The sequence below is a fragment of the Natator depressus genome, chromosome 22 (genome assembly GCF_965152275.1).
Source record: "Natator depressus isolate rNatDep1 chromosome 22, rNatDep2.hap1, whole genome shotgun sequence".
Classification (NCBI taxonomy): domain Eukaryota; kingdom Metazoa; phylum Chordata; order Testudines; family Cheloniidae; genus Natator; species Natator depressus.
This window is the reverse complement of record NC_134255.1, coordinates 18,936,318-18,988,903: the sequence shown is the minus strand read 5'-3', so window position 1 is coordinate 18,988,903 and position 52,586 is coordinate 18,936,318. Positions and strand designations below refer to the sequence as shown.

The following is a 52,586-nucleotide window of genomic DNA, read 5'->3' as shown; positions in this document are numbered from 1 at the left end:
ATTGGACTAGTACCTCCTGAGGTCTCTTCCAAACCTAATCTTCTATGATCAAGTTTGTTTCCCTTTGAGATCCAGCTGGTCCATTCGACTTAGATGCTGCCTTCCAAAGTGCTCACCTTCCCTTCTTCTTGTGCATCGCTGCACGAGCCTCCAAATGGGGTCCCTTTGAGACACTATAGTAACTGCAGCTTTGTATAACTGTAACCCACCCCCAACCAAACAGAGGGGGATGCATATCACACCTCCAGCAGTCACACGTGGCCAAATCATTTCCCCTCTTTGTGCCTGAGTTTTCTTATGGAGATAATAACCCTGCCCTGCCTCCAAGGGCACTGTGAGCCTGGGTTAATTTATATTTATAAAGCACCTTGTAGATGGTACCTGCTGTTATCTTACTTAAAACCAACAAAACACAAGGGGAAGGAGCACCCATCTGTGCCCCATTTAGTTGTATCTGCAGCTACAGAGGGAAGGTCGGAATCAGTCTGCAAATACACCGAGAGTATGGAAGCCTGGGTGTGCCCAAGAACAGTATTTGGCCATGTGTACATCTATACACACCATATGGAAGCTGGACAATGTCTATCATCCTCTCTAACGGCTGAACGCAGGTGTGGCAGAGGGAATGCATAAGAGAAGGGGACTTGGGTAACCCACAAGGAGTTGCAGCACCCGATGTTACATGCCCTGAAATATAGCATCCCTGGCCTCTTTCTTCCCCCTACCCCCCATTCTCTTCAATGAGTCACTTGGAAGCAGTCAGAGCAGCTGAGTTAACAGGTACACCACACAGCATCCAGGCCCTGCATTCAACTTGGCTGTACATTCACTCCACATCTGTTAATGAGTTTAAGGCACCAAAGCTGCCACCCCATCCCAGTGAGCAATGGGCTGTTCTGCTTCCAGCCTGGGAATGTCGGAGGCGGGAGCATTGTCTTGGAGACAAACGTGGGTGGGAAGGGGACTTGCGCCAGGCAGCCCACAGTAACTAAATTGCACCAAGGGCCCAGATTGGCAAGAGCTAATATGGAGCTGGTGTCGCAAGGTCTGAAACACGCCATCAGGCCCAGTCCCTGTGAATAGCCTAACTCAGCCTGCACTCATCTCTGCAACAAGCTGAAACAGTCTGGTGCTCAGGAAAGCTTGGAGTTGACCCAGGCTCCCCACTCCACATTTCAGCATGTTGAGATGAGAGGGTTGGGAGGGCAGTTTGGCCCCAAAGCCTGGATTTGAATCCGCTGTTTGGGTCTGATCTCATCTCAAAGGCCGTGCTCCCCATTGCTGGGACTCCAGCTACAGTATTTGTTCTGATCCCCTCTTGGCACACAGCCAGCCATGTCATCACAGGTGCAAGGCCCAGTAGAGAGGCCAGCCTGCCCCAGAGGCTCCTTCCCCTCTTTCTTTTCTCCAATTGCTCCTTCTAGGCGGAAACGCCCCATACACTCTCCATCCCGAAGACTACACACAGTGGAGCACTGGTCACATGTTGCCAAGGCGACACAACACGCCTGGCAATAACAGTAACATAAATTAGCTCCAAGATAGTTACATTGGGAGACAGAATTCTCTGCCCCACCCACTGATCTCAGCTCCCCAGAGGAAATGAGCTCTCCTACTGGGGTCATTAAAGTATGCACAGCTGCCAGCTCCAGCCCTGAGCATTTCCTCAACTCCTCTTGCCATACTCCATACAGAGCAGTCAACCCCTCCCGCCCCCCAGCCCCACACAAATTCCATTTTGCCTGCCACACCAAGTATTGCTAGCCAGGGAGATTTGGAGTCAAAATAGGGACCTGCTTTTTAACACTATGGAAACATAAAGGACACAAAGGCAAACGGAGGCATCCAGAGGGGCAGAAAGAAACCATAAAGCAAGCGCTGCCTCCCCCATCACCCACTAGGGGCAGGTCTGGAAGGGGGTTTATTCAAATAGACTGGGCTCAGATGTTCAATTAAATAGGGTACCTAATACATGAAGAATCCTCAGCTAAGACAGCTAACACCTTACCACAACAGAACTTCCTGTCAAAGTAATGCTTAGGAACAAGACTGCAGTCTGCAAAGAATTAACTAGATAAATCTCTATTCTGCCTTTTTGCACCATGGAAGGCTTTGAGTTTAGGCAACCCAATACATCTCAGTCCCAATTCACAGCGCTTCTGCTATCCCTGCCCTATAGTCCCCCATGTTCATACAGTTCTGCTCCTGCCCCCAAATTCTGACCTGCAGCCCCCTGCTGGTATCCCAGTCCGGAGTCATGCCCTCCCCCCCAGATCAGCAGATGACCTCAATCCCAACCTACAGTCCTCCATGGTTCCCCACACATGCATACAATCCTGACTCGTAGCTCCCTGCTATCCCAGCTCTGCCTATGCCCCTCAATCCAAACTGCAGCATCCCACCCCACTCCCTTTCCCAGATAAAAGAAAACAAGGCTGAGGTTACTGATCTGTATTTTACAACAAATCTCAAGTGGCAGATATGACACACCAGTAGGCCCAAGGCAGCTCTGACCTGAACATCATTTATAAAGGTTGTTTGAATTCATTATATGGGAACAGGACAGTGCCCAGGTCCAATAAGAGAAGAGCAGCAGGGTGTTCTTCTACTGCCACCCACAGATACTCTGAGGAATCCCACCAAGCCAGAGCAGCAGCAGTGCTCACTTGCACCAGCCAAAACACCAGGGCATGAGGGGGGACACACTACATGAGAGTCCAACCACAGATATTTCCAGGTGCCACTGTTTTAAAGCTCAAACAGACATAACAAGGGAATTGAGACTATTTGCTGACCTGCCAAGCATTAGGCACCTGGTGACTCTCTCACTCTTGGCAGCATTGTCACACATCTTAGGTAAAGTATCACAAGGCAGGAAGAAGAAATTCCCCCAGGAAATGCTCTTAGGCCTCACAGAAGGTGCACTGGGCTGGAGCCAGGAGACCAGAGCTTCTGGTCCTGCCTCTTTTGGTGAGGGGTGTAAATATTACTGGCAGTTCACACCCCTCACTTCTGACAAAGAACGTGCCCGAGTTCTAAAAAGAGAAGTGCTGGAAACCCAGCACAGGGAACAGCTGAAATCAAGGCCCATTCAGCCATCTCAGCATTTTTACATGAGGATGGATGAAAAAGCAAGTGGACGTTTAAGAAGAAAATCCTCACACACAGCACAGAGCAGCTGGGCAGTTTCCTCTGGGGCAGACTGGCCATCGGGCTCAGGAACCCTCAAGCAGGAGGTGAACAGGGCAGAAAGAACATATCTGGCCATAGAGGAACCTCCCAGGCATGAGCATGGAAGATCAGGATTCCTATTGGTTGGTGTGGGCTTACCCATCAGCCATTACTCCCTGCCACAGAGGGGACAGCCAAGTTGAGACCTACCAGTACCAAATCAAAGGGAACCCCAGGATTGTGCATAGACATAGACAAGGATAAGGGGCAAAATATATAATCCCCACTTCACAGGGTCCCAGCCCTCATAGAATCATAGAAGATTAGGGTTGGAAGGGACCTCAGGAGATCATCTAGTCCAACCCTCTGCTCAAAGCAGGACCAATACCAAGTAAATCATCCCAGCCAGGCCTTTGTCAAGCTGGGCCTTAAAAACCTCTAAGGATGGAGATTCCACCACCTCCCTAGGTAACCCATTCCAGTGCTTCACCACCCTCCCAGTGAAATAGTTTTTCTTAATATCCAACCTAGACCTCCCCCACTGCAACTTGAGACCATTTCTCCTTGTTCTGTCATCTGCCACCACTGAGAACAGCCGAGCCCCTCCTCTTTGGAACCCCCCTTCAGGTAGTTGAAGGCTGCTATCAAATCCCCCCTCACTCTTCTCTTCTGCAGACTAAACAAGCCCAGTACTCTCAGCCTCTCCTCGTAAGTCGTGCCCCAGCCCCCTGATCATTTTTGTTGCCCTCTGCTGGTCTCTCTCCAATTTATCCACATCCTTTCTGTAGTGGGGGGCCCAAAACTGGACGCAATACACCAGATATGGCCTCACCAGAGCCCAAGAGAAGGGAATAATCACTTCCCTCGATTTGCTGGCAATGCTCCTACTAACGCAGCCCAATATGCCATTAGCCCTCTTGGCAACAAGGACACACTGCTGACTCATATCCAGCTTCTCATCCACTGTAATCCCCAGGTCCTTTTCTGCAGAACTGCTGCTTAGCCAGTCAGTCCTCAGCCTGTAGTGGTGCATGGGATTCTCCCGTCCTAAGTGCAGGACTCTGCACTTGTTCTTGTTGAACCTCATCAGATTTCTTTTGACCCAATCCTCCAATTTGTCTAGGTCACTCTGTACCCTATCCCTACCCTCCAGCGTTTCTACCTCTACTTAGTGTCATCTGCAAATTTGCTGAGAGTGCAATCAATCACATCATCCAGATCATTAATAAAGAACTTGAACAAAACCGCCCCAGGACCGACCCCTGGGGCACTCCGCTTGATACCGGCTGCCAACTAGACATCGAGCCGTTGAGCACCTGTTGAGCCCGACAATCTAGCCAGCTTTCTATCCACCTTATAGTCCATTCATCCAATCCATAGCTTTTTAACTTGCTGGCAAGAATACTGTAGGATACCATACCAAAAGCTTTGCTAAGGTCAAGATATATCACATCCGCTGCTTTTCCCATATCCACAGAGCCAGTTATCTCATCACAGAAGGCAATCAGGTTGGTCAGCATGACTTGCCCTTCGTGAATCCATGTTGACTGTTCCTGATCACCTTCCTTTCCTCCAAGTGCGTTCCATGCTCAAGTCATTCCTTCACTTGACTTGCCAATGGCTAAACAACCACAAGGACAGCAGCAGCTGGCAACAGTGGCCCACACAAGAGCCCTCCTGCCACACTCACACAGAAGTGACCATTCCCAAAGCACAGACACTAAGCCTAGTTAGGTTTCAGAGTAGTAGCCGTGTTAGTCTGTATCCGCAAAAAGAAAAGGAGTACTTGTGGCACCTTAGAGACTAACAAATTTATTTGAGCATAAGCTTTCGTGAGCTACAGCTCACTTCATCAGATGCCTAGTTAGTTAGCATCTCTCCATTTCACGGGCACAGAGAGAGGTGAAGCAAGTCAACACCAAAGCTGGGATTCCTGGCTCCTAACCCCTAGCCATCGGTCCATTCAGCCAAGATGCCTCCCCTTGTGTGTAGCTGGACTCTGAATAGCCATCTGCACTAAGCTGCCCAGGGACTCTAACCCATCTCTCAGAGAAGTGCGGAGGCTACAGGTCTGTAAGGACTCCCTTTCACTTTGGCTTTGCAACCCTCAGCTCCCTCCGCTTCCCGGGGAGAGGAGGCTGCATGCCAAAGATTTGCTGTTACAGATTATGGGAGAAAATGTCAGAAATGCAAGGAATTCTGCCAAAGCCATTTCCCTGGGACAGCACGAGCCCTGACTCAGGTAGGGGACAGAGCTCGGGCTGTTTGCAACAGCCTCTTTCGCACGCTCCCATTTAACCCGAGCAGCGCTGCCCGGGGGTAGGGGCATCTTACGAGTCCCGCGCTCCTGTCACCCCAGCCCAGAAAAGGGCTCCGGATTTAGAGGGGACATTTAGCCCGGCCACTCCGCTGGGCTCTCAGTCCCAGCACCTGGGCTGTCCACCCCCCAGCGGGCCAAACAGGGTCAGACCAGGTCACCTGGCCCAGCCCCCGCCCGGGCAGAGCCAGTGCCGGGCAGCGCCAACCCCCCGCCACCCGCGGTGCACACGCCACCTGCCCGGCCGCCGGGCCCCGCGGGGAGCAGAGCCCGGCCCGGCCCGGCCCGCACACAGCCCCCGGCGCCGACCCGAGGCGCAGCCGGCCGAGCCGGGCACCCGCCGCCGGCCGCCGGCCGCCCTCGGGCAACGCGCTCCGCCCCCGCCTCGCCCGGGCCCGCGGCCGCCCGGGGGGCCCGGCTCTCGGAGGGACGGAGCCCGCCCCCGGGCGCCCCTTACCTGGCCGGCCCGCGCTCCCCTCAGCGCAGCCGCTCGGCGCGCGCCGGCGACGCTCGGTCACCGGCCGCAGCGCGCGGGGAAACTGACCCCCGGCGGGCGGGGGCGGGCGCGCGCGGGACGCCGGCGGGAGGGAGCAGGAGGCGGGGGCAGCGCGGGGACCCCGGGCAGCGGAGGTGCGCTGCCGCCGTGCCCCGCCCCCCGCTGGCCCCGGCGAAAGGGAACAAAGGAACTGGCGGCGTTCACCCCCCCTCCCCGCCAAGTTGCTTCACGTCCTCTGCAGAAACCAAGGAGCTAAGCCTCGCACCCCGCTGCTGCTGGGGAAACTGAGGCAGGGCGAGGGGCGTGGACTTGCCTCAGGTCAGACGAGAGCGAGCCCCACTCCAGCACAGAACGCAGGGTTCCTGCCTCCCACACCGGTGCCACCCAACCCCCGTTCCTTCCTCCCCCCCGGTTAAAAATACTCCGTGGTCTGCACAACCCTGGAACTGCGGGCTTCACCCAGCAATTGGGGCTGGCGCTTGTAGCTTGGTGTAGTCAGTACTGTGGAGAGAACAAATCTGTGCATTTCTAGAGCACTTCCCAGCACAGGGACTCCAAGGCACTTTGCAAACATCAGCGCCTCCCCCGTGATGCTTCCAGGAGAAAAAACAGATTTAAAATTTTTATTAAACCTAATGTTAAAAAAATTACATAATACAGCCGTTAAGAAAAAAGAGTATCTGTACATTTGGGTATAGTGCTTAGACTATCCACAAATACAAAGTTTGTTTTTAGAGTCATACAATACATATAGTGCATAATTAGCAATAACCCAAATTTAACTGAATAGATTTAACAATACAGTTTAGATAGTGGAAGCCCAATACTCAGGTACACATCACTCATGAAAAGTTGTACAGAAATTTGGTTGTGGAAAGCAAAACATATCAAGGAGTGGCGATTGTCCCTCAGTAATTGAGAATTAGGTGGTTATCCATTACTACACAGAGAGCAGAAGAGACTTACCATAAAGATCCAGGGACTTGATTCAGGTTCCTATCTCATCCTCAGAAGTTACTAGTTCTGAGCACTTAGAATCATAGAATATCAGGGTTGGAAGGGACCTCAGGAGGTCATCTAGTCCAACCCCTTGCTCAAAGCAGGACCAATCCCCAATTAAATCATCCCAGCCAGGGCTTTGTCAAGCCTGACCTTAAAAACTTCTAAGGAAGGAGATTCCACCACCTCCCTAGGTAACGCATTCCAGTGCTTCACCACCCTCCTAGTGAAAAAGTTTTTCCTAATATCAAACCTACAGCAACTTGAGACCATTACTCCTTGCTCTGTCATCTGTTACCATGGAGAACAGTCTAGAGCCATCCTCTTTGGAACCCCCCTTCAGGTAGTTGAAAGCAGCTATCAAATCCCCCCTCATTCTTCTCTTCCGTAGACTAAACATCCCCAGTTCCCTCAGCCTCTCCTCATAACTCATGTGTTCCAGCCCCTAATCATTTTTGTCGCCCTCCGCTGGACTCTTTCCAATTTTTCCACATCCTTCTTGTAGTGTGGGGCCCAAAACTGGACACAGGACTCCAGATGAGGCCTCACCAGTGTCGAATAGAGGGGAATGATCACGGCCCTCCATCTGCTGGCAATGCCCCTACTTATACATCTCAAAATGCCATTGGCCTTCTTGGCAACAAGGGCACACTGTTGACTCATATCCAGCTTCTCATCCACTGTAACCCCTAGGTCCTTTTCTGCAGAACTGCTGCCGAGCCATTCGGTCCCTAGTCTGTAGCGGTGCATGGGATTCTTCCGTCCTAAGTGCAGGACTCTGCACTTGTCCTTGTTGAACCTCATCAGACTTCTTTTGGCCCAATCCTCCAATTTGTCTGGGTCCCTCTGTATCCTATCCCTACCCTCCAGCGTATTTACCTCTCCTCCCAGTTTAGCGTCATCTGCAAACTTGCTGAGGGTGCAATCCACACCATCCTCCAGATCATTTATGAAGATATTGAACAAAACCGGCCCCAGGGGCACTCCACTTGATACCAGCTGCCAACTAGACATGGAGCCATTGATCGCTACCCGTTGAGCCCGACAATCTAGCCAGCTTTCTACCCACCTTATAGTCCATTCATCCAGCCCATACTACTTTAACTTGCTGGCAAGAATACTGTGGGAGACCGTGTCAAAAGCTTTGCTAAAGTCAAGGAACAACACGTCCACTGCTTTCCCTTCATCCACAGAGCCAGTTATCTCGTCATAGAAGGCAATTAGATTAGTCAGGCATGACTTGCCCTTGGTGAATCCATGCTGACTGTTCCTGATCACTTTCCTCTCCTCTCCTCTAAGTGCTTCAGAAATGATTCCTTGAGGACCTGCTCCATGATTTTTCCAGGGACTGAGGTGAGGCTGACTGGCCTGTAGTTCCCAGGATCCTCCTTCTTCCCTTTTTTAAAGATGGGCACTACATTAGCCTTTTTCCAGTCGTCCGGGACCTCCCCTGATCGCCATGAGTTTTCAAAGATAACGGCCAATGGCTCCGCAATCACATCCGCCAACTCCTTTAGCACTCTCGGATGCAGCGCATCTAGCCCCATGGGCTTGTGCTCGTCCAGCTTTTCTAAATAGTCCCGAACCACTTCTTTCTCCACAGAGGGCTGGTCACCTCCTCCCCATGCTGTGCTGCCCAGTGCAGTAGTCTGGGAGCTGACCTTGTTTGTGAAGACAGAAGCAAAAAAAGCATTGAGTACATTAGCTTTTTCCACATCCTCTGTCACTAGGTTGCCTCCCTCATTCAGTAAGGGGCCCACACTTTCCTTGACTTTCTTCTTGTTGCTAACACACCTGAAGAAACCCTTCTTGTTACTCTTAATGTCTCTTGCTAGCTGCAACTCCAGGTGTGATTTGGCCTTCCTGATTTCACTCCTGCAAGCCCGAGCAATATTTTTATACTCATCCCTGGCCATTTGTCCAATCTTCCGCTTCTTGTAAGCTTCTTTTTTGTATTTAAGATCAGCAAGGATTTCACTGTGAAGCCAAGCCAGTCACCTGCTATATTGACTATCTTTCTACACATCGGGATGGTTTGTCCCTGTAACCTCAATAAGGATTCTTTAAAATACAGCCAGCTCTCTTGGACTCCTTTCCCCCTCATGTTATTCTCCCAGGGGATCTTGCCCATCAGCTCCCTGAGAGAGTCAAAGTCTGCTTTTCTGAAGTCCACGGTCCGTATTCTGCTGCTTTCCTTTCTTCCTTGTGTCAGGATCCTGAACTTGACCATCTCATGGTCACTGCCTCCCAGGTTCCCATCCACTTTTGCTTCCCCTACTAATTCTTCCTGGTTTGTGAGCAGCAGGTCAAGAAGAGCTCTGCCCCTAGTTGGTTCCTCCAGTACTTGCACCAGGAAATTGTCCCCTACACTTTCCAGAAACTTCCTGGATTGTCTGTGCACCGCTGTATTGCTCTCCCAGCAGATATCGGGGAGATTGAAGTCTCCCATGAGAACCAGGGCCTGCGATCTAGTAACTTCCGTGAGTTGCCGGAAGAAAGCCTCGTCCACCTCATCCCCCTGGTCCGGTGGTATATAGTAGACTCCCACTACGACATCACCCTTGTTGCTCACACTTCTAAACTTAATCCAGAGACTCTCAGGTTTTTCTGCAGTTTCATACTTGAGCTCTGAGCAGTCATACTGCTCTCTTACATACAGTGCAACTCCCCCACCTTTTCTGTCCTTCCTGAACAGCTTATATCCATCCATGACAGTACTCCAGTCATGTGAGTTATCCCACCAAGTCTCTATTATTCCAATCACGTCATAATTCCTTGACTTTGCCAGGACTTCCAGTTCTCCCTGCTTGTTTCCCAGGCTTCGTGCATTTGTGTATAGGCACTTGAGATAACCCGCTGATCGCCCGTCTTTCTCAGTATGAGGCAGGAGCCCTCCCCTCTCATGCACTCCTGCTCGTGCTTCCTCCCGGTATCCCACTTCCCCGCTTACCTCAGGACTTTGGTCTCCTTCCCCCGGTGAACCTAGTTTAAAGCCCTCCTCACTAGGTTAGCCAGCCTGCTTGCGAAGATGCTCTTCCCTCTCTTCGTTAGGTGGAGCCCGTCTCTGCCTAACACTCCTCCTTCTTGGAGCACCAACCCATGGTCAAAGAATCCAAAGCCTTCCCTCCGACACCACCTGTGTAGCCATTCGTTGACTTCCACGATTCGCCGGTCTCTACCCAGGCCTTTTCCTTCCACGTGGAGGATGGACGAGACCACCACTTGCGCCTCAAACTCCTTTATCCTTCTTCCCAGAGCCACGTAGTCTGCAGTGATCTGCTCAAGGTCATTCTTGGCAGTATCACTGGTGCCCACGTGGAGAAGCAGGAATGCAGTAAGGAACATCTGTCACACAACTTGCGATGTGTTCTTTCATCCTCTTCAGGGGAGAATTGTGAGGAGTGTGTAGTGGTTTGATAGGGTGTACAGCTGTAGGTACGTGCATATGCTGGTGTGTGTTTATAGAGATGTTTATCCTCTTGGAAGAGAACCAGAGTCTGGCTCCTACTTCACCCCCTCATACTTCTCCAACCCTTTCCTTTTAATGATAAAAAGGCAGATGGCAAAGAGTGTGAGGAGCTCTCCTACTGCTGCTGACCTAGACCTAGTTCCAAGAACAGACCTTACTTTCCTGGCAGCAAACTCCTTAGCTGAGCGCTGCCACGAAGACCCTCACTCACACAGGGTAGAGGGGGCATGTGGTAGTGATTTGCCTGGCCCATTCACAGACCAATCCGGGTCAGGTTTGTGAAGGTGTCTCTGAAAAGCCAGGAAGGGTGGGGAAAGGGAAGAGAGAAAAATCAAGGCATAGATTCCCACAATCTTGAGACAAACGCCCTTGAAATGCTCCTGGCCCTGCTTTCTCCTCTGAGTCACTGACGGGGGAGCTGGGCCTTTGAGCCATACCAAAGCTGTGCAGAGGGGAAACTTAGCCTGGCTAGATACAGAGCACTAAATCACTGCAGCCCAACAGGTCTTTAAGCTCAGCAGCTATTTCAGTGTCTAAAGACTGGAAGCCATGGAGTGAGCAAGACACAGCACTGTGCAGGAGCAGCTCAGGACAGGAAGAACTTCCAGGCACCCTAGTCAGATTCAGTCTGACAAATGACATGATGAAAGCACAATGCAATGCAGCCTGTAGCCTTAACTTCCAGTTCCCACAGTCACTGAGTAAACTGGACAATGCCACAGGACAACATCTGCAATCTATCAAGCCCTGCATTTTTAGTTATGCAACAGACTGTACAGCTGAGACACCCAAGAACTGGGGGATGAGAACAGGAAGGATGAGAACAGGCATGAGGGCAGATCTTTCAGACACTCCAGAGTTTCCTACAAGGGAGAGAAGTGGGCAGGGATACACCAGGACACACACTTGGGCCCTACCTGACACTGGGCTTTGGAAGCAGCATGAACCTGCAGTTCCAGCTAAATCAGTTCCAAACACATTTGGGCTGAACAGTATAAACTTGGTCAAACTAGTAGTTATTTTCAAAACCCACCAAGGGGACATACTGTGCATGGGGGCTGGTGAGGTTTTAGCTCTTCACCTCTATCTCTAGACGTAGAGCCCTCAACCATGTCAGAGCTCCAGCGTATTAGCACTAAACAAATGCATGGTAAATAACAGTCCCTATTCCCCACTGAGCTAACAATCTCGACATAATTGCTGGGTTAAAAAACAAACAAACAAAAAAACAGAGGATGTGGTAACAAACAGACTAGCTATACTCACAGTTCATAGGAGAGTTAAGCTAAATTACCCTGCTCCAGATAGCAGCAAAGCCAGCTGCTGTCCAAGAGAAGGGATAAACAGTCAGGGACTCTCTCCAAACACACTTCAAATTAAAACCAAATTCACTAAAAAAATAAATAGATCCATTTATAGTTTAAATTACATCAGTTCTTGGCCACCCAAACCCCTCTCCATTATAATGAAGCACCCTGACCTGGGAGCTCAGGAAATGTTTGGAACAAGACAGCTGAAATGTCAATGTTCAGTACAAGACCTCCCACTTTGTTAAATTTGCTCATCATTTTTTGCTTCCTGGTCCAGCACAAACACAGTTAGTTCAACGGCCCAGGTGTGTTCATGGAACTGGACAGGAAATGATTTTCAGAAATAGCAAGCTGGTGCCCATCTTCTTTAGAACTCTCTAAGCAGGGTCAGCGTAGGAGTTGAACTGGGCAGTGTCTGCAGAGATGTGTTTTGCTGAATGCTCAGCAATTAGTCAGTGGTTGTCTAGTCTTCTGTAGCCACATTCCAGGACACATGAAGCTAGGGATGTGTCTATATAAAGAACCAATGTCTTCCTAGTAATCCAATGCGCAGAAATGAGGAAGGACTATGGGATAAAAATAAAAGCAGCTTTTTCTTACAAAACAGTTTTGTACGCTCTATAAAGCTACCTTTGGCAGCAAAACTGTTCTGTTTCGCTGACAAAATAAAACCACCTTGATGAGAAGCATAGAGCTTTTTGTGGCAGAGTTAAAGCAACAAAAGCGTCAGTGTAGGTGCTGCTGTTTGTTATGTCGACATAACTGGCCTCCCCCAGTATCTCACAATGCCTGCTTTGTTCAGTGTTTTGAAGTTGGCTACCCTGCATCTAGCTACGCAGGCATGTGCCCTCCCCTTTCAAATCTCTGGGAAGTTCTGATATTTCTCAGCATGGAGTGCTCACAGAGCTGCTGAGGAGACAGCTCCTGGTAGCTGAGGAGGCTATGGGAGAACTCAGAGGGAATCACAGAACCATTAATGTAGAATGGGGGGGGGGCTGATATGGGGGGACGGCATCCCCCTCCCTCAGGATTGGTTGCTCAGGCAGCTGTGTCAATTTAAGAGACACCATGCGAACACTCTTCCCCCCTCCCTCCCCCAAAACACACAGTCTCTCTCACATATCTATTCCCCACACACACACAATCTCTCACTCACTTCCCCAGTCTGTCTCTCCCACCTCACACACACACGCCCTGTCACATACTCTCCCTTCCCCTTCTCCCCACCCCACTTTAGTTGAAAAGCAGCTGGCAATCTCATAGGATGCCCATGGAGCGATGGGATTGAGAAATCTACATCATAGGATGCTGTACCTGGCCCATGAGGCATTGCAAACCCTTCCCAAAGTACCCTATGCCCAGTTAGATAACTGCCATAGTGCATTGCTCTGTGTCAATGCAAGAGCTGCTAGTGTGGATGTGCTCTGCTGGAGCATAATGTAGACATGCAACAGTGGTTTAATGAAAGTGGCATAACTTTTGTTGACAAAACTCTGTAGTGTAGACAAAGCCTTAAAAGAGACACTTATTCTGGTATAAGAGTGTCTCCATACCAGAGGTGGCAACAACACTGTCAGTTTAAATTCACACCTTAGTTCATACAGAAAACACCTTTCCCATGTAGAGAGTGCCTGAGTTAACAGTAGGATTGGGATTGTGAGGGCACCAAAGCAACACTACGGCAGTCTACAGGCTAGGAGTTTGATTTATATCAGCTGAAGTTTTCCCACATCAGGATGTGAATAGCTGCCAGTAACTTCAGGGAAAATTACTGTACACTGCATCTGAAGACTAGAGCTGCAAGGCAGCAACTATGCTGCTGATAGTAAAGAGCCATCCCTAGCAGTGCAGAGACATCAGCTGGCATAGGCTTACCACACCATGGAACAGGTAAAGGAGAAGAGAAGGCTAGAAGCGACCCACAAAGTATTAAAAAGAAGGATGTACCATTTTTTACAGTGTTCTCTTGCATGATTTATTACCTTGGCAAAAAACAGGAAAGTGAAGTCTGCTGGGGGTCTCAGAAATGGGTACTTTGAGCACTCACATCTGAACTGAAGGGACGAAGTTGTGTAGCTTAAAGAGACATCTTTTCTCCGAAGCGCAGTAAAAGAAGCGTCAACAAAATACAAAGTGATTATAATAATTAAAAATCACTTCCCCTCAATCGCTGCAGCTTTCAATGTGGTCTCTGTCACAATTTCACTCATTCTCTAGTTACCACAGAATCTCCCAAGATAGACAAGATCTGAAGCACTAATCTAAAAGAAGAAGCAGAAAACACTGACAAAAACCTTTCAGCATCAAGCAGCAAAAAAAGACAAGCCTGATTCCTTCCCATCTCCCCAAGTCCTTTTTAAAGAGCAGTACCAGGAGCCAAGAAACCTAGGTTCCATTCCAAGGTCTTCCTGTGTCAGTTTCCCCATCTGTAAATTGGGATAATGCTTCCCTGTGGCAGAGGAGCATGGTGAAATGTAATTCATTACTATTAGTGAAGAAGAGCTTTGAGATGGGAACGGAAGGGGCTAGGAGAACGACAACACGTTCTCTGGGCTAGAGCTCTGCACGAGACTAGTGTAGAGACCTGCAGTAGGGCTGGGATCTCGCAACAGTGGGAGCAGGTGGGAGTAGGATTAAAAAACAATCCAGCGTAGGGCTCCACTCAGGGCAACTTCATCTTTTATCAGAGTTTGTTCTTTAACACACTTTCAAAATTCTAATTTATTCTCCACCTCACCGTTCCAGACTACTCTGCCATATTACCCACTCTTCACATAATACACCACGGTGAGAGTGAGGGAGGGGGAAGAGACAGTAGCATTCACCCTTGGACTATTTTACTTATCTTTCTTTTAAGGACTCTAGATAACATGTAGAGACCTATAGCAGATTCCAGTGAGGCAAGTGCTCCCCATTGGTCATGTGCTGCCTGTGTTACTGGAGACTAGGGAGACATGACGTTTTAAAAATATACAGCTACAGGTTTTTAGGGGAGCGGGTCTCCATGTCTACAGGGGACCAAGGCTTAGCTGAAAGGGAATGTAACTGTTGCTAGAGCTGTTAGGCACCTGCTAGAGGGTCTCCATATCCGCTTAACCCAACATTAAAACACCCGAATCCTCTTAATTTATTTGAATCATACTTTAAATGTATTCACTTGTGGAAGAAAATACATTTTTTTTAGGTTGGAATGCAACAAAATTAGAGACAGCTTTATTTTAGGCAATTGCCAGGGAAGAAATATAGCTGACAGAGTATTTTTGCTTCAGTTTTTTTAAAGTATAAACAATAAGCTATTAACATTTATATTTTTTATGGAATGCATCAATTAAAAAACATTTGCAATTTATGTTATGTTATGCTTATTTTTGTTTGATTTTTGTTTTTATAATATTTGTAAGGTTAGGTTACATTGATTTTGTTTTTTATTTGCTATAGACAGTTTGCTTTTTTAAGTTTTGCATTATGAGATTTTAGAGTTAGCTTGACTGTGCTTTGTTTTGATATAACTGAGGGGCTCATAGTTAAATTTTTTAATTTTTGTTTTTATATTTTTTTTTGTGTGGTCCTCAGCACAACTAACATTTTAAAATTTTTAATTGCATTATGCTTTGTATTTTTGTTTTTCGTTTAAAAGGATTAGGACTATTTTTATAAATTTTAGCTGGATATAATGATAATGCATGATTAGTATGAATATGAAAGGCATTTTTGCTATTACGTTCTTTATAACAACATTTTTATACTAAACAAAAGCAAGATAAGCATTACTGTTTTTATTGTAACAATATGCTGGGGTTGATTTATTGCTTTAGTTATATAGCACATTACATTATAATTAATACATAAAGTAGACATTTTATAGGCTGTATGAAAAGCATGTTTTTTAATTTGATATCTGTTTTGTAGCAAATGGATTTGACCCTGTAAATTAGAAATTTTTTGAACTTTTAGTAGAAGTGAACGCAAATTTTGGAGTTGATTGGGTATTAAACTGGTTAAAATAAAAGAAATTTGAAACCTAAGATTTAATTGAAGGGTTTTATTTTGCTGGCTAATATATAAAGTGATGTTCTGTGGTCACGGTGAGGTTAAAATGCATGTTTAGCAAAGTAGTGGCCTTTACATACACACAGATATTAACAACTTGGAATAGTAACTGTTTTGTTAGGGTGGTTTTTTGTTTTATACCTTTTTAACAGACCTTGTTAAACGCTGTGACAACTTTTTTTTGCTTTAATTTTTTTACACATTGAAGCTGAAGGGGTTTCAAAGGCTAAAATGTTTATTGATTTTAAATTTAAATATTGGGTGTTATTTTAGGAGCACTAACAATAAAATGGCTAGGCACATTAGGTGGTCTAATTTTTTAGATATTATGGTGAATACTTTAGTTTTATATGCATTTTTTTTATGAACCCGGCAGGATTTGGTATGTGGGAGCCCATACCTCTTTGACCGGCCCATAAGCTTGGAAGGAGCACCGTGAGTACTTGCACATTTATTTTGAAAATTTTTAAGTATGTTTTTATGGCCACAAATTAGATGGTACTTTTGAAGCACTAGTAAGGTCAGTGGGCCAAGCCTGATGTTTAAGATTATTTTGAATGGCCATTAGCTGGTTATTTAGGAAATACTGAATTTCTGAACATGCTAGGTTTTATTGCAATTTTTAATAGGGGTTATTTGGTGGAGAAAAGGTAGGCGCATCAGGGTTTGGGAAAGGGGGTGGGTGATTCTGAGGAAGTTGGTTTGGGCGTTTATTTTTTTAATGCTTTACCTGGCCACAGTAGTGGCACACAGTATTGGGGGGGAGGGGGGGGAGATATGGGGGACCTTTGTTGTTGTTGTTGTGTTTTTGCCCACTTTTACTACCCCATGATCTTTGGATTGGTAAGTTTGTAGCTGCAAAGCTAAAAGTTTTGTTTTTGTGTTTTTTGCTTTAGACAAGCTGTACAGTGATTGGCAACCGTTATTAATTTAGAAAGAGGTTTTGTTTGCCAGCTAATACAAATAGTTTTAGCTGCTGCTGAACCTTTGGCAAAAGTCCCTGAACAAAAGCAGCTCTCACTGCTTCCTTGGCATTGTTAACGGGCCGGGCTATTCCCAAATGCTGTTTAAACACCTTAGTTAGCCTATTTAAGTAATTAGCAGGGGACTTGCCCTTATTTTGTTTACAGCTGTCAATTTTTGTTTGTTTTTTGGGGACAAATTTCCGGAATGGCAGTTACTAAACTTTTTTTTAGCTTGAGTTAGGTTAGCTTTTTGTTCGGGATTAGTAGGGGGCCACTGGGCTTTAGCAAGTAGTTGTTGTTGCACTTTAGAGGGTATAACCGCTTGCAAAAGTTGGTTGATGTTAGCCCATGATGGATTATAACATTGAATTACTGTTTGGAGGTGATTGGATTTTTTTGTATATTAGGGAATTTTTTAAACCAGATTTTTAGGTGTCCAAAGGGCGTGCACTGTAACCAAATTGTTTTTATTTTTAGGCAGTTGTTTTAAGGGAGCCTGGAATAGTGCTGACTAGTTTAATTGATTTTTGGTACAGTTGGCGATTGAGTTTAGTGAGATACCGGTGGAATCGGGAACAGCCCCCACCCCATCAAGGCTGGGCAGTAAAGCAGGAGACTTCCCTTCCCTCCCCACTCCCCCCCGAAAGAACGGCTGGCGAAGCTGGTGCTTGTATTAGCACTGAAGATGCTGCATTTTGAACTGATGATGAGGAAATAACTTGTAGGGGAGAAGCAGGAGGCGATGGCTGCCTTTGTAAAACACTACTGCCTGCTTGTAAATTATTAGGCTGCAAAACATGCTGCAGGGGAAGAAGGCGCTACCGGCTGCCGAACAGCACTAAAAAAATTCATAATATTTTTGGCTGGTTTTTTTCTTTTTGCTTTTAAGATTTAATTAATTGGGGATACAAGGGAGCCGAGGGAGTTGAAGTTGCTGCTCGGGCTGGGAAACAGCCAGATGCTTTACTCCTGGTTTTTAACTTTTGCATCTGTGTTTTTAATTTTTTGGGGGAGTCTTTTAGACTCCGCACCCAAGATTCATGGAGTCTCTTTGTAGCTTTGTTTTTTTTTTAAACTAATAAACAAACTGTTTTTACTGCCCATGAGGGATTTTTGGTGACACAAGAGCGCCTTTGAGGCGGACAATTTTAATTAAATTGAAGGTATCTTTTAGTGGGAATTGTTTAGATGAATTATTACACGTGTAAAAAATTTCATTTTTTTAAGTACTTACAAGTTTTAGGACTATAATGCACAAACACAGAATAAGCAGGTGTACTTTTTGGTGGAGCAGGGACAGTTTTGGACTGATTTTTACCTATTTTTTTAAAAAAAAGTTTGCCCTGCCCGCTGCAGCAGCTTACAAACTAAAAAAAACCACCATACTATTTAAAAAATTCTTCCTATAAAAATAAAGATGTTTACAAACCTTTTACATCTTTTTTTGGCAGAGCGTTGGCTAGTTGCCACTTACTTTTAATCGCTTTTAGTGAGATGTCATACCAGTCAGTGGCTCATAAGTGTGGGAGAAAGGGACAAGAAGGATAAAGGCACCAACCCTAGATCCAGGCAGGGAGCTTGACAGGCGATGCCCTGCAGAGACAACCCCCTTAGTTAGGATTTTTTACCGATTTACTGAGGTGCGGTCCATCGGGCTTGCATTAGAGACGGCCCTGATCACGAGCTTGTGGGTTTTGCAGGGTGCTTTGGGTGTTTTTTGGTAACCCTTACTTACACTGACACACACACACCCCAAGGCCTATTTATTTAATTTATACTACGATGCGTTAATTTTTTATACCTGAGAGGTTACCACAGTTTGAGGGCGTTACCACAACACCTTTAATATTTTTGCCTGGACTGAACACACCTGTGTTCTTACTTGAGGGGTCACCACAACCCCTGACCTGAGAGGTCACTACAACCCCCCCAACCCAAAATAGGTTTGATTTAAGTTATATATTGGCTTACCCTGGGGCAACAATTCAAAAAAATACTCTCTCAGTCACCTTTCTGGGTTTAATATTTCTTGAGTGGAATAACAGATCCAAGACCTACACAGAGTAATTGCCATGGCCTCTCACAAGTCATCCAGGTCATACCTACATAGTAGAGCTAGCAGACATTGCTGGATGTGATTCTGCACATAACATATGGCAAGAAACAGTCTGGAAAGTGTTTGTTACAGGGAAGTGGTCATCCAATTCCGCTCACCAAAATGCAACCTGGAAAGATTCAATGAGAGCAAAAATCCTTCATGAAGTTTGTCATTTTTTACTGTTAATTTTTTTTTTTTTTTTAAAGGAAATAAGACAGAACTCAGATTCATAGATACTGAGGTCAGAAGGGACCATTATGATCATCTAGTCTGACCTCCTGCACAACGCAGGGCACAGAATCTCACCCTCCCACTCCTGCGAAAAACCTCTCACCTATGTCTGAGCTACTGAAGTCCTCAAATCGTGGTTTAAAGACTTCAAGGAGCAGAGAATCCTCCAGCAAGTGACCCATGCCCCATGCTACAGAGGAAGGCGAAAAACCTCCAGGGCCTCTTCCAATCTGCCCTGGAGGAAAATTCCTTCCCAACCCCAAATATGGCCATCAGCTAAACCCAGAGCATATGGGCAAGATTCACCAGCCAGATTCCCAGGAAAGAATTTTCTGTAGTAACTCAGATCCCACCCCATCTAACATCCCATCACAGGCCATTAGGCCTATTTACCATGAATATTTAAAGATCAATTAATTACCAAAATCATGTTATGCCATCATACCATCTCCTCCATAAACTTATTGAGTTTAATCTTAAAGACAGATAGATCTTTTGCCCCCACTGCTTCCCTTGGAAGGCTATTCCAAAACTTCACTCCTCTGATGGTTAGAAACCTTCATCTAAACTTCCCGATGGCCAGTTTATATCCATTTATTCTTGTGTCCACATTGGTACTGAGCTTTAATTCCTCTCCCTCTCCGGTATTTATCCCTCTGATAAATTTATCACTCTTGCCCAGGAGCTGTCCCAATCCCGATTATTCCAATGAACTCCATGGAGCTGTGGTCACTTTTTTTGATATTATTGGCTCCCCCTATCTCCCAGAGTGTGTTGTGAACAAATCAAAGCCAAACCATTCCAGCACGTGAGTAGGCCAAAGCCTCGGCTGATTGCTTTTTATAATACTCTTTATTTGATTAAAGGATTTGTATTCTTTGTGTACACTGGAATGTGTTCTATTCCCTAGGTCATTATTATACAGGGTTACAAAACTTTTTTTTTTTTTTAAATATTACCCCCAAAGTAATTTAAGAAAAATGCTCCTTTGATGTTTGAAACTAAACTTGACTCCATTTTAAAATCATACAGACAAGCAACTCTTGAACACAACTGAATTAAGATTCATAGTCTACTTAACTACAGGACAGGATTTGCTTCCCCTCTCCCAGAACACATCACCCTCACATGGAAAGAACTGGAGTTACGTTTCCTCACTGATGCAATTAAGATAACATGGGAGAGACAGCTAACTTCTTTGGCAGACAACCCTACAAGCATTGGTGTGCACTTAGTCTGAAACAGGTGTTCTCGCGCTGGAGCACAGTGCGCAAGTTTCTAGGACTTCCATGAGCAAGAAATTTCATTTCCTGTCACCCACAAACCAGTGAAATAGTTATGTTTGGATAGAACCATGAGGCCTTGCTATAATGGTGGTTAGCAAGGTTCCTTTTTGAAGTTGTGCGATCAGCCAGGCACAGCTCAGATGTAGTCAGGCTGAGACCACCTCCCAATGTCATCAAAAATGGTTCTAAAGGAAGTAGGTGAGAAATGTTTTAAGTGAGGACGGGGTAGACAACGCTATTCCAGCTAGTCAGAGAGGAAACACCTTTTCTATGGTGCAAGGGAGTGTGGCTGTGTGCAGCCCTCGCACCACAGGGCAAACTTAAAGCACTACAGTACATTTGACTTTTACCTGAAATCTCTGTGCTGCAACCAAGGCTTCCCTTCTCCTACTCCATCAGTAAGTGCCAATAGGATAAATCTCCTTGGCTCTTACGTGGGCCCAAGCAGACTTACCCAAGCATGAATATGTCAGAGTAATTCAGACCTGTTTATCGGGTTGAACAAGGCAGGCTCCATACCCTTTTACAAGCTGCGTCTAGGAAGGGCTAAGATGCATACTGGCAGGTATGGGGGCTCAATTTACTGGGGAAGATTCAAATGGATCAAGAAAGGCAATAAAGATTGTTCACTTAAACCAGGCAAAATTATTTTAAGCATCTGGCCTAGGGGCTACACCAAACAGTGACAGGAAATTCCAGCAAAAGTTGAGTAGTTCCAGGTGCCCCCCCCCTTCTGCAGTTGGAACCAGTCAATTCAGAAGCTGCATTCTCTCTGCCAGCTGGAAGACAACTCTGCTCTAACTCACACCAAAGGCACATGGGCTCACTGTGGGAGCTGGCCCAAGTGCAGGTCCATCACCAAGAAGCAGAGCTGAACAGGCAGCAAGTCAGGAGTACAGGCAAAGGGAAGGAACAGGTTTACTACAACCACCCAAAACCTCAGCTTTAAAACTGAGGCTTAGTCTGATCAGCTTATTCCATTCCCAAGAGAAAGGGATCCAGTAGGCATAATGCCCATGTATAGAATATTTTAATGCATAGTTGAATCCATGGAAACAAGGGCTGGAGGCAGGGGATAAGTTAAAATTGCAACAATCAGAACAAAAGAAAAGGAACTCTTGATATACTAAAAAGGAAGAGAATGAGGTGTAGTTTCATTCTGGCATTGAGCTAAGTAGCCAGCTTTGTGGGAGAGAGGAAGGGGAGGTATCAAAGCCAGGATTTCTCAATGGAGATCCTGCTTTACTGATGGCCAGTAAAATCTGCCAAAGAAATTAGCAGCCTTTCCCCCATATGATCATGTCAATTCTCTGCCAAAGAATGCCCGTGACCCAGGAACACTGCAGTTGGGCAGGCAGAGCCGTGTGTCCTAGCAGAGAGAGGGCTGCGGCGTTCCAGACATTCAGAATAAACTTCAGCCTTTTTTTCTTTTAATTTAAAAAATTCATTTGTTATTCCCTGCTGCTGGTGTTACAGGATTTCGTATTTGTCCACCAAGAAGGTGGTCTCCGTGGAAAACCTTACAGGGCTGTTCCCATCTACCTGGGTCACTTTGGTAACCTGTGGAGATAACACACACAGTCAGTTCAGCACTTGATATTCTACCTCCAAAACACAATTAAGCAGAGATTTTTCAGTTCACACCAGGACAACAAAGGGGCTGGGGTGGCTGGGCACATCATCTCTGAACCACAATGTCAACTTCAGCTTGAGATCCTAAGTAAGAAGAGTTTGGTTCTCAGCTGTCCTTAGAGGACAAGGATCCAGACAGTTACCTCATTTATGATAACAACTAAGTCTCTGCTCAGAGCACCCTGGACAGAACTGAACTGAACTGTGGCTTCTGGTTAAGAGTCAAGGTGGAGAAAGATCACACTGCAGCTGCTCATTTTGACCAAGCAGGTAGATAATTAGCCTTCAGTTCCCCATCCTGTGACTGTTTACCCCACCCAAACAAGCCTTGACATTAAGACAAAGGGAATTTTCATTTGTTTCAGGTGATCTATCATCCTTCGCTTTCCACTCCAGAACACTTCTCAAACACTTTGATAAATGGATTGCTTTAGCCACCATCTCATGAGGACAAGCGTGACTAATGCTTAGGAGAGGCACTGAGGAAGAAATCCAGATCCAACTGAAATTGCAGGGCAAGTTTTAGAAAAGCTGAGTGGAATTATCTGAGATGGAATTTGGCCAGGATACCAGCACTAATGCCCTAGCTCATGAAAAATATCTTTAACACAGGTGCCTAGGAACTGTGTCTCTTATGAAGGAGATGGCAGCATAACGTCCCTAGCATCAGGCTGTGTGCACTTACAGAGGGCTGGTCTACACTACTGCAGTAACTAACTTTCACAACTTAGAATGGGTATAGAATGGCTTCCGTATGAGGAGAGGTTAATAAGACTGGGACTTTTCAGCTTGGAAAAGAGGTGACTAAGGGGGGATATGATAGAGGTCTATAAAATCATGAGTGGTATAGAGAAAATAAATAAGGAAGTGTTATTTATTCCTTCTCATAATACAAGAACAAGGGGCCACCAAATGAAATTAATAGGTCACAGGTTTAACAAACACAGGAAAGTGTTTTTTCACGCAACGCACTATCAACCTCTGGAACTCCTTGCCAGAGGGTGTTGTGAAGGCCAAAACTATAACAGGGTTCAAAAGGGAGCTAGACAGATTCATGGAAAATAGCCATTGATGGACCTATTAGCCAGGAATGGTGTCCCTAGCCTTTGTTTGCCAGAATCTGGGACTGGGTGACAGGGCATGGATCACTTGATAACTTGTCTGTTCATTCCCTTTGGGGCACCTGCCATTGGCCACTGTCAGAGGACAGGATACTGGGCTTGATGCACCTCTGGTCTGACCCAGTATGGCCGTTCTTATGGTCTTAACTTCAGGTACGTGAATAACGTAACTAAAGTCGACGTAGTTAGATCCACTTACCGCGGTGGCTACGCTGCACTGGGTCGATGGGAGAGCTTCTCCCATCAACTTCCCTTACATACACTAATTGATGGGAGAGTGCTCCCCCCTCAATTTAGCGTGTCTTCACCAGACCTGCTAAATCGACACTTGCTGCATCGATTGGAGCAGTGCAAATGGGGCAAATATGCCCTGATTCACCACAACCACCTCAGGCAGCACTTAACCATTTCCTGGAAGATTCCCATTTAGTGCTAATGTAGCCCCACCTCCCTAACTTGAGAGATCTGAGAAACCACAGCACAAGCCATCCTCATTACTGCTGCCTATCTTTCAGCAGTGCCAGGTGGGAATAATGTACTGGACTGAAGGAAGAGTAGCTTCCATGCAACTCGCAAGGGCTGAAAAGCAGTGAGTGGGAACTGCAGCAATATAAAATGAAGAAGCTGCTCTTAGGGAAGATCCAGCAGAAAAAGATTAAGAAGAGAATCTGCCTGAGAAGAGAATGGTGCAACAGGGTGTGTGGCAGAGCAGCCAGCAAAGGGAAGCAAGGGTGGACGGTATCAGTATCAGGACAGCTCCAGGAGTATCAGTGACACAGGTGAGTGGGTGCTACGAACGCAGAGCCAAACACCTGTCCACAAAACAATTAGTGTGCCACTGCGACTGTTCATTCTGAGGACTGCAGTGCATTGGGCTTCTAGGCAGAGCCTCCCAAGCTCTGCACCAGAAGGACACATAAGAAGTTGGGGGTGGCCATACCTGTATGTTGCAGTAATTCTTTTTGGAGATGAAGGAGACTTGCACCGGGAAGAAGTCATTGGGCTGCCCGGCTATGCTGAACTCCAGGCTGCCACTCTTGTTTTTGGCATCTATCACTGGTAGGCACCATTCAAGGAGATTCCTCCTGCTGTCATGGCGATACTCCCCATCAATCTCTCCAATCACTGGGGCGCCAACACTGGACCTATAGCAGGGCAATAAGGAGCTGCTCATTTGCACACAGGTTAAAGACACACTTGTAACAGCCCCAAAGGGGACACCTCAACTCCTAAAAGCTCTCCAAGGGCCACGGGTAGGGCCCTACCAAATTCACGGCCATGAAAAATGCATCACGGACCATGATATCTGATCATTGTCTTGTGTGCGCTTTTATCCTATACTATAGCGATTTCACGGGGGAGACCAGTGTTTCTCAAATTGGGGGTCCTGACCAAAAAGGGAGTTCACAAGGTTATTTTAGGGGGTCACAGTATTGCCACCCTTACTTCAGAGCTGACTTCAGAGCTGGGTGGCTACAGAGAGGCAGCTGTTGGCCGGGCGCCCAGCTCTGAAGGCAGTGCCTCTTCCAGCAGCGCAGAAGTAAAGGTGGCAACACCACACCACGCCAGCCTTACTTCTGTGCTGCCGCCTTCAGAGCCGGGTGGCCGGAGAGCGGCAGCTGCTGACTGAGGGCCCAGCTCTGCAGGCAGCAGCGCAGAAGTAAGTGTGGCAATACCAGACCGTGCCACTCTTGCTTCTGTGCTGCTGCTGGTGGCAACTCTGCCTTCAGAGCTGGGCTCCCGGCCGGCGGCCGCCGCTCTGCAGCTGCCCAGCTCTGAAGGCAGTGCTGCCGCCAGCAGCAGCACAAAAATAAGGGTGGCAGTACTGCAGCCCCGCTATAACCACCTTGCAACACCTGGAACTCCTTTTTAGGTCAGGATCCCTACAATTACAACACTGACATTTCAGATTTAAATAGCTGACATCATGAAATCTACAATTTTTAAAATCCTATGACTGTGAAATTGACCAAAATGAACCGTGAATTTGGTAGGGCCCCAACCATGGGTGAGGGAGGGAGAACAGTCAGTCCGCAAAGGGTAAGAGAGGCAGTCACAGCTCCTCAGATGGGGGAACAAGACAGCACTGGATTTACAGCAGACACATGCATTTCATATGAATGCCATCCCCTCCTATGCTACCCCCGTGATTGCTGGAAAGGGAAAGAACCTACAGGATATTTACAGGTACTTGCTGACTCCAGCCCCATCCCCAAATCCTACTTACGGCAATGGGATTGTGATGACCACATCATTCAGTTCTAGGCTCTCCTCTTGCAGCTCATATTCAATGTTAACGTCACAACCATTCCCACTTTCTGACGGCCAGCAGTTAACTAAGGGCACAAAAGCGCACACTGGATCATGTGACATTGTTCTATAGGAACAGGCCTCTGGAGAAAGACACACTTAGAAAAATGCAGGACAGCACTGAATGAAGGAGGAATAGTCATCAATACCAATCACACTCAAGAGCTGCCAGCCCACTTGACTGAGTTGCAGAGCAACACACTCAGTATCGTTTAGCATTACTGAAAATGGCTTTTGACTGGCTAAAGTGATTGTTACAGAGGGAAGAGGCACTAAAATCATGTCTTCCCTCGGATAATATCAAAGAGTAAAACATTCTGCTGAAGGCAGAGCCTGCTGTAGCAGATGAGTTGTCATTTCCTATCCAAGGCCAATCACAGCTTCTTCAGCCCAGGCTCCTGTATCCTACCTTAAGAATGCCACATGCATGCTTTCACTCACTTGTCAGTGGAATGAAAGACTCTTCTGTGGTCTGCAACCTCCATTTCAGCACCCCCACATCACTGTTAATAGGGAATGATTTCTCTGGGTTCTTCAAGCCAATCAGAGATTCAGCAGTAAAAAGTTTCTTGTCCACATTTGGGTGAGTCTGAAATGAAGGAGATGGGAACACACAGACTGGGTAAACTGTTCATTGTTTTAGTTTTAACTCAATGGAGAGCACAAATTTGTCTAGGTAATACTGTTTCTTGTGAGGTGCTCCTGACCACACATGAATTCCTTTGCCAGGGAAAACTGCCGACTTCAAAGTGCTACAGGATCTCGGTTGCTCGGCAATCCAGAGTTCACTCCAAGAAACAGAAGGCCAGTTTACCAAAAAGTTTCATTTAGCCTATTTCTCCAATGCTTTCCTTTTAAAGGGGATTCTAGCAGATAAACTGGGGCTGACATTTAGGTTTTTATAAAATAAGTTTTAATGAAGCTTGAGATCATCAGGAATATTTCCACTTAAAAATAAATTCAAATTGAAACTTATTTTTAAACAAAAGTACAGCCCCCTGCCTTCTGCAACTGGGTGGAACAGACTAGACACTAGTGAAACTCTTTTCCTTGACCAAATTCAGATAAATGCAAAAGTTAAACCATCTAAATAGGGAAAATTAACACTTGGACTATAAAAAACAAGTTTATTATACTATAGCAATAGATGTGTGCAGCTATTTCAGCAAAGCCACTTTTTGGTGATTAGCATCTAAGTTATATTGGAAGGAGAGGAGCTGCCACTGCCACCTCACTCTTCCTGGAGCAGCAGGTGCTGGAGTGTTGAGGAAGAATTCTCAGCCCCCTGGGAAAGTCCATCACTGAACACAAGACCCTCTGACCAATTAAGCAGCAGCACTACCAAGTTTATAGAAGTTCTAATGATGGCCATGACACAGGGCATATGAAGTGGGGAAACCTTCAGGGCTCAGCAAGCACATGGAACCATGTGGAGAGAGGAAAGGTTGAACATGTGACAGTCTCCTGAGTTTACAATACTGACTGTAGCCCAAAAGCTGTGGTTCTAGAGACCGTCTCTGATATTAAGAGCAATGACAACAGCAAAAGTAACTGGGAGAATAAGCAGTCTTCTGGTTGATTAAATCATTTTTCATTGGCTGAGAGTAACTTGATACAAACATTCTCTTCCTTACAAAGGAAGCTCTCATGATATAACTAGTGTCAAGCAACACACTGGGACTGTTGCAAAGTCCAAGTGAAATCAAGTGTGCGTCAATGTGCATCACAGGATAGATAAGACTGTGGCAGCATGATAAGTGTAAAGAACTGTAGTTTTCAAGTTAACTTGAGTTTTTTGAGCATGAGATTTAGCTGTTTATTTGTGCTGCACTTATATTTACTGTAACTGTGTGCTATTTTCCACTGTATCTATTGGGAGAACTTGAATAAAAATACACAATACAGTGCTGCTACCATCCACAACAGAAGCATGTACGGAAGCCAGGACCATCAGCCAGTCTTACCTGTAGCTGTACCCCCTTCTTGTCTTCATTTTCTACATGGAGGCGAATCCGGGCAAACTTTTCATCTAAGATCCTCAGCATGATCATGCCGTGCAGCTCCATGTTCTGTAACCCGCCATCACGGCCACAAGTCAAGGAAATCTTCTCCTCTATTTTCATATGCACGCTGCACAGAAAAGAAAGCCCAATACACACCAAATGCCCTGATTTGACAGGCAAGATGGTTATTTCCTCCCTTTAAGATCTGACAGGGAGCAACTAAGTTTTTAAAAGGGTGTCCAAGAAGATGTTGTCATAAAAAGAATGACCCAGAGTAGAGTGGTGCAGAACAGAATTATGGAAACATGCTCTTCTGCTCTAAACAGATTCACACAGAAGACACTAGAATCAACTGAGTGTGGTATAAGTCTCGAACAGATGAGAGCCCAAATACAGAACCCTGGCTCTTCTTCTGCAGAAAGCTCAGGCAGTTTTCAAAAGAAAAAGCTAGACACTGGGAAGAATTCTACATTTTACCTTAAAAACAAAGGGAGACCTTTGGTGCTTCAAAAGACACTAAGCGAGTTTATGTACTGCACTGCCAAGCTATTCTATTCAGTACAAAACAGAAAACATGTAGGCAATATGAAAACTTGTCTAGAAAGGAGGGCAGCCCTAGTCATGTTTCACTTAATCTCATAAAACTGGTATGTCATCTCTAATGGGAGCAGATAGCTCTGTGCTCCAACATGGAAAACTAGAAATGTGCATACATGTACTCTAACTGGCAATTAGTCAGGAACTTTTCAAGACTCCACCAACACTCAGAGCAGGGAAAGCAGATTTCTGATCCAGCCACCTCGATACTCGGTATCTGCTGACAAACTGAAAAGTCCCAGACAAAAGCAACAAAAATAGTTAAGGAGTCAGAGGAATGGAAGTATGAAGAACTATTACAAACTCTGTATAGTTTAGCTAACAGCAGATGGGGGAGGTGGGAAGACAGCTGTCTCAAAGTATCTGAAGGATGCAGACACCAGGAAATGAGTATTGGGAGAAAGGGAAAAATTAGGCTGGATATTTGAAACGAAAATTCAAAAAAGATAAGGGTAAAATTTCCAAATCACCTAACTGACTTAAGAGCATGAGTCCCAATAGCTTTCAATGAGATTTATGCTCCTAACCACCTAAGTCACTTTTGAAAATGGGACTTTGCCTAAATGAATCCAGAGCCTCTTGAAAATTTTACACAAGAGCTAAAGGTCAGCATGTAAGAACCGAATGGTGGGAAGAAATCTATTTTATAAAATAAAGTGAAGAGCTTTGACAGATTTAGAAGCCATCACTGGAGCCTGCAGTCACACTGAAAAGAGCATCCTCTTACAGCCCAGGACAATACCTACCTCTCCATGTTAATAGGTGGAGCGAGAACCTTGGCTGCCTCTGAGGAACGCTTGCCTACAGAAGAGGTCATGATATTTTCTCCTTCTGATTTCAGCTTGTCCACAAAGTTGTCCACCTCTTTCCCTTTAGCTCCAAGCTTCAAAGCCTTACTGGGACCTGATGGTCTAAAGAACAAAAATAAGATGTAAGCATCTATCCAACAATTATGGTAGCAGATACAAACTTTCCACAATTTTTTCACATCATTACAATTGGACCATTCCATCATCACAGCTTTTACTTTTTGAACCCTTTTCAAGACACGTTAAGAATAGAAATGATAGTCTTGTGGGTAAGGTACTGAACTGGGACTTAGGAAATCTGGATTCTGTTCCCAGCACTGCCAATTGCTCTGTGACCTTAGGCAAGTCATTTAATCCATACCTCAGTTCCTCATCTGTAAAATGGGGATAGATCTGTGAGGTAGGACAGTATGATTTTATCTGTCAGGTTAGATTCGTTAATGTTATGAGGCACTTGGATACGGTCATGGTGAGTGCCACAAAAACTCCTATACATAAAAAGGGCAGTCTAGAGAGCATGTGATGGCTGCGACAGGCATGGGCAGCAATTTAGGTTGTTAGAAGAACAAGTACAGATCCACCCAAGGTCAGAAGAGAGGTTTCTGCTTTATGAAAATTCTCAATACTGCTTTAAAACAACCCAGTGGGAATATCCAGCATCTTTATTCCACTCAGCAGCCGCATGCATAGAAGCACCATGATTACTAGAAAGCTGCAAACATGCAGAATCATGAGGTAAAGTGAAAGCTCAAAACATCCAAAATACACATTAGCTGGTAGAAAAGCTCAAACTTAGCTGGAAGAAGAAACTGACATATGCACAAGGTAGTAGAGAGCACTAGCGCACACACACTGTCCATGGGTACCTCCCTCACTTACATATTGTGCATTTTTTAACATCCCTCTAATTTCACTTGTCTAGCAAAGCAGTTAATCAGCAGGACAACCTAAAACTGGACTTGTGTTGGAAATGGGCCACCTTGATTATCATACACATTGTAAGGAGAGTGATCACTTTAGATAAGCTATTACCAGCAGGAGAGTGGGGTGGGAGGAGGTATTTTTTCATGCTGTGTGTGTATATAATAAGATCTTCTACACTTTCCACAGTATGCATCCGATGAAGTGAGCTGTAGCTCACGAAAGCTTATGCTCAAATAAATTGGTTAGTCTCTAAGGTGCCACAAGTACTCCTTTTCTTTTTGCGAATACAGACTAACACGGCTGTTACTCTAAAACTGGACTCTCATTTTCACAAACAGTCCACAATATCTTTTCTCTTGTTGATTGATGCACTCTATCTTAGAGCCCTGCACCGGACCATTTTAATCCAGCTCCCACTATTACAGCAACAGATCCTGCAGGACCCCAATCCGGATGCAGGAATCTACACTAGTCCCAGGTAGGGCTCTAGTCTACCTGAACCAGTTTCATACCTGGCTGGTGCTGGTGCTACTTTGGGCTTCTCTGTTTCAATAATGGTCTCTGTGATCATGGCTGCAGTCGTGCCCCCAGACACAGCCGAGCTGCCAAATCCACCGAAGCCTGGTGCTTTTTTGCCCTGTCTCTCTGCATCCCTTCGGGCCTGCTGCAACTCCTTGGCTTTACGGCGCATTTCAGCCTTTGCCTCACGCTCTTGAGTCTAGAGGAAAAAGACCAGAGACTGACTAGACCTTTAAGACTTTGCTCTATTCCATGCATTAATCAATAAGAGAAAGAGGAGATGAAGGCAGGACAAATTTATTTTAACATTTTGTAAACAATTTGATCTGAAGAATTAAGGGTTATGATCAAACCTGGAACAAACAGCAACTTCACAGTACAAAAAGCAGTAATTCCTGGACACACGACAGACTATTTCATTTCAAACAACTAAGACATGGAATGGCTCTGCCCCACCTCTCTGACTGCTCGGAACACCTTCTCTTCATGTGAGTCCATCTCTGTGAAGGTCCGAATTTGTGCCAGGTTTACGTTCTCACGGTAGCCCAGGGCAACAATTTCATCAAAGGCAAAAATCAGGTCAAAGCAGTGCTCAGAGATCTCGTTCTCCTCCAGAGCTCGGCAATATTCAGGAATCTGGTTAGGGAGAATAATTAAAGAAGAGTCTCCACAGAGGAAGAGAAGTTGACTACTTCAGCAAACCCTCCTACCACATGTACAGGGTGAATTCATCCCTGTGCAGAGATTTAGCAGAAGGCCTATGGACTACTTACATTCTATTTTTATGGTGTGAGACTTAAGAGGTGCTGCGGCCTCGTGTAGGATCTGCACTGGGGTTAATTTCAACCAAAGGCATCACTTCTGTAACCCTCCCCGCCTCACCTGGCCCCAAAATGCCACCCCAACACTATTTAAAGCCATTAACCAGTCATTGCTTTTTTACACTGCTTAATAGGCAGACTGAATGTCACTATTAAAGCATGCACTTTTAAGACTAACTTTAAATATAATATTCTATTTGAGCTACATTTTAACAACAGAAGCCTGAACAGGCAGCAGATACTAAGCTGTGATTTCCAGGAGTTCCCCTGGCTGTATCTGGCTGAGAAACAAAGCTTTATACAGACAATACTATGCAGATAGATTTTTGCAGTAGGAGTACTACTATAGCAATTGCATACAGTAAATTAAATCCCCTCTACTTATTTATTTTGTACAACTGGTACAAAAGTTTTGTTTACAGCACTACATACTTGTTAACAAATACTTAATTTACTGAAGGATTGGGCTGTTTTGGTTTAAATCTCATTGATTAACTCAAAGCCAGAGACTTCCTCCATATGGGTCTAAGTCAAGGAATAGTGCAGAAGCTTATGGGATCACACTCAATGATTACTTCCGGGTCACTAATGGACCACAGGAGATCAGATTCTATTATGAGGCAGTAGATACAGTAGTAATAGCTCTCCAATACAGCACTCTGTATCATCATTGCTTCAATACAAAATTCAGATGATCTTGTCCTAAGTAAGCTTGGAATAAAGTCCTTACCACTCTAGAGAAGAGCCGGAGTGTTTCTAGATCTTCCAGGATATTGCTGTTTTTGGTGGTGATCAATACCATATACAGCTTCTCCATTGGCTGATATACATATCGCACACTCTCTGTCTCCACAAACGTGTGTTGTTTCCCAGTGTTCATAAGTTTGGGGAAGGCTGCCAGCAGCCCCTCAATGCGGGTTCGAGTCATCTCCACGAACTGCCGAGAAACTATGGCCTTCCCTGCCTTTGTGCAGACGGCTGCCGCCAAGAGCACCTATGGGGAATACAAGCAGTGGTTAGTTTAATTCATCAAGCAAACAGATTTTCTGAGACTAGACAGTCTCACAAAACCTTTGAGATAACGTTAATTGTCTATGTAGGTGAAACTCTGGTCAGAGACCATATATTCACGCTCATCTGTATAGTGCCTAGCATACTTAGTGATAAACAAACATTTTCATGAACATGTATATTTTTTATCCATGCTTCCCCTTAGCATGGGGAACAGAATTTTTCTAGGGGGAGACCCACTTCTGTTTTTGGTGCTCCTCCCATTCCCGTGTTCAGAGCTGACATAGCTAACTAACCTGAATTCACAGACTAGTTTTAACACAGAGGTAGGGTACAGTAAAATCTCAAAAGTGTTCTGAACACTTAACTTAATAATGCACAAGCACACAAAAACGGATCTCAAATGCTACTTGCTAGAGTAGCAAAGTAAGTTATACATTCCATTAACACTGTCTTCAGTGAGACTACCAATAGTTCAACCACACCAGAAGATGACTTGCCAATGGGAAGGGCGAGTGTCAGAACACAGCTACTGACACACTAACCGCCTGCAATGCCTTCAAAGTGCTTTGGCCATTATTAAAATGATGCTACCTTTCCCATAGATAAGCTTGTTTAAAAGGGACATTTATGGAGTTTAGGCCCAAAATTTAGCCTTTGAGGAAAATTATAATATTTTTACCACATCTACTATCAACAGAAAGGATTTAATGAGATTTCTTTTAAAGGTTCTTTTCACCAAACTTGATTTTCTTAAATGATATTCCCAGGTGGTACTGGAAACCCCACTGGAACCTGGTGTAACTGTAGAAGAACACACACAGAGCTCTGACTGTTATCACGAAACTGACAAGCCAAGTTTTATTGGCCAAACTGAGTAACGCACAAAAAGTAATCCAAAGGCAAAGGTACTGAAAAGTAAGGTAGAATTGTTTTAAATTCTATTTTAATATAAACATTAAGAACAAATGAGGGAATGCTTTTAAATTTAATTTTTCTTTTCACAGTATCCCTTTAAAAAGTCAATTGATAACACATTTATGCTAATAAAATATTAAACATATTAATTACTGTTCATTGAGCATCTCTTGGGCTTTTCATAGATGTTATCACATTAATGAAATTCAAAAGTAGTCAGACGGATGCCAATTTATCTCTTATAGTCCTATCAGTTTCCTGCAGCTTCCTATCAAATAATTTCTCTCTAATGGAAAAAGATTACCATAACTTCTCAATTGAATTGTTTAGCCATACAAGGCAGATTCTGTTGAAGTCTCACAAAGATGTTGCTTCTTTATTTTGAGCTCTTTGTTAGTTAAGCAAATACTGCAATTATCAAATATAGACAAATTTAAGACCCTTTGCCAAAATATGCTCATAACCACACATTGCACAAGCCACTCATAGCTGGACATAATGCTTGGATGCCTCGATGAAACTGATTAAATCCCATCCAGACAGCAATGTCCTTATATTAAACCAACAACTCAGAGAGTAATGCAAGTCCATGGTATGGACAGGTTAGAAGTGAGCCTCAGGCTCCCACCATTGCCTAGTAGGGACTCAGAGCATGGTGCTGGACAGCCCAAATGCACCAAGCATACTTACTGCATCACTCACAGGTAATGCCCCCCTTTAAAGGGGCACTTCTGTATGAGGGACTGGCAGCCTTTTTGGAGATGGGATCTCCAATCAGATGAAGCAAAGGATTGTGAATGGAAAGCAAGGACAGGACTGTAATAATGAAAAGTTTACAGCCTTCAACTTTCCTAGGATGGCTGAGTCTGACCTACTATCACTTGAATGAGACAGTAAACACACACACAAAAGAACATGAGGCTACACTAAAGAAGACAGCCTTAATATTCTTTAAACTGTACAGGCAGTTTACCTAGGGGAGTAATCACAGGTTATTGTATGCTTATAAGGTACCACAGATCCTGTAATTGACACTATGCCTCTGATTCAAGAGCTACCACTTTGGAAGCAAAGACTGATGATGTGTCATTGCTTCATCCCAATCATTGACAACCCAAACAGAACAGCTTATAGGACCGTAAAAAGGGCATGTGTGTCAGGTTTGAGCATATTCCACTGTTCAGTCACACCATGTGGTTTTGGACATTGACCTGTTAGTGTTGATTCGATGTACATAGTACTTTGATAACCGTGTCAAGAGAGGAGATTCAGAAAAGTTAACAGCATCCTCAGTCTCTACTCTGCAAGGATCCAGAGTATGAAAATACTGTTTTACCATATTAAATGTCCCAGTGATCTGAGTAATCTAAGACTACTAGATCAAATATTTCAAGAAATTCCTATGCTGAACTATTACATATGGCAAATCTTGTTTGTAACTTAAAGACAGAATACGTTAGCAAACACCAGTTTCAGTTGTTTGGATTTCTTTAATTAGATGTAACTAATACTACAAACGTGCCACTTGAATATTCAACTAGTTTTTAAAAGGATGGCTTCATTTATTAATCGACAGTTTTGTTACTGGGAGGACAGTATCTTCTGGGTGGAGAGAGCACATTACACACACACCACATTATTAAAAAAAAGATAAATTTTCAACCTGCCATAACAATTCTTTTCAGACTACTAATTTGTGAAAGCAAGGGATAAGTCTTTTTAAAGGTACTTAAAATCCGTATTCTGCTATGCAAACAATTAACTCCTTTGGACAGAGGACAAAAGTTAAATTAGGTATTCTTGGTTTGGAACTTGTTTTAAAAGTACATTGTTCTTAGCTTCCCTAAATTAAGTAAAGCATTTTCCCAGCAATAAAAGGTTATAGCAAAGCAATTCCTTGTAGAAGGAGCTGTGAAATGTGAAGAGTGAAAAATTATATCAAACTAATACTCAATCACTACCCGATATTTGAGTAGAAAGGATTTGAAATGATCTATGAACCTGAAACAGTGATTAAGTTATACAGCACTTGATTTTGATGCATTACACATTTTGCTTACTAAGAAAAGGTTCAAATTACTTCCATTTTTTTTGCCATTAGTACAAATATTTTTTCCCATTAAATTCAAAGATCACAAAAATAGCTTGAGGGAAGAACAATTATTCAAAGGAGCAATCCCAAAAGTTAATGTCCTTTTAAATTAAGCTGTCCTTTTGTGTATATTATCCCATGCTGCACTTTGATTGCTAGATTGTCATGACTTGTTAAATGAACTAGAGGAAAATTTGACAGGTTGTAATTAAAAATCTTTTCTCTGATCAAATCCAAGTTGTTTCACCACCTCCAACAGGGTACGAAGCTGTTTTAAATCCATTTACTAATTTATTGAGCAATGTAAGCAAATTACACACTGTCTTTGGTCACAAAAACCACACGCTTGAAATTGTGTACAAGCCATGCTACTACAAAGGAAGGAGAGTGAAATGTAATTTACTGCAATTAGGAGCCAAGCTAGCCTCTTTACAATACAAATAGCTACTATACCTGAGTTCATAAAAAGAAAAAATAAAATAATTGCATACCAGTTTCAAATCCCCTGCATGAAGCAAGATGGGTAACAATTTGTATGGATCGAAGTTCAAATACAGATCACATAGCTCTTCTAATATGTTTGTACAAACTCTGGATTAATATTAAACTATGGGACTAGTAATTCTGCATGCCCAACTTGCCATGCCTTAAAGGAACCTGATTTTCAGAAAGTCCAAAATAACCATTCTCTGAAAATAAGGTACCTTCAGTTGAGCACTCAAAGTCCGTGTTTAGTTTTGAAAACCTTGGCCATGGACTATATAAAGAAACCAACATAAGTGCATTTTCTATAAGGACAGGGGTCTGAGGTCACAACAGGATTGTAAGGACAACTGAATTCTTTCCCCAGACCTGTCATTGATTCATGTGATTTTGTGCAAACTACTTAACTGCTCTGTACCTCAAGTTTTACCAACCTAAAATTGAGATAATATCTACATCACAGGGTTGCTATTGCCTGTAAAGTACTGTAAAAAAGCATGTATGATAATACTGTAATTCAAACAGCCAATTTTAATCAACTGTATATATAGTCATGATCTTATATATGCATATATACACACGGTCCATTTGTCTCATGTATGGCAGAAAAAATACTAATATTTTGCATTTCTATAGCACTTTTAATCTCTGAAATCTAACTGCTTTACTCAATATTCAATACTCTCACATCAATATAATTATATTGTTATAAGTGGAGAAACAAATATACAGAGGCAAAATAGCATGCCAACGTTCACTCTGAGGGACAGCAATAGGAAGAAGACTACAAGAGTCCTGACTACAAACCCTGTGCTCCAACCAGAAGTTTTCAAACTCCGGGCCGCAGAGCACTTGCTGGTCACTGGTCCTCCTTGTTTTCAGCTGTCAAATTAGATTGAGATCCAAACCATACTAGTTTCTTTTTCCTTGTAAGCAGCTGCTGTCGTTGCTGCAGAGACCTTATGTGATCAAGAATGGGAGTGGAGGTCTGCACAATGCGGAACGGGAGGCAAAGTGCCCCCAAGACACCCCCTCTGTTACACGGGGGCTGGCTCCAGGAAGCTCTGGGAACCCTGCAGGAGAAGGCTGCTTTGCGAGAGGGCATAGGCGTACGTCTGAGGACCAGTCCCAGGTGCAGGCATGGCAGCCTGCCCCGGGTCCGTGCAGGGGGACCTCCGGCTTTAGGGGATCTCCGGCTGTAGCGGGGAAAGGCACGCACCGCTGCTGGGGTGCAGGGTGGCAGCCAGAGAGGCAGGGTCTGAGGGTCTGAGAACTACGGCTGCAGCGACAACGAGACACAAGCCGGTGGGGAGGCCCGGGGCCTGAGACTCCCCGGCTGAGGGGACCAGTCTGATTCCACAGAGCGGCCTCCGCGACAAGGCGCTAGGAAGGGGCACGAAGAGGCCTGGTGCCCCCTTATTTCAGGGCTGGGCCCAGCTCCTCGTCCCCCCCGTGCCCCACGGCCCAGCCTCCCGCGACCGGCTCAGGCCAGCCCAGCCACTCCGAGTACCCGCTACCCAGGAGGCCAGGCTGGGGATGCGGCCTGGTCCTTACCATGGCGGCGGAGCGTGTGTGCAGCCCAGCGCGCTCAGTCTCTCGCGGCCTCAGCAGCGGCCGCCGCGTCTCCGTCCAGCGGCCCCACAAGATGGCGGCGCCGAGCCACGTCCGCAGCCGGAAGCGCCGCCACGCAAGGGGGCGGGAGCGTCCTGCTCTTCCCCGCCCCGGTAGGGGGCGCAGGTCTCGGGCCTTCCGCCTTGGCCCCCGTGGAGCGCTGTGTCCCGGTGCGGGGAGGGCCGCGCCGCCTTCCCCGGCGTGGGGCCTGCCTCTGAGCCGCCTGCCGTCCCCCGGGCCTGGGGGGTTGCTGCGCCAGGGCCGCTCTCGGGTCTGCTTCCCACCCACGTCTATAGCCAATTGCTCCAGAGCAGCGCCCGCCCCCGGCCTCTCCGGCAGATGCCCCACAGCAGGCGAGCTGACCCCGTAGGGAGCGCTGGGCATGGCCAAGCCTGGAGCGAGGGCTTGTCGATGCAGCCAGACTGAAGCTGAGGGGAGTTTGTTTTAGACGGCTCTAGGGCACAGGCTAGTCCGGGCCTTGTCCACCTGAAGACCTCATGGTAAGAGAGTGTCTGCCAATCCCGCCCCTGCTTTCTCCATCCACGGACCTCAGACTGAAAACTCCTGATGTAGCGCAAACCTAACCCCTGCCGCCTTTGCCTTCCCAGAGGGGCAAGGGGGGTGAGGTAACATTTTTTTTATTGGACCAAACTTCTGTTGGTGAGAGAGACAAACTCGGGAGCTTGAGGCACTCACCAACAGAAGTTAGTCCCATAAAAGATGTTCCCGCCCCACCCTGTCTTTCTAATACCCTGCCACTCGCACCGCTACAACACTTTCCTTCTCAGACAGGCTGACGGAGGGTTTGAAGTGCACTCGGCAAGTTATGACGGATTAGAAAGCTCCCCTTGCCTTGTAGCGCGAGAGGCGTTAGAAGGATTTGCTTTGCCCGGAGTCAGTCTAGTCCATTTTAGAACACTGCAGCCCCTTTCCCATCCTTCCTGCATTAACACGATGGGGGAGTTTGCAGTGCTGTAAACCAATCTAGCTCGAACTAGAACAGCTCGGAGCTTTTCTTCCTGCACTGGGCGGGGTGATAGTGCGCTAGACCAAGCCAACCCGATCTGGAGTAAGGCCAACCTGAGTTGGAGCTGTGCATGGGGCTGGCGAAACAAAACCCGACGCGCCCTCCACTCTTTTCTTGCCGTGAAGCTGTTCGACCACTAGGGGCCGCTGCTCAAAGCTTTCCCATAACCATAGACACAAGGGGAGGAGACTTCCACGTGATCCTGGGTGAGGCGATCTGGTCGCCGGAAAGCCGTAGAGCTGGGGCTGCAAATTATCGCGAGAGTTGCTCTCCAATCGCTATGGTGACGGTACACAGGCTGGGCCCGGCGAGGATGGAGTCCAGGCGGTGGGCAGGGCCCTGAGAGGCCGGGACATGGCGGAGGCTCTGCAGGTGACCGAGCGCCAGCCTGTGGGGGGAGGCGCGGCGGGGGAGGGAGCCCGGCGCGAGCTGCCCGGAGCCGGGACCCGAGTCTGCCGCAGGGGCGCCCGTGGGGAGTAAAACAGTCGCCGGGGGCGTTCGGTGGGATGCCAGCCCCGGGCCTGGGGGCACCGGCCCTGCGGGGCTTCTGGGTCCCTAACTGCCCGACGGCGCGCGGAGCGCCCACGTGCCGAACTGGGTCCCTCCCTGAGGCACCCCCGGGGCAGATGGGACCTTTCACATGAGCAGCATTAAAGAGGTTTTTCATCTTCAAAGCGCTTTGCGGTCATGAACTAGGGCGAGCCCATAATACCATGAAAGGGAAAGTGCGGCCCTGTAAACGTCACCCGAAAGTGTTTGTGTTTATTATTAGACCAAAATAGTTGAAAACCAGCCCTATGATGAGAGTCTAGAGATTAACGACTCAGAAGAGGTTGCCAGTATCTACACACCAACTCCGCAGCAGCAAGGTAGGGAAAGCCTAATTTCACATCCTGCTTCTGTCTGTCTTACTAAAACCGTTTGTCTCTTTCCTTAAAACTAAAACGCTGACCAACCTCAGGAGTGCTATTGGCAGCTTGATCTTGGTTATTATATCTTCTTAAAAATACTCTGATGGGATTTAAGTCTTCTCCATAAAATTGGGAGAGTGAGCAGATTCACTGGGATTTGCTCATGAGCATATTACTATCAGGAGGTAAAATAGAATATGTTCACACATTTTTATTAATGAAATGTGCTCATTGCAACAAAGCTAGTGAGATCAGATGTGGTAATGGCAATTGTCACTGAAATCTAGGTCTGCATCTAGGACATGGTTGGTTTAACATGGATTTGGGCTTCACCACCATGGCCAGCCCCTGCATTATATTCTAGTTCAGCCAAAGCAAGTTGAAAATGTGAATAAGCATGATTGTTAAACTTGGGTGTAAGGCCTGTGTAGATAGGGCTTCATTCGTAAGTGCCTCAATGTAACAATCCATGTCGCAATCCCACAACCCAAACTTGGGTAGCATACGGAAACCTTCTTGGTGATCTCTTCAACAGGTCCGAGGTCCACACGCCCACAGCTCAAAAACATGGCTGATAACAGCAGTGATGAGTATGATGAAGAAATAAACAAGGTATGAGGTTGCCCATGTTCTCTGCTGTTATGCTCGATCACAGCATTTTGTAGCCCCCATCTACTGGGGCCTTGTTATCTGCATGTTGAGTCCTACTGGGGAAATTGCAGGAAAACAGCTTGGAAAGTTCTGTGACTTTTGACACATTTTGAGTAGAAAGGAATGTAGTTGCAGTATCTTTTGGCAAGACACGTTATTTATACTAGGGTGAAGGTAAGAAGGGGTCAGATTGCTCTTTCCTTCAGTTAGAAGAGATGGAACAATTTAAGTGTATTAGGAAGAATAGATCTGGAAGGAGATTTTCACATCATGGCAGCTGACACCATCCAGTGTGGATATAATGAATACCAGGCCCGTTGTCACTCAGTGGCTGAAGTGGGATAAAAAGAGGGATGGGAAAAACAAGGGCTTACACCCACATTTGGCTGTAAAGGTAGGGAGTGTTTTTTACAGGTTAGAGAAGATAAGATGACTCTGGGTCAGGACTCCTGGGTTCTGTTTCCATCTCTGCCACCAATTAGTTGAATGACTTTGGGTGAGCCAGTTCCCCCCGCATCAGTATTTCAGTTTCTCTGGCTGTAAAGTGGGGTCATACTACCAGCTACCTCGCAGGGACCTGGAGAGGGCGGAGTAATGTTTGCAAATCATTTTGAGATCCTCTAGGAGAAAGACAAATTATTAATTATTAGAACTGAACATTCCCCCCACCACCACTGAAAACCATTCATTCGAGTCAGACTGAGAGCAGTGGCAACCTTAGATTAAATGTCTGTGCTGGCATTCCTTTTCCATGCCACTAGAGGAAGTTGTTTTTTCTTACACAGCTGTGCCCCACCCATTTGTGACAGTTTTGGACAGAGGGTGTTTTCTGTTTAGAATGAAAGATGATAGAGCTGGAAAATGGGGCTGCTGGAAATGTATGTTGCACCATAACTCTGGTTTTAACATTGACCTAGGAGAAGAAGTTAGCCCAGTTGGCCCCCCAGCGAGGATTTAGTGAGAATGAGGATGGGGAGGATGAGGACGACTCGTCTGAAACTGACTCGGATGATGACGATGATGAAGAGGAGCATGGAGCCCCTCTGGAGGGGTATGAGGGATTATTAATTCCTAATAACAGTGAGAGTAGCCATATGAATTAAAGTCAAGGTCTCCATTCTGAGAGAAGACTCCTAACAACCCAGTTGAATAATGTTACAGTCTAACAATACTGTGCAGATATGTCTTTTGGTTAGCTATTGTGGGAATGAGGGGTTTAAAAGCTGAGGTAGATAATGTGCAGGTGCAAGTATCCCCAAACAGCTCAGTGGTACTGTGGTTGGAGTGCTGCAATGGGAACTGTAAGTCTGAATCCAAGGTTTTGGAGAGCTGCTTTCAGAGTATCAGCCCTGAAAATGAAGATACAAGGATATAGCTATATTAAGTGGGGAGGAGGAGGAGGAATTCCATTGACCATGTGGACAGAAAGAGTGTCACTGGGGTTTAAAAAGCATCAGAAAAGATGCACTGTTCATACAATAGAACTGTTCTTAGACAGCTTGAAAATTGGATTGTTCATTGACACAGATAGGATTCTTAAATTTCAAATACAGCTGCCCAGTTTTCTTCCTACAAATACCTACTCATGAACTTTATAACCAATGCAATTAGCCTCTTGGAGGTAGTGTAGGGGGTACCCAGGACCCTGGCATAAACTGACACTTAGTATAATAAACTAGCACTAATAGAGGGCACGGTACATTAGTGGGCCCATTAATAGGCTCAGTGCATTGTGCTGCACAAAGACAAAGAGTACATTTATTGCCTTTTTGCAGACAATTCATCTGCATACAGATGTCTAGCATGCAAGCCAGCCTGGCCCATGGGAAATAATTGTTTTATCATTACACTTATTGTAATATAACTTTTTTGAAAGTCTGGTCTGCTGCCCATCACCATGGTATTATTAATTAAACTCCAATCAAAAAAAGGGAGTAACTGGTAAAAGGGGGTGTCAGTGTTGTGAGTGGTGTTCTTATGGTGGAAACACGTCTTCAAAGAGGAAGAGTTTGCAGCATTTCCTAAAGATGTCAGAGACTGGATTCTCTTGATCTCTTCTGTAAATTTGTTCTGTAGCCAGATCCACCCCTCCGCATAGGTGTGCTAAACTGGGGAAAGCATCCAAGGCCCTCTCTTCCTCTAACACATCCACAGAGAATCAGATATAAGTACCCCCATAAAGTTAATCTGCATGAATCTGTTGGTCTTGAATATCTCTTCTTTTCTCTAGTGCCTACAACCCTGCAGATTACGAGTATCTACCAGTGTCTGCAGAGATTAAAGAGCTCTTCCAGTATATAAGGAGGTGAGTAGAAGGAGAACTAGTCTGCATTCGGATGTTGTTGTGGGGGGTGAAATGTTTACAGAAGGAAATGCTTCTTTTCTGGATGATAATTTCCCCGTGTAATTCTCAGGTACACTCCACAAATGATAGAGCTTGAACACAAACTGCAGCCTTTCATTCCAGACTTCATTCCAGCTGTTGGGGACATTGATGCCTTCTTAAAGGTACCCAGCTTTCAGACCTTCCCCTGTAACTCCTGTTGTGCAGGATCAAACAGTGCTCTCTCCCATGAAAACAATATTAATTTAGTGAGAGAAGCAGCATTTGCTTTTCTCTTTGTTGGAAGAGCAGCAATTTCAGCACACAGGGTGCCAGACTAAGGGCCCAAACCCACTTATGGGGACTTGGCCTCCTCGGCCCATAGTGTGGGGTTAACCCCTGCTGGACCAGTGTGGGGTTGGTGCACCCTGTCACAGTATCAGGAGATAAGTTTTTTTTTTTTTTTTATCTAGTTCTTTCACAGACCCATAGAATAGCCTTTGCTAAAGGATTTGTATAAATATCTGGATTTTTTTATTAATCCTTGGTAGCCTAGCAATATTTACACAGCCACAGTTTTCTTTTTCAGTAAAGACCCAGTGTGGGACTGGGTTAGAATGCTCCCAATCTGCTACTATTTTGAGCTGGCTGGCTTGACAGTACCTTGTAATATTTGAAACAGCTAGTCCAACCCATTTAATGGGTCTGAGCGAAGTATCTGCATTCACTCTCTCTTTTCGTATTCCATATAAAATCTAACATCCTCCTTTGTATTCCTGCTAGGATTTTTATCTGGGGTGGTTACAAAAAATTTTGAAACAAGAAAGATATCCATGGCATGTTAACTGTGGCTCTTCTTCCCAATCAAGAAATGGAAAATTTACCCCAGCACTCCAGATCTCTTTTCATTTGCTGACATTTGATGGTTTGACATTTTAATCATATAACTCTTCTAGGTTGTTTGAGATTTGAATTCCTAGCTACCCTATAGAATTTGTTGCCCATTTGTATCCAAATGTTTTCTGGGGGAATGACTTATCAGAGTCCAGCTAATTCATAGCTAACATTTCAGAATTGTCAAAATTTTGTTAAATTTAGATGCTTTCCAAAGTCACGGATTTTTTTTTAGATACTGATTTTAGGAAAATGTTTGGGTTAGATAAAAAAATATAATATCAGCAGCATGAAAAGCTATTTTCTGTTGTGTTCCTGCAAGTTTTATTTCTGTGCTCAATTCATTATTCCTTATCCTCAATGCAAAGGCACCATGGCCAATGCAAAAAGTAAGAGACAATGGACATCTCAGCATAGTCCCTCTGTATAATTCAAACAGGGGAGATTAAGCCCCATTAATTCACACAGCTGCTTTTAGGTTCATGTAAAGAGCATTTATCCAATTAAGGAACCGTGGGCCAGTGTTGTATGGGACAGGACTTGAAATAGCAAGTTCTGCCCTATTCTATCAAAAGTTTTCTCTGAGTCAAGTGATAACAAAATTAATTGATTATTTTTAAACTGACATTATGAATGATTGAATACTCTCCAAATATTGTCTGACATTGTCTATCCTTAATGAGTCGAGTTTGATCTGGGTTTATATAAACTGAGAGCATGGATGGCAGTTGGCTAACTAGTATTTTTGTTTAAAATCTTCGCTGTGATTCATCAGTGATATGAGCCTATAGGAGCTGCATAAAGTAAAGTCTTTTCCAACTTTAGGGAGACCAGCAGTAGCTTCTTTCATAGGTTGTGGAAGTCCCTCCCATAGCAGAATGGCAATGAAGATACCCTTCAGGGACCCACTAATAACTCCTTAACTACTATGTGAAATTTAGCTGCAAAACCATCAGGTGCTAGTGTTATTTCTCTACCCTTGCTCTTGCCTTTGAGACTTCTTCTTCTGTTATTTCTTTATCTAAAGTTTCTTTGTCAATTTTGTTTATCTTTGGCAAGCCTGCTAATTCCAAATATTTTTTAATTACCTCAGATAGGTCAAACTCTGAAGTTTAGGGTTTTTTATAATAAGGAACAAAAGTAGCATATATTTCACTGCATTGTGTAACTATTTTTTGCTGATGGTTTTTAATTGGTGGAATAATCTATTCCTCTCTAATTTTTGTGTCACTATCTTATCACTTTTATTTCCTCTTTCATAAAACATCTGCTTTTATACCTAAGGGTTTTTTTCAGTGGCATCTGCCATCAGCACATTCAGTTTCCCCTGATATTAGTATTTGTTTATATACTTTTTTGAACCTGTGTTGTTATGAATGTCACAACATTTTTATTTGCAATTCTGGTTTTATTTTTCTTAAGTGCTGTTTTCTTTTTTCTATTTAGAGGCTCTGCTTATCAACTGGCCCCTAAATACTGCTTTACCTGCCTCCCAGAGAAGACCTTTTTATATTGTCTTATTATTTATTTTAAAGTATTGAACAATGTCCTTTTTAATTATTGCAACCTCATTTTTGTCCTGCAGAAGCAAGCAGTTCATTTTCCAAAAAAGTGATCTTAGGATGATGCTAACAAATATCACTTCCAGTGAGGCATGACCTGACCATGTAATGGTGCCAATTTCCATAGCACTAGTCTGCTTCACTAAGGACTTAGTGATTAACATTAAATCTAGTCTAGTATATATATTATGAGAGTATGAATTAAAATGTGTGAATTTATTCCCCAGTGTTCAATTCTCTCCAGCAATCAGAGAAATCAATGCTGCACCTGCTTCCCTGTCCACTTTGTCTCTTTTATCCAATCTGTACCAGTAAGGAATATGTGTGCATTTGAAGTCTCCTCCAAGTATAATTTCCCAGTCTCCAAAATGTTGCAGTATTTGGGTATAAACTGGCCATGCACAAAATTAAGGCTGGAAATTAGAAGAAGGTTTCTAACCATCAGAGGGGTGAGGTTCTGGAACAGAAGTTGTGGTGGCAAACAACTCAATTAGTTTTAGAGAGAGCTGGACAATTTTATGAGTCTGATTGTGTGTCAGGGTTGGTTGTGATGGTAGGGGGCAAGGCTCAGCAATCCTGGGACTCACTTCCAGTTCATCTTATGTTCCTAAAAGCTCATCCTTCAGTGTTTCTTTTGACCATCAGCCAGGGTCAGAAAGGGATGCTCCCCCAGGTACTCCGTTTTTGTTTTATTTTTTATCTCCTTCCTCTCAAGCATCAGGGGTGGCCACAGCTGGAGCTGGGGACATTGGAAAGGGAAACCCACAGCTCTTGAGTGGCACCAAGCATCCTTTCTCTCAGGTGCTTGGCTGGCTGATTCTCGCTCACATGCTCAGGGGTCTAACTGATTGCCACATGTGGGGTCATGAGAATGGCTTATGGAAAAACTTGAAATTATTATGATGCTTTAGCTGTTTGAAGGCATGAATCCTTGTGTGGACATTCTCTCTCTCATTTCTAATTACATTGTATTCACAATTGTGTGCCTGAATATGGCTTGATTTCGGTTTGTGAACTTCCATAGTATTTTTTGTATTAATTCCCCACTGCCTCCCTGGTTCCTCCCCTCTCCTGCATTCTTCTTCTTTTAAATCCAAAAATAAAATACCAACATGGTGTATAAATCAGTCCCCAAACAAATGTCCTTTGCTGAACCCTAAACCTTTGTACTCTCCCTATGAACTCTTTGATTGCTTCTCTTGCAATCCAAAGGTGGTATATTCTTCTCCTATGGGATCTTAATCCTCTGTCATAGGGATAGGTTTCAGATTACCATCTGGTCATTTGAGTTACATGGGGGGGATTAATACAGGACCCCTACGGGCTCCTCCCCATCCGCTCTCAGTTTGCTCCAGTCTCTTCCGTCCATGCCCCCCATGTAGTCCCCCTATTGTCCTTTATTTTGTCTACTTGTTAAAATGCAGAACACAGTTATCAGAGTTATGATCACCACAATTAAAGCAAATTTAGTACTGTTTTTCTTACAACATTAACATAGTTACTCTTCACATGTCCCTCAGGGATCCAAGTCCTCTTGATCAGCTTCACTTCTGCTATTTCAGTCTTTTGTCTTGTATTTTCCTATCCTTCTTTTCTTGGATTTCACCATCTACCAAGGTTTTTTTCAGAATTTCATCCTTAGTTTTACCTCTGGATTATCCTCCAATATGTCTGAGATTTGGATTTCTATCTCAAGTGACTGGAGTGTATTGGTTTCTCTTATTTACAGTCTCTTACTGTATCATACTACTGATTTTGGAAGCTGTATGAGAGTGTAAATGGGATCCCCGTCTGTAGTGGATATCTGGCCTCCTGAGTGCTGCTGTAATTTCCCCCAGCTCTCTTCTCCCTTTTAAAGTAAGGGCACAGATGTTATGGAAAAACTGAGGCCTTTGAATAAAAGCTCTGAATGCTCTCTGTTTTTTTAAAATTAAATCTTTCTGTTGATAATGATGAAATTTCACAATCGGATCTCTGAGTCTATTATGAGACCTAAGTGGACAGAGCAGAGCTTTTTTTGCTCTCTCCACTTTCACCTCTTCCGGTGAGCTCAGCTTTAACAACTTTACCATGTACATCCTCCTTCAGTGGTTTCAGGTAGTCGTTTAATTCTGATGTTCCTTCTTGCTCTGTTTTCTGTAGCATCCCATTTAAGCTGCAGCTCTTTTTCTGCTCCAGAATTGCCATACAGCTCTACAACTCTGTCTCTCTCTCACCTCTTTCTCTAAGGCCAGTCTGTAGCACAGTGACTTGATCTTCCAAAAAGAAAAGGAGTACTTGTGGTACCTTAGAGACTAACCAATTTATTTGAGCATAAGCTTTCGTGTGGTTAGTCTCTAAGGTGCCACAAGTGCTCCTTTTCTTTTTGCGAATACAGACTAACACGGCTGTTACTCTGAAAATTGATCTTCCAAGTCTGTAACTTAGAGAAGCTCACTTTAAACAGCCTTTAAACTCCAGTTTTGAATTTAGAAGAAAAAAAATTCAGTTCCTCTTTGTTTATCTGCAGGTTCCATGTCCCAATGGGAAGCCAGATAATCTTGGCCTGTTGGTACTGGATGAGCCATCCACAAAACAGTCAGATTCCACGGTGCTCTCTCTCTGGTTAACGGAAAACTCCAAACAGCACAATGTTGCAGTAAGTTATGAAGGAAAAAGAGCTGGTTACCCCACACTAAGCTTGGTAGAAAGATGGAGTCTTGTTCTAACCTGTGTAGCTGTACCACTACCCATGGTTACAGCGCAGTGAGGATTTGACTAAGTTCTCATGAACAGGAAAACATCTTTCCCACCCACGCCTTTAGACTACAGTGTGTCTGCTCTCATTCACACACACGTCTTAATAAACAGACTTTGGATCCATTTGTTTCCTTGGGTCAGAGCTTTATTCCCCTGTGGTTGTTGCTGTCTGGTTTGGGTCACTGTGTTCTTTCCCAGTTGCTCTTCTGCTCCAATATGCAGACACTGGATGGTATAGCGCAGCTGGGAAAGAGACCAAAACCACACAATCCAGCCAGGAATGAAGCATAGGAGTGAAGCAGGGACCCACCAGCCTTGGAAAGTCTGTCTCCAGATTCTCATTTCTGTTCTCAGCAGCAAATAAAAGTGAAGAGCTTGGAGAATGCAGAGAAGAATCCCAAAGCCATTGATAACTGGATTGAGAGCATCAGCGAGTTACATCGCTTCAAACCTCCTGCTACTGTGCACTACACCAGGTGAGCTCTCTGTACCCTCCCACATTTGTATTTTACTCAGCTTACTCCTTACCACTTGTCTTACATGCAGAGATGCAGTTTGAGTATCCTTTAATGGATGGAATTTCTCTCCTGCTGACTTTGTGTAATTCGGATAGCTCTAGTTTGCCCTTGTAGAAAGGGTGCATGTGTAAGTAGCTTGAGTGGGGGACTAAGAGTCGGGACTCCTGGGTTCTATTTTCCCCCTGCCACTGACCTGTTGTTTGATGTTGGACAAGTCACTTACTCTGTATTTCAGTTTCCTCACCTGTCATATGAGGATAGTAATACTGACTTACCTGAGAGTAGGACTGAGGGGCTTCTCTAATGTTTGTGAAGTGCTTAGATACCCTGAGATGAAAGGCTCTGTATGACAGCAAAGAACTATAGTTAACTCTTTTCAAAATGCAGAGTCAGGAGAGAGGAGGAACTTTGTTGACCTACAGTATGTTGCACTGCAGTGATAGGGGTTTTAGAAATGCAGATACAGAGTTAGACTAATGATTTATTTAGAGAAGATAAAAACATCACCTCATCAAAATTATTCTTGCCATGACTGTGAAGAAGGAATTAATATCTCATCAGATACTTGGTAAATGGTTACAGCTATGGATTGTGTGTACAAGTCAAAATCTCTGACACAGGCAAGAGTTAGGAATGACTGTGTGCATTCTCTCCATGTTACCTTTACTTGGCTCATCCACTCTTAACTGAAATTCCTATTGATTCATAACTCCTCAGCAAAACTCTCCCTTGATTTTGAAACATACAGCTGTTTGTCTTTGTGTCTTTAACTTTGCAAGTGAGTTTGGTCCCCCTCTAAATCCTGAGCACCTTTGCAAAGCGCTTTGAGGAAGGTATTATTATTTATTAGAAAAGCTCTCACCCTGCTTTGCCAGTATCCCCAATCCTGACTTGCATACTCCCCGCTTTTCCAGGCCTGAGCTCACCACACACCTCTGCCAAAACTCCTCAGTCCCAGCCAGCAATCCCCACTGCTGTCCCATAAGCCTCTCGTGTGAAGAGATTTGTAGCGTATATAGATTGTGATGTCCAGATGTGTGGATTAATCTGAGACCATCAAACTCATTTTCCCATGTGATCCAAATCAGACTTGATCCCAGACCTCCAGAGGTGTAGTACAGTAACTCTCATTCTATAGCAGGTGTAGTGAAATCTGTGGATGACTTGCTCTTGTCTCTTGCAATATGGAGTTGGCACCTTGTTTTGACTACTGTGAAAGCTGCTTAATCAGTACCACACTTGTGTGTGCTTATTGGCGCGAATGTGTGTCTGTTTTCTTTCTCTGTGAGGACAAGAGTGCTGTTGCTGTCACACTCTCCCCATTCACACCAGTCTGTTGTCAGTGCGCTGTCAGGAAGCCCCACATCCAGCAAAATTAATCCTGGCATACTGTGTTTTTACGTGCAGGGTGGTTTTTCTCCCCTTGCAGGCCAATGCCTGATATCGAGACTCTGATGCAGGAGTGGTCCCCAGAATTTGAGGAGCTCTTGGGAAAGGTATGTTGTCAGCCTGTCTAACAGCTACCCCAGCTGTGTATTACAGGCATAATCTGGGCTTTTGTTTCACTTTGGCCTGTTTGCTATTTGCCTACTCTGTGTTATCCCTCATTAACGCAGGCTGGCTCAGAGTTGTTTGGGTTTCTTGTATTAATATAATGGAAAACCACCTTGCAACCAATGACCAGGCAATTTGGTATGTTCTAGCTTATCAACTCAAGCCAGCCAGGTCAGTCAGTGGTGCTTGAAAGCTGCCACCCTATGATGCCTGTTCAGTGGCCTGTGTGAAATGGGTGAGTGAGTTTCAGCTCAGTTCCTAGTGAACAGGCATCCACATGTTGGTAAAGACACCAAGCGATGAATGGGCCCCAGAGGCTTCCCTCCATATAAAGCAGGCTGTGCCTGCTTTGTGCTGGGGTAACACTAGTACGTATTCTTGCTGTATGGGAACTGAACAAGAGCTGGATCATGAGTCACTCTTTCCATGTCTTCCCATGTCCTGTCTAGGTAAGCCTTCCAACTGCGGACATCAACTGTGGCCTGGCTGAGTATATTGACATGATATGTGGTAAGCAAAGGACCCGTACGTGTCACTCTCATCTAAAGTGTTATGTGCCTAAAGGGGTGTCTGAGCAGGCAGCACTTCCTCCCGACAGCAGTGCTCTCAGGCTGTTTGGAGGAGGTATTGCAGGTGAATTAGTTGCATTCCCCTCCCATTCAAGCTTAGTCTTTTATGTCACCATGCCCCAGGTGTGGGAGAGAGCCTGCCCCCGTTGGGCGGGCTGATAGGAGGTCCCTTCAGAACCTCTAGCAGTTCCACACTGCATCAAGGTGAATAACCCTGACCCAGAGCTTTCATTCCGAAATTGTTTTTCCTGGAGATGGGTGTTGTGCTCCCAGTATCATGTCCTTGTGCAAAGAAACAGATGGGTCCCATATTTCTAAATATGTCTGTTCCCTCTGGATATTCGGTTCAGGCTTTGTCCTATTCACCATTCACTGCTAACCTCCTGACTGCACTGTAGCCTAGTAGCACTAGAGATGGAACCACAGTTAGGAAATGTAAGACACCTGGAGTTAAGTTCAGCCCTGACCTAAGCTGATGCATCTCCTGGTGACTGCAGTTGGGAGAAAGAACTGAATGTGTAAAGCCCCAAACACTGGGGCTGCTCAGAGGATACTGGAGAGGGCCAATATCCAGGCAGCAGGGTTGTGCTCAGTATCCTTATGTTATTTTGTCCTAGCTATTCTGGACATTCCTGTCTATAAGAGTCGGGTCCAGTCCCTGCATGTCCTCTTCTCGCTGTATTCAGAGTTCAAGAACTCACAGGTAGGTGACTCCAGCCCTGTCCGCCACCTTCCAGGCTGTCACTGTTAGAATGCTCAAGGGGCGGGGGCACGCAGGGAGAAAGAGAGGCAGTGTTAAGCCACTTGTCCTGAAATTCACAATAGCTCCCCTGCACTGCTGAAGAGCCCATGACAACAGTGCCTGTCCTGGCCAAAGAACATCACTTTCTGAAGTGTTACCGTTATTTCCTAATAATCTTAGCTGTAATGCATTTTTGACCTTGCACACATCCCATGCCCATGACTCACAAGGATTCATTCCTTCATACAACACTTGCATATAGTGACCCTCTTCCAGCAAACTCCAACCAACTTCCCCCTTAGAATAGCTATGTATTGACAATCTCTGATGTAGAACACTGACTTGAGTTACTTTTTCTAGTACCAGAATTTCCCACACCTCTTGATCTCAGTCACTGGTTTTAGAGTCACTACTCTTCCACCAAATGCGGTGGTACTTCTACTAGCAGCTGGAGAATGAATGATCAATTCTTTTGGGCTCTTATAAAAAGCAGTTTACAGGACAAGTCAATAAAATACCGACGCCCTGTTATTTCCCTTCTCGAGTCTCCAAGGATTTTCCAAAATGTCTTTATTTTTTGGACACACATGCTATATATGGAGAAATCCTCCTTACGTTCTCTCCAGTATTTGCCCATCCCTGTACAATAAATTCACTTATTTCTAAGGGGACTTAGGTTCCACTGATGAATGTGAATGTACTTTTCATTTTTTATTAATGTATTTATGGAGGTGTGGGGACCATTGCCCCGTGTTTCCCCTTTCCTCCTCCATCACCGTTCTCTTTTTATCAATGTAGTTTCTTCCTCTAAATAACAGATTATTTTGTGTAGAGTGGAAAGGAAGCCGTTATGTTTCATGAATGTAGTTGAGTGGCTTTTCAAATTGCATCAATTTCTGCTTAGAGGTGTACCTTTTTGTGGGGGTGAGTTGAAAGAATGCCTCACACTTACAATATTGCCGTAGTGGAATTCTGATGGTTTTTTGGGAGTTGGTGGTCTAAATATTTTATCTCTAAACAGCTGATTGTGTGTGTTGTCAAGTGACGAGAGCAAGTAACTATACTAACACAGTCTCCTTTCCCCCACAGCATTTCAAAGCCCTGGCTGAAGGGAGAAAGGTAGGGAGTCCTCCATCGAATCCACCCTCACAAGCAAGAGAGACAGAAGTGTTAAGCTTCAGCTGAGAAAAAGACCCTTTCTTCATGAGCTGGGACCTGCACCTAGAAGTAGAGCCTTGGCCTAAGCCAATCAGCAGAGCAAGGCAAAGCACGACTGAAACCTCAGTCTTTCTGTGTGTACTGGCAGATGGACAGCGTACGACTCTGATGAATTAGCAGAGGTTAGAATTTAGCTCATGGTGTTTAATTGTAAATGCTGTATGACCCTTTTCCTTTGGCTCATTCCCAGAGGATTCAGCATTAAACAAGTGCTTGTGAGTGGGAGCACCTCAGCAAGGGTAACCGTGTCTTTGGTACTTGAAATCAGCTTAGGCAGAGCATCTCCTTAAGGACATAACCCTCCCTCTGCCCATGCAGATGTTTGGACTCCTTTTGTAGCCATTCCCTAGACTCTGAACCTTGTGGCTCTGCAGCCTGCTGAGCTTCAGAGTTGGTTCTAATGATTGGGAACTTGACTCTCTCTCCCCCACGCAAATATTTAAAAGAATTTAATCCAGAAACCCAGCCTGCATTGCTGGGGAACCAGGACTTCACTGCAGGAATGGGCTTTGAATTGCTTCTCTGCAGCAGTCTCTATTATGAGATGAGTACAAGGTTCAGCCACTAAATGGAGAGATGAACAGCACTAAGGGCCACAAACATGTCATTCACCTGGAGGTAGGCTCAGGCATTTC

At 44.9% G+C, this 52,586-nt stretch overlaps 2 protein-coding genes and 1 long non-coding RNA gene across 5 annotated transcripts; 2 read left to right on the top strand and 1 right to left on the bottom strand.

The window, feature by feature from the left end:
- The first annotated feature begins 5,302 nt into the window (after positions 1 to 5,302).
- On the top strand, positions 5,303 to 19,580 carry LOC141976058 (uncharacterized). The gene is made up of 3 exons (XR_012636055.1): positions 5,303 to 5,413; positions 16,189 to 16,247; positions 19,082 to 19,580. It is a non-coding gene; the product is annotated as an uncharacterized LOC141976058 (long non-coding RNA).
- Positions 19,521 to 37,341, bottom strand: ARCN1 (archain 1). The gene is made up of 10 exons (XM_074936838.1): positions 37,187 to 37,341; positions 31,859 to 32,122; positions 30,764 to 30,943; positions 30,301 to 30,506; positions 28,802 to 28,966; positions 27,420 to 27,585; positions 25,897 to 26,044; positions 25,373 to 25,481; positions 24,086 to 24,290; positions 19,521 to 21,952 (listed from the first exon to the last, which is right to left on the bottom strand). The coding sequence occupies exons 1-10, from the start codon at positions 37,187 to 37,189 to the stop codon at positions 21,863 to 21,865; spliced, it is 1,536 nt and encodes a 511-aa protein (XP_074792939.1). The 5' UTR covers positions 37,190 to 37,341; the 3' UTR covers positions 19,521 to 21,862.
- An 84-nt stretch (positions 37,342 to 37,425) lies between these two features.
- On the top strand, positions 37,426 to 52,201 carry IFT46 (intraflagellar transport 46). Of its 3 annotated transcripts, none has more exons than XM_074936844.1 (12): positions 37,426 to 37,743; positions 39,043 to 39,139; positions 39,717 to 39,793; positions 40,750 to 40,883; positions 42,063 to 42,137; positions 42,247 to 42,340; positions 47,121 to 47,249; positions 47,705 to 47,826; positions 49,298 to 49,364; positions 49,872 to 49,932; positions 50,609 to 50,694; positions 51,823 to 52,200. In XM_074936844.1, the coding sequence occupies exons 1-12, from the start codon at positions 37,741 to 37,743 to the stop codon at positions 51,916 to 51,918; spliced, it is 1,041 nt and encodes a 346-aa protein (XP_074792945.1). In that variant the 5' UTR covers positions 37,426 to 37,740; the 3' UTR covers positions 51,919 to 52,200. The 3 variants fall into 3 exon arrangements, with proteins under 3 accessions (XP_074792945.1, XP_074792944.1, XP_074792943.1); XM_074936843.1 differs by lacking the exon at positions 37,426 to 37,743 and adding an exon at positions 38,420 to 38,642 and having other exon boundaries at positions 47,708 to 47,826; positions 51,823 to 52,201; XM_074936842.1 differs by lacking the exon at positions 37,426 to 37,743 and adding an exon at positions 38,420 to 38,642.
- The last annotated feature ends 385 nt before the right edge of the window (positions 52,202 to 52,586 follow it).

Coding starts and splice junctions, on each gene's coding strand:
- ARCN1 (XM_074936838.1), bottom strand. Junction 30,507..30,763: donor TGTTCCGAGCAGTCAGAGAG/GTGGGGCAGAGC, acceptor TTTTTCCTCTAG/ACTCAAGAGCGTGAGGCAAA. Junction 21,953..24,085: donor AGAATTACTGCAACATACAG/GTATGGCCACCC, acceptor TTATCTCCACAG/GTTACCAAAGTGACCCAGGT.
- IFT46 (XM_074936842.1), top strand. Junction 47,250..47,704: donor CCAAACAGCACAATGTTGCA/GTAAGTTATGAA, acceptor TTCTGTTCTCAG/CAGCAAATAAAAGTGAAGAG. Junction 49,365..49,871: donor TTGAGGAGCTCTTGGGAAAG/GTATGTTGTCAG, acceptor TGTCCTGTCTAG/GTAAGCCTTCCAACTGCGGA.